Genomic DNA, 61,802 nt, shown 5'->3' with positions numbered 1-61,802 from the left:
TCATGGATTCCTCCGGAGTGCTGCTCTCACAGTCGTATTTCAAGCTGGTGTTCTGATAGGCATTGCACTGGTGTTGAAAGCTGCCAAAATCGAAGGTGGGCTGAGGATGTCTCACAGCTGGTTACAAGTTTGCTCCCTGAAAAAGATTCCTCCCTCTCTGTGCTCCATTGGAAATGCACCTACAATGCCTGCCCTAGACTAAGCTTCTTGACACCTCCTTACTCTTCGTGTGTGTGTGTGCATTTTAAGGTCTAAACCTACCAACCAACACACAAAGCCAGTCACGAATGCTGTGGCAGGTAAACTGGATGCAGTGCTCCATCACCAGCCTCAGTTACTGGGGCACGATCCTGTAGTGGATAAGCTTTGCTGGATCCTCTGGAGAGAGGAGGATCCCAGCTGACTTGCTTACAGTGTGCCTGGGAAATAGCCATGGCACAGCCTGAGCTGTGCTTGTGATCCCAGAGCCTTTGTGCCCACTGTGAAAGGAGCAATGGGGACAATTGGACAGCCAGGTCAGGGAACTTCTCTTTTTGTTTATAGTGTGATTAGAAACATTCACAAGATTCAAGAATTCGATTGAGACAAAAGCTAAAGGATGCCCTTTAGTCTGAGTGTCCAGCTCTTCCTCAGCAAAGCTAACCTGAAGTTGGTAAAACAGCCTATGAAGTAACAGGATGGGTCATTTGCTCCATGCTTTTTGGCTGAGGGAACAGATGCTGTGGCAGGAAGGCTGTTGGTGCAGTCCTTCAACCCCTGGGGCTGTGCAGACAAGTACTGGAAGGCTGTCAGAGAGCACCTCATCTTTTTCCAGGGTCTTGTGCAATGTGCATTTTAATACAGTAGTTAGTTCAGCCCCTGCATACCTGGGTAAAAAAAAAATAACCTCACAAGGAGAACTTAATTTCTCTCTGCTTTGGCCATTACAGTGTGAAGCCACAAGACCCACCACGTCTAGTACCAAAATCTTCAAAAAACCGCTGTTCTGTGTCCCACTGCACCTGAATCTTCCCTGTCTTCATCTGGAGTACCTTCGTTCAACTCCAGGGCGCAGCACCCGTGCCTTTGGGGAAGTTCAATCGGTTTCTTAGAACTGAAAGTGAGCCACATGCAGGGCTTGGCTGGGAGCGCTGAGGAGCCCTGGAGGAGCCTGGAGGAGTCCTGGATCCTGCTGTGCCCCCGCTCCGAGGGCACAGGAGGGAGAGATGCCCCGAGCAGGGGTGCGCCGCGATGCTCCCTCCCTGCCAGCTCACATCTTCACCCCGGAGATGGAGGGAAGCTCTCACTGCCCCAGCGAAGGGGGGAATGCTGAAGCACGAAGCCAGAAATGTTTCCGTGGCTGTATGCACGTACCAGATAGCGATCACAGGCAGCCCGATGGAGACTGCCCTCACCACCACAGTTTTTGCCCATATCATTTATTGTTGTTGTTGTTAAAAACGGTGTACAGAAACATGGGGAGTTTGTGTATCAATCCTCAGTGAAAAGAGATTCTTCCCTTCCCCCCACCCCCTGCCCCAGATTAAGTTCACCAGCGTCCTCTTTGTAAATTTAGCAAGCTTCAGGCTCACTTCCTTTTGTCAGGAGACCTGAAAGAGCCACTTCCTGATTCGTACAGGGCTCTTGTATGCGCACACTAAGTGCTCATTCATGCCGTGAATCATAAAGGTAACCTCAGTTCAAAGCACGGCGCTGATACTTCGGCGTGGGACCAAAAGGGGAAAAAAAAAAAAAAAAAGAGAGAGAGAGAGAGAGAGAAAAATAAAGGAGTTTTGTAATTCAGCGCAGCGCTCGTTGAAGTCATCTTTGCATTTATTGAGGAGCCGCGCCAGAGGTGTTTTGATCTTGTGTCTAAAAAGCATCTTTTACAAACTGCCCGCACTAAAACGGGCTGGTGAAAGCACCACTGCCAGCCCAAAGGATTATGTTTAGTGTCGTGTGCCAGGCTTGACACATTTTTCATATCCTGCCAGAGACGAGGAATGCACCAGGCGCTGCCGCTGAGTCAGGCTCGGCGCCGCGGGGCAGGCAGCCCGGCCGAGGCGCTGGGGAAAGCTCGGCGCTGCCGCCGCGCAGGACTCGCTCTCCCGCCTGTGGTTCACTGCGAGGTCAGTGAGGCACGGTCTGCTGTGTTTATCTCTCCTGTACTCGCCTCCGGGCTCATCTGACAATGAAAGGGATGAGCTGTTTCTGCCTGAAAGAAGAAAGAAATGTGCACTAGTCGCCTCTCTCTATCCCTGCCAAGAGAGAGAGCGAGCCAATTTGTACATAATATTGGAGTCTTCTGCCATTTAAGCAGCTTTTGCACGGCATCCAACTGTACAAGGACACGTCCCTGGGGTCAAACAAACTTTGGCTGTACTTCTGCTTTGATGGAATAAGATCAGTATGATGTCTCCCTGTCCAAGAGAGCAAAATACACAGATGCTAAAATCAGCAACTGTGTTTTGACCAAGAAGAAAACAGTAAAGGGGAAGGAGGCTTAGCTTGTGGAAAAAGTGGTAGCATAAATGTGAGTACATCCTCTTTTGCTACCACAACCCTTCTTGAACTCTTAAAAAGGCCAGATATTCACCAGTCACTTTTTACCATTATTGCTTTTACAGTATTGTCCTTCCTATTTGCAGATGAGGTTAGCCTGCTAAGAAGAGTCTCTTGTTTGAGGAATGTTAGAGGAGTAGTGGTATAAAAGCACTCTCTGCCCTGGGCTAACCAGCCCAGGGTGACTCACACCCAAAAGTAACAGAACTATGGGAGCATAAAACCCAAATGATTTTAGGCTCCCAGTGGGTGAGGTAAAGTGCAACATAAATGTGTAGCTAGAACTTTACACACCTCAGGCCACAAGTCTCTGAACTAAGATTGTGATGTGCTGTGATCCAAGCCTGATTTTTGTCCTGGAAGGTTACTACCATGAGTAAACCCATAGCCACCACTTGTAAGTAAACTGCAATAAATAAAATCATAACCACAAAGGAGGTGTGAGGCATTAATTTTAATTACTAGTCCTGTGGGACTTTCTGTATGTTTATATTTTCCTTGTAGAGTGAAATGCGCAAGAGGAGCAGTTTTAATTTGCACAAGAGTTCTCCACTCTCTGCCTGCAGCTGGAAGACTGCTCTGCCTGCAGGAAGGCTGAGGGGCATTGTGAGACCCATCTGGTTCACCTGCCAGCCCCAGAGGGATGCTCCTGGAGAACAGGAGAGTTCTGCAACTTTTCCTGACTGGAAAAGTGGGACTCTTTCAGATCCATGCAGGATCAGTGGCGGGGTTCCTGGGCAAAGATTCTGTAACGTTTTCATACTTGATTGTTGCCTTAATTCTCTGCAACTACTTGCTTTCTCTCAGCATTTTTGTCTTGCTGTGTTTGTGATCCCCCTCTCTGGTGGACTTTCCTGGCTTTGCCCAGAGCACCTCCTTGGCCTGGGGGCCCTGCTGAGGTCTTCTTTATATTTCTTCTCTCACTTCAGTAATTTTCTTGAGGAATTCTGGCATTTCATCATCCCTGCTTTCAAGGTTTCTTATATACAGATGCTCAAGCTCCTCATATATGATTATCACTAGCTGCTTTTTTCACTTTGGAATTTTGGAACAGTGTTTCCTTAAAAACTGGTCAATTACTATTTTGAGAGCTGGAAAACAATAGGCTCACTCTTTTTAAAAATGTAATTTATTTTAAAGTTCAAGGTTGTGAGCCAGGGTAATTTTTACTGATGATGGCTGTGCTGACTCAATGGCCACATCTGACCCAGTGCAGGGGACCACAGTTCTGCACCAGCTTGCCTGGAGCACTTCTGGTGCTCCTGGAGCCCTTATTTCTACACATATGGTATGTGGGGCCATAGGTGATGTCCCACATCACCCACTGCTGGCACAGGTGCCTGCAGATTGTCTCCCCATCCTGGCACAGCAGCAGCTTCTCCCCCATTGTGGGAGAGGCTGCAGATCTGGGTGGCTGTACCTAAAATCCTGGAAACAGCAGCTCTGCAGCACTTCTGGTGCCCTGCAGCACCCTGAAAGGGTGTTGGGTGTGCCTTGCATAACAGGAACCTATTCAAGGTTATGAGTGTTTATTTATAAAGAGGTTGGCATTGTGTTTGTTTTTCTAACATTTTGTTTCCTGCTCACGTGAAGGCAGCTACAGGAGACAGCTGTCCTGACTGGGGAATCTTGTGGTACCCTTGGCCAGGTGAGCTCCCCAAATCTGACCTTCCCTCCACAGTGACTGCAGGATGGGGACAAGAAAGAAAAGAAAAATCAAAACAAGAGTGAGCAAACATGTGCACTATGGTTTGAAAAGGGCACAGTGAAAACCTACAGTGGATTTTTTGATGCACACTCTCCATTGTTGATTTTCTCCCCGCGCTAGTAAGGATTGGTTTCTTACCAATCCCTTTCTCCTTTCGCCCCTTTCCTACTCCCAGCTCAGCAGTAGAGTTGGAGGAGGCCACTCACTTCTCCCCGGGCTAAAGCTTAAGGGACATTTTTGTGGGGAACTTGCAGCTGTGTAAGAGGAAAACCTGTTTCTCCAGGATGCACAAAGCTGGAGGTGGGAAGGCACCCAATAGCACAGCCCTCCAAGCCCTGATTTCACTCAAGGTGCTACTGTAACACTAAAGTCTTGTTATCATTTCATAATGAGTTTTATTTTGACTGCTCTAGGTGAGACATTCTTTAAACATTTTGGTGTTTAAACATTTAAACTTCAGGAAAAGTAAATTAATTTGAGATTTTAAATAAATTTCATAGAGAACAACTTACTTGTAACAAGGTAATCAAAAGGGGTCCTTGCTTCTGTGATGGAGATTTAGGCACTGATTTATTCACTTGATCTATTTCATTTGTCCTTAAAAAAGGAAGGAAAGAGACAACCAGAATGTATTTATAAGAAAGAAGTTTCTTTCCAAGCATGCCTGTGCTATTACAGTGTCCTAATTCTTTTTGTAGATTAACAAGCCTGAGCCATCATTATCTTACTGAAAACATAAGAAAGATACAACCAATATGTTAATATGATAATCCCAGTGCAGTGATGGTTTTGGATTGATAAATGTTATTAAACACTTTGCTGGAGAAGTGCACCAAATGTTTTTCCTGGGGCATTTTTGAAGGTTACCTCTGATCAGGCTCAGCAGAGGCAAGGGTTTCCTGCCAAGTGCCAAGTTCCCTGGGCACTATGTACCTTCAGATGAGTCAGTGGATGAGGGGCTGTCACAGGGCAGGGAAGGACAGATAAAACTGAGTATTGCAGAGCCTCTGACTAAAAAGAAACTGGCAGGTGTTGGGTGCCCGACCGGAATTTTCAGGGCTGGCTTGCAGGAGGTGTTGCCAGCAGTGCTGGTGTGAGCACACAGGGTCAGGTTGCACCGAGCCATCTGGGAGGAGATGGCCCAAGGAGGGTGATCTCAAGATGATGCTGAGCCTCCACGCCCACACATCAGGTGACATGGGCAGCCCAGAGGATCACAGGACCTCCTGCCTTTTTCACAAAATAAAAGGCATGGGAAAAAGCCCCAGTGGCACCCAGCCACTGCCCTCCAGGAAAAGAGAGGAGATGGGCTCATTGCACTGGAGACATGGCTCAGCCATTAGTCAGCCCCACCACAGGACTCTGTGGGATGTGGGCTCTCCTGCCATGCCAAACCTCCTGTAACACCTCCAGGGGGGCAGCCAGCAGCTACCAGCCAGTCCTTGCTTGGGGACCACGTCCTCACCCTGCAGGGACACAGTCAGGAACACACTGGGGTTCCTGGTGGAGCATGTCTTTTTTGGCTGGACAAAGGACAGAAAACATAGCACTTGGCTGCAATGGGCAGCAATTTTCAAAACAGAGGATGTAGTACACACTTCTTACTGGTGGTTGTAACTGTCTCCAATTTAATTCTCTAGTAATACAGTTGTCTAAAGAATAAAACACAATAAATTATTTTATATAAAAATGCAGTGTTTAGTGTCTTCAACACACTTTTTGTTGACTTCCTTGTGATACAGAACAGAATAGTACTATTCCAGTTGAAAGGACCTACAAAGAAGATCTAGTCCAACAGCCTGACCACTTCAGGGTGATCAAAAGTCAAAGCAGATTGTTAAGGGCATTGTCCAAATGCCTCTTAAACACTGACAGTCTTGGGCCATTGACCTCTCTAAGGAGCCGGTTCCAGTGTTTGATCACACTCCTGCCAAAGAGGTTCCTAATGTCCAGTCTAAACCTCCCCTGATGATGCAGCTTGAACCATTCCCACACATCCCATCACCGAATCCCAGGAAGAAGGGATCATCACCTCCCTCTCCACTTCCCCTCCCCAGGAAGCTGTAGAGAGCAATGAGATTGCCCCTCAACCTCCTTTTATCCAAACATTGAACAGAACTGGCCCTAGAACTGAGTCCTGAGGAACACCACTGGTGATTAACTACATGTAGCCCCATTCACTACAACCCTCTGAGCCCTGCCCTTCAGCCAGCTTTTCACCAAGCCTATTGCAATCCCACTCATCCCACAGCTGGACATGAATATTATAAATTCACTGCTATGCCTTTAATGGAAACTACTCAAAAAACTTAGCATGATCAGGTGCAACTCATGTACTGTTTATGCACATTATCACTCAGGGACTAACTGTATTTGCTGTGAATGAGGTCAAACTCCACTCTATGTCTGTGGGAAAAGTCTTTTAACTATGGCTTTAATGGGGCAGAACAGGAGGAACTCACATACATGTGCTCACTTACACGTGATGTGAGTCACACATAACTCTGAGACTGTGTGATTAAATAAACTACTCTGAAAAAAAGGGGATTTAGTTAATGCTGTCAGCTCTGCTGGATGCCCATGGAGGTTGTTCTCAGATGTCACAGGGAAGGCTGATTTGAAGTCAGCCCTGGACATCCTGGCTGTACTTCCCTGGCCTGCAATGGTTTACCGAGTTTGCAGTGTTTTGGTAAAAGAGACTCTCTGGAAAAAATATTGATGTTTCATGCCAGCTGCATTGCAGAAAGCTGTTTTTGGGAAGACTTGCTGCTTCACTGCAGGGTGCTGTATTTCTTCACTTACAAAACTCAGTGTATGTTTTACCCATGTGAGACAGGCAGCCAAGTGTGCTGCTGCCCAAAGCACTGTAACACACCCTTGGCCTTCACGTTCCAGTCTGAAAGCCCCTTCAGACAAGGCACTTCCCCATCTGAAGAAGTTTGAGATTCCTCTCCCTGTGATGCTGAGTAGCTGCTGAGGGGGCCCAGCATCAGAGCAGACCCATTGCCAGCCCTGCTCTGCCCCTGGCATGCCTAAAATCCTGGGGAAGGACAAACCCACGCTTGCCCCCACATCTACCTGTGTTTGCCTCAGCGGGTTTCTCCTCCACCATGCTCCCACCATGGGCCACACTGAGGCCACAGCTGTGACTCTGGCTGTGGTGTCCCAGCAGGCACTAAATCCTGACTGCCCCAGCTCAGCCCCGCTGCAGAGAAGCAGCCTCAGACAAACCCAGGTTCTCCTCAAACATTGTTTCCCATGCCATGAGACTGCTGGGGCTCAGCCTTCCTGGAAAAGGGCGCAGTCTTGGCATTGGCTGGCATGGTGTGTGCCTGTGTGTGTGTGTTGGCAGGTGCTGAGCTGCAGGTGTCTCCCACGCTGCAGCCAGGCAGGTTTAGCTGGCTGCAGTCTCACCAGAAACAACACTAGGAGGATTTGATACTTGGAGCTGTCTGTAGTTGTTTCCCGAGGCATCTCCTGCGGAGTACTAAGTGCAGCCTTCAGTGCAGAGCAAGTACTTGGGTGCCAAGGGCTTGAGAGCTTCCAGTGGCTCAGGGACACATCCATGCCCCTCTGTTCTGTGCCAGCTCCCACAGAAACTCTTCTGAAACATCCTGCAGCATCTGTGATGAGCTTGGTGCTATTTAGAGTTATGTAAGGCCACCATGGTTGAGCTTGGAAAAGAAATGAAACAGAAGGACCAGCTGCAAGTGCCACTTGTCCCCATGGTGCTGGAGCTTTGCACGTGCAGGGCAGCCCAGCTAGCTGAGGGGCTGTGTCTGCACTCTGGCAAGGGGTGAAGTCTGGTCCAGCACAGCCCACAGCATGCTGGTGCTTCTAAACCTTTTATTGCAAGCTGCAAGAACCTGAGGTGCATTTATATTTGATTTCTACTCTTTACTTCTGTAAACAGAAGCACCTGATGCTCTTTATAACTTAAATGAAAGGACCATCACTGCTTGGATCCAAAAGGCTCTACAGTTTCTTTAAGAACAAACAGGAGATAATGTCACATCCTCCTCTACACCTCTACTTGTTTTTAGACTTTTGTAAAAGGACCTTTCACTTCTGCAATCCTGTGCTTATTGCAGAAAATACCCCAGCTGAGAAACCAGATATAAGCCTGTGTAAGGGAAGCCCCAGCTGCCCAAACTGCTGGAGAGGCACATGGTTATGGGTGCCTAGAAGCAAAGCTGGCCCTGCCTGGGACTGAAGCAGGGATGCCTCACTATGTTGAGCTGTGGGGCTGAAAAGTGCTTTGGCTTTTAACAGCAGACAATAGCTTGATGACAAGCCCAAAGTCCAAATGGCAAGTAAAGAAGCTCTGGAGTTCTGGGTCCCTACAGGACTTCTGTAATCAAGCTTCAAGTTGTGGTGATGGCAAACACGGCATGCAAATACAGAATAATTTTATTACTTTGTGCTGCGAAGTAATCAACTCATGCCTATAAATCCTGAGTATTTGCTTACATAATTTATTTTTGTTTTCCTTTAGGATGCTTTATCCTTGTCCTGACTTCACTGTCATTTGGACCAGCTGTACTTTGTAATGCAGTGGACTTTGGTTTATCATCCTGTTTTACAGTCTGGCAGCTTTACAGCTTTCAGAGATATGTAGTTACATAAAATGGGTGGGCTTTCTTACCTAGCTAAGAATAGACACTATCCCTCAAAACTTCAGCTAGTTTTGGTTTTGTTTATAATTGGAGTAATAAAGTATTATTTCTTTGATCCTAGCACTTGTTGCTGTCTCCATCTTCTAGTTATGCCTCTTGCTGTTCAGCAACAAATAATTCCTGCTCCTACACCACCAAATCCAAAATTAGTACTTGCTAATCCATTAAGTTATGGCTAATGAAATCACTGGGAGGTAAAAATAATCCAGAAATTATTAATGTATCCCAAGAATTTGCCTCTCAGACTTCGTGAAATAAGTATTTCAGTTTGTTCTGATTACATTATCTGGAAAGAAAAAAGCCTAAACTGTTTCCCTTGATGCTGCTTCCTCTGTTGTGTGTGTGTGACTTCCTGTGGCAGGCTGTGGTCAGCCCCCACACCTGCCCCCTGCACTGTTGCAGATCTCTTCTCCTGCCTCCTTTTTAATTTACATTTTCTGCCCCAGTGGCAGTTACACCTCTGTATGGAGGTTATGACCTCTAGGAGTGATGAATGCAGAGTCTGATCCATCTCTCTACATTACCTCTGAAAAAGGCCCATGTACCTGCAACTGTAGCTAAAACACACTGAGGCAGTGGTTGGAAATGTTCTCCTACATTTGTGCTAGTACGTAGCAGGAAGCTGGCTGGGGGAGAAACCCAAATCCTATCACGTGAACTGATTACAAAAGGCATGAGACTGCAGACCAAAACTACGAGTCTTGTTTCCTCCTGCACAAGGTGTGTGGTGCTGTTTGTGTGTCAGTGACGCAAGTGGGCCAAATCTGGAAGTTCAGGGAGATCACAGAGAGTCCAGATTGGAGTTTGCTCTTTATGAGAGCAATAAAGTCTGTTCAAAGGTACCCCCACAGTGGTATCTGGGTGTCCAATTATAGTAACCAGCTTTCCAAAGTCTCACCCTGCAGTTTTATCAGTGTGTTTTGAAAATAACACTGCAATAACCAGTCACTTGGAAACACTGATGGGCTTTCATGTGGAAAGCTACTGTGTCTCACGTTTTGTTTTTTTTTTTTCTCTGAGGAAATTTTCTAGTAGGAATTCTAGGGATTCATGTCTCATCCCTGCACAGTGGGTTCCTTGGAGGTGATTCTGAAGATGTAAACCCCCCTCAGCATACTGTACAGCAAACTTTCAGGAGAGGACGGGCGCCCAGTTTTGTCTTACCAAAGCATGTTATTTTTAGTCTGTTTTAGTGGTGAAGAGACTTCCTTTGAGTGGATGTGACCATCTGACACCTGCTATATCAACAATCGAAATACGCAAAGTTCCAAACAAAATAAACAGAACCATTTACCTAAGAGCAGTTTCTGAACACGGTGTTTTCCATCCTCACAAGCTAATTATCCCCTGGAGTTTTTGTTTCTTGCTTTGGCCTGGAGTAAATCTGTGAAATGAAACCGAAACTGGTTTGAAGATGGAATTTCTTTCCCCTCACCACTATTTTCAATTGAGGTGTGTACCTGTGCTTTATTCTGCTATCAAACACAGAATGTTTCTGATTGCAGGAAAAGTCAGAGCTCAGCAGGGCAAGGCCTGGGGGTCGGGAGAGGTGCATCCCGCAGTGCTCCTGCCCGGAGCCCACATCCACTGTGTCAGCCCCGCACCTCCTCCACAAGCGCCCTGTGGGGACAAGTCTGGGCTCCCGATGGGTTCTGAAGCCCTCCATCAAGGCTGTAGTGACCAAAAAACGTCTGGACAGCAAAAAACGTTCTTTTCTCTCTTGGTGAGAGAAAGAGTCCTGGGAAGGAATCTCGCCTGGATGGTGAAGTTAGAGCCTGCTTTGAGTTTGCAGCAAGATTGAACATTATCAGCAGGCTCGGTGCTGCTTTGCTGCTTGGTTTCAGACAGCAGCTGAGGCTTTCCTTTAAATTGCAGCCACATCTCTGACCTCCGAGGTAAAAAAAAAAAAAAAAAAAAAAAAAAAAAAAAAAAAAAAAATTAAGCAATCCTGCCCAGGCAGCAAAACAAACAGCCTAGTCTGTTGCGTGAGGTGAAGTGTTTGAACGCGCGGGTTTGGCCCCTCGGCGCTGCCATCGTGTGAGGGGCCCGGAGCTCCAGCCCCGGGGAGCGAGCGCTGTGGGGAGGCAGCTTGAGCGAGCCGAAGGAAATAAAGCTTCTGCTCACCTCAAAGAAAGGGAGGCACGACACACACCCTTGGGCTGGCCTGCAGCCCGAGGCAGCCTGCCCCGCGGGAATTAGGCCGCGCTCTCCCGGGTCCCGCTGCGTGCGGAGCTGGCGCCTGCCCTGGGCGGACAGCTCGGCTGCCCGGGCCGGGCTCCAGGGCCCAGCACCGGGCACGAACGCAGTAAAGCCCACACGTGCTCTTTCACGGCTAAAGTTCGCATAGGTTTTTTGAATTACATCGAAGGCTCTTTATAAGATGACAGGAGGGGGAAGGGTTGTTTTCCTCACATATATTTTGTTGTAACTTATGTAGACAAAAAAAAAAAAAAAGCCTCCTTCCACGTCGTCGCTATGGCTACAGCTCGGATCATTGTGCAGGAGCCTGTGAACAGGAAAAGGCGAAGCGGAGCGGGGGCGGCCGGCCCGGCGCTCCCTCTGCACGGTCCTGACGCATCCCCCGGCCGCGAGTCTGTCCGAGGCCACCCTTCTGTCCCCACCCACGGGAATGTGGAAACTCTGCCATTGCGAAATGCTCCGCTGGCTGGCTCTGTGAGAAGAGAACTTCCCGGGGCACGAGTTTGAGAGGGAGAGCGAGGAGGAGCTTTGCCTCGGCTCCCTGGAGATGTTATCAGCGCTGCGAACGCTCGCTCCCTAGCTCTGCCCCGGGGGCAGGCTCGCTGCAGCCCGGGAGCAGCGCAGGCTGGCTGAGCGCCGAGCACACGCCAGCCCCGCGCCTCTGCTGCCATGGGCTCCAGGGAGACACCAGTGACCTGCTCAAAGCCAGCTGCTGTGGCTCAGCCCCCGTCACAGGCTGGCACTCAGCTTGGCGGTGTGACTGTGGTCCTGGAAACGAGGAAAGTCACACCAGGTGAGGTCTCTCCAGCACCCAAAGCCACAGAAAACACTCTGCTGTATGTGTCAGTTGTAGTTGCAGAGGCACTTTGGTCCTCCTGTAGCTTGAGGAAAAGTTACTGATGGAATTGAAAATTGGTCCGTTCTTAACCTATGCCATTACTGCATCACTGTTGCAGACTCTTACCAAAACTGTAAGAATACTTCTACTGGTTTTAAAAACCTTGCCTCTTAGTAAGATTTCAGCAAAAGCCATATTTGAAAGGTTGGTCTTTGTATTTCCTTTCACGTGTGAATGTTTAAAATTATCCCCATTTAGCACTGCCTCCCTTGTTTTCTGTGACTGCCTGGGAATCCATTCCATTAGAATTCATTTAGAAAATGCAATGGTAAGCCACATTGGCAGAAGACGAACAAGATATGATAATTTAAAATTGATTGAAAATTTGACTAAGCTATTTACTTTTCTAATTATGATGCCTAATTAGTTAGCTTGTTCCATTCAGTCATGCAGCTTTGATAGCTTTATTATGCTCCAGAAGTCTGGGGCCTGAGATTTAAGCAGGCCTGCCCTAGATATCTAATGACCTGTTAATTTCAAAATCAAACCACTCTTAAACTACTCTACTAGCAATCACCTTCTGGGCTGATAAATGGAGCCAGAGCACAAGCTTAAAATAACTTCAAAACAGATTGCACTAGGACTGAGATGCAGTAGCAATGAGCTGAGCTGAGATGTGCTGAGATGGTTAATGTAGCTCAGAGAATGGTATATCTTCACCAAGAAGATACAACACCCTGATGCTCAGTGAAAACTGCTAGAGACCATCTCCTCTTTCCCATTCTGCCTCCATCACCAGCTCTTGGGCTGCTCTCCTTGGGTATGCTTGTTCTCACTTCTTTTGGCTTACTGAATTCCAGAAGAAAACAGGCTCAGCAAGGGTAGGGAGGTTTGTAGCTTGGCATTTAACCTTTGGCCAAGCAAGAAACACGTTTCTACTCCTTTGGGTAGGAGAGGAATTGAGCCTCAGGCTGCTGTGTGTGTGCGGCACTCTGGATGGGTCTCCAGAGTGGAGCAGAGGAGCAGAGCCCCTCCCTTGACCAGCTGCCCACAGGGCTTTGGATGCAGCCCAGGTCTTCTGGGTTGTGAGTGCAAGACAAGACAATGTTGAGCTTCTTATCCACCAGTCCCCCTAAGGAAGAGCTACCTTCTGCTCTCCTCCAAGAGCTTCTGTATTTTTTATTCTTGAAGCAACCTCTGACAGCCAAACCTCACATCTAGGCAGAGCTGGCATACTGGTGGCTACACAGCAGAAAATAAGAACAGTTTCATGCACAGCTCTCTGTTGGCCCTGGGCAGAGTGATACTTTATTCTTACAATTAGTTCAGCATTTCCCATGACTGAAAGTCACAGCCCACTACTGTCTAGGATAAGGAACTATCTTCCATGTGACACGATTTATGCAGTGACCAACAGGTTTAAAGCCTTGTTTTATGTTATTATGTTCATATTGCAAGGCAGCTAAGTCTCTTCCTTTGAAGTGAGAGCAATGCTGGCCAAAAACAAAAAGCCTTTTATTGCAGGGTTTCCAGAGAGCAAGAGGAGAGCAGCACAAAGTTTGATGCATCCACTTTCACCATCAGCTTACGAGAAGTGCAAACACAGTACTGCAAAATTGCTAATTTGTTTCAAAGACAACTAAAAAAATTGATGAGCAGCATTGTTTTCACCTGCTACTGTGCAAAGGCTAAAAAACAGAGGGCTGGTTTCCTACCCCTTACAGCTCAGCACAAATGCTGAACCTGATCTGAAATCATGATCAGAAACACATTGCACATGAAACATTTAAGTTTGGGGGTCTAAGAGTAACAAATGGAGCTTTTTGTGTGGTTTGTAAATATACTTTCATTTCATGTGACTAGTCAGAACTAATTTTTTGCTACTCAGGCCTTGAAACCATACCAGGATGCATCTTTCCCTTCAAGGCTGTGCCCTTCCAGCTGAGGTGCTCTGCAGTTAAGTGGAAGTCCCAAGCTCTGGACTTTCTGGAACAGTTGTCCAGAGAGCAGCACCTTACTGTAGGGATTCCAAACATACCTAAAAATATAGGTCACAAGGCAGGATGCCCTGCACCACCAGGGGTTGATCTCAAACCCTTTCAAACAGTCAGGTGCTCAAACCTTGCCATCAGGTCCCACAGGCACACAAGTGCCTTTTTATCTCCCTGGGAGACCATAGTAAATCATTTAACTTGTGAGAAGGCTGACGTCAATCAAGTCTTTTATTAATGTGCATGTTATTTGATGGAAAACTTTATGTGAGAATTGAAGTCAAAACTACTACCATGAAGTGAAAACACTATTTTATTTTTATAAAAGGCAATAATTAAAACAAACCCTACCAGTGTGTACATTGTACACAGTTGAATGACACTTACAAGAATGAAGTCTCCATATACAGGGATTACAAGCCCACACTGGTAAAGGATGCACACAAGCACATACTGAACTTCACAGATGCCTCAGCTCCAGATCACAGTACCATTACTCTATAACCACACCTGCACTGCCATTATTAGCATCCACACTACTTTATTCCACTACAAACTGTACATACACAGAAAGCAAGAAGTTTATTCAGAGAGCGCATATATTCGCAGAAAATACGTATTTGCTGGAATAATCTCTCACTCTTCTGCTGCCATCTTCAAGAGATACTTCTTGTCAATCTTGAACAGCCTCCAGCCCTCCTCAGTGGACAGATCTGAGGCACCCCTTCTCTTGTAGAACCTGATGGAAGGTTCATTCCACTCCGCGACAAGGAAGTGCATGCTGCTGCAGCGGCACTTCACAGCCACCTGCAAAGCCAATGCCACACGGTTACAGCACCTGGGGACGGCCCCAGTGACACCCAGCCAGATTACTCAGCAACTGGCTACTGCCATAAGCCACTGAGTTCATTCCAGCAGCCACTGCAGCATTTCTCAGCTTACCAGACTCTAGGCAATGTTTTAAGCTGTCTAGAGTCCTGCCACCTCCTTTAATTCTTGTTTAGACTTTGCACTTACACATACCTGACTCAAGTTCTTCAGAATTTCTGACCCAATACCAAGTCCTAAAAAAAACCAAGAAACAAGAAGCTTAAGTTTTACATCTACAGAAGCCCTATGGGCTTTAACTCATCTAATTTTGCAATAGGTACCTCTGTACTCAGCCATCACGTAAAAATCTTCAAGGTACAGCAGTTTTCCAATCCATGGATCATAAGTGAAGTAATACATGGCAAAGCCCACAATGCATGTTTCTGAAACAAAGGGTGTAACTTCAGCTAGTCAGAGTTTACAAGGTAAAAATACTAAGTTTTACATGCATGTTTAAACATACAGATTCTCTGGGACATGCAGACATTTGAAACTAGGATACAATTAAAAGTGAAGTTTGCAAATAAGCACACAATTGAAAACTCAAGTTCTGGCAAATTTGTATCAGCTTAATAAAACAAAAAATTGCTCTGTCCATACCCTGAAATCCTCAAAAGCACTGTCATAGTAAGTGCAAACATGGCCTTTTTCTACAAAATAATGCACACCCTACTGATTCATTTCTAGTCTGGAAGACAAGTACTTTACACAGCAGCTCACAATCTAGATGACTGCCCCAGCTCTGCTTCCTTAGGAACAGTCTGTCAAACCCTGGAAAACACTGATCCTTCTATGTATATTTCTCAGTAACTACTGTGCCAGAAGGCCTATTTACAGGCCACCTTTATAGCAGCATTTCAAGCACTTCCACTTATGCTTCCACTGAGCATCACACTGTTTTCTTTACCTTCAGCACCAAGAAGGTAAGTAAAGCTGCAGCTTCAATTGCAACTCGATGGCTCAAGAGTTGAGCCAACTCTTGAGCCACAGCCAACTCTTCCAACAACAGCCCACTCAAAACACAAACCCTGAGTATTTTAACTACATCTGCCATAACACTCTGCACATACTGTAATAGAAGCGTGCAAACAGGTTTCTGCCATCTACTGTGTCTTTGGTAAAGGTTTGGGAATAGCACTTGTCCCTGTAGGCCTTACCTCATATTATGATCATCTACTTTATTGTGTAACGGATCTTTTAGTTACCTCCCCGCCCATCCATGTACACAGAAGGGCCATGTACATGGCGAAGCTAGAGACTGTAACCTGAAGATTGGGGACAAATTAAAGAAAAAAATGTGATTCAACAGAATTACATAAAGGTAAGTCAGGGTCAAACAAGAAAAGCCATTTAATAATTGGAGTCAAGCACATTATGCTATACCTGATCTCCCATGCTTTCAGGACTAGCAACCACTTCAGCAGAGTATCACTATACATTATTGAATTTTACCAGTTAACCTAGTCCTCCTACCCCAGTCCAATGGTGGAACCTCATCTACAATCACTAATACTAAGCAAATGATGCTTCTCTGTATTGAGCATCCAAAAGTAAGTATCAGGAAGCCTCACCTTCAGATGACCACTGGTCTTTCGGCACTTCTGCAACCAGACAGTGGTAGAAAGGGTGCTCGCCAAAACCATCCTCAAGCAGCTCTAGAAAAGTAGAATACACACGCACCTGAGACACAGGCACTGTCACTCGGCCGCCAACCGGGTGAGCTCTTGCAGCCTCCGTACCTTTCTCAGTTAGCACCACCTGGTCCTCCATGTCCTCGTATTTCGCCAGTTCCTGGAAGAGAAGGAGGTTGTGAGCGGCCTCTCCCCAGCCCCCCTCCCTTGCGCAAGAGTTTGTTTTGCTCCGGCACCGGGCAGCGCTGTCCCCCCGCTCCGCCCCGCGCCCCGCCCGCACTTTGATCAGTCGCAGCAGGTCGGGACAGTCCTCGGGACGCGCGGCGCGGATGCTGAACGAGGCCATTTTCGGCGACGCTTCCCCCTGCGGCCCCCTCGGCTGACGAGTCCCCGGTGTGTGAACAGGAGGAGCAGCTGTTTCTTCATTCGTGTCCCGGGCGCGGCGGCCACCTGCGGTCAGTCAGGCTGCGAGCATGTCCCGGCGGCGTTCGGCTGCTGACGGTCCGGCTCGCTACAGCTGCTTCCCCGGCTCGGAGAGTGCAGCCCAGCGCCTCGGCCGCCCTATTTAAAGACGTCCTCGCCCTGCCTTCCCCGACCATCAGCCAATAGGAGCGCCCGCGGTGCTCGCCCTCAGCCAATGGCCGCGCCCCTCCCCGGAATGTTGCCCGGGCCTGCCGGCAACAGCTGCGGCCGTCTCGTGACTCGCCCTGTCCCGCGCTGCGCACGGTGCCCCCTGGCGGGGCTGGGCGGAGCTGCAGGGCGCGACCCCGGCGGCTCTGCCTGGGCGGGACCGGCCCTCAGGGAGCCCCGGCACCGCCGGCCCTGCGGCTTCCCCCGCACCGCCGACCCGGCTTCCCCCGCACCGCCGGCCCTGCGGCTTCCCCCGCACCGCCCTGCGGCTTCCCCCGCACCGCCGACCCGGCTTCTCCCGCACCGGCTGCCGCGGGACCCCGAAAACCGAGCCCGCCATTGCGCTCAGCCCGGGGCAGTGTGAGGAGCCCTGGCGCCGCCCTGGCCGCAGAGCGCGGGCGGCCCTGGGGCAGCTCATGCACCGCTGTGAGCAGAGAGCGAAAAACCCCTCGGTGTTTGCGGGGAACGCGGAGCAGTGATCTGTACCCAACCGGGCGCGGGGGAGCGTGTCTGGCGCCGGGGTACGCCCCGGGCAGGAGCGTCCTTACGGAGAAAGGTTCAAACCACCGAAGGTTAACCCTGGGGCTGGGACGTTTCCCAGGCTGGCACACGCACCGTAACCCGCCTGACTGGGGGGAAGGGGTTGTGCTGGGAGAAACACGAAGGAGTGGGGTTAAAGCAGGGAGAGCTGCCAGTAGTCTGCCATAAGGGAGGCTCCGACGCCATCCCGATGGAGTATGGATGTCACTGAGGAGAGAGGTGGGTGTGATGAGGAAACTTCATCTGAGGAGACTCCACGACATGACTTTGGAGTATGAAAGGATGGAGGAATTATCCTCAGCCCTGTGCTTCCTCTGGACATTACCTAGGGATACTGCTGTGTGCTGAGGAATGAGCTGGATCATGATCTTGATGACCGCGTGGTCCATGGACCTACAGCTGGGCTACCCAGAGAAGCGCAACTCTTTGCCATATGTGTGGTTTTCTGTTCACCCTCTTCTATTAGTTGGCCCACTGTCATGTACATTCTTAGATATTGTAAAGGAGCTCATTATCTTCCATTTAGCTTTATTTGACTTGTTTTAAGAGTGGTTTGGGGTATGGGAAGACACTAAGTCACAACACACCCACATTTTTTCATGTATCTGACAAGCTACAAGGTTGGCCTTCACTTAGAGAGAAGGACCAGCATGGAACATGATACTGCAAAAGGATTGTATAAAGAAGTGTGTATAAAGTGTGTGTTCGGGTGGCTGGTGTTAGCACACAGTGGAAAGTGCCTGAAGGCCTGGGAGAGTAATTTAGGATTTATGCAAACACCCTAACTGGCTCACTTTACCCTCTACTAGAGCAAGAATAGAGATGCCCAAAGAACAGAATAATTTCCATATTACTAAGCAACTGCCAGTGGCTAGTAGTAGAAAAGTTAAAATTTATTTCATGGTTTGTGAGTCTGAAAATCCCTCAGGACAGGGCATTTAGTAGGGCGACTGCATCTGAATAAACTATCAAGGAACAGACTCTGCTTAACAACATACCTTTAATGAATACGGATATTTTCGTTCCCTAGAAATGATTAGACTGGGATCAGAAGTGGGAAATACTGTCTCTGTGAAAGACAACAGCCTTTGTGTTATCTCAACTCTCTTTGTTTTGCATTTCTTGACAAAGAGGAAGTCACATTGTCAGGAAACCTACTGCTGTGTAAGAAAACAAAGTGTCTGGTTTCTTTCTTCTCAAGTCAGAAAAGTCACATGATTTAGAAGTAGAAGTTGAAGTCTCAGCAAAAAAAGACCCAAACATTTTCTCCCTTGACTGTTTTTGAAAGTCCTGCTTTAATTTGCTCAGAAATATGCTGATATTGTGTTGCTTGAGATAATACAGTTCATTTGATTTAGCTTTCAAATTCACAAGGCAGAGGAAAAATATTTAAAAAAAATCATGATATGTCAAAAAAAGTTTCATGAAACAATAGGAAATGTGGAAAATTTAGTAAAAAAAGGAAAATTAAAATAGCTAAGATATTTATATTTCAGAGACTATAGTATAATTACTTAGTTATGTATTCTTAAGGGTATTTTTCTAGAATAAGTAAGTTTAATTAGAATGCTAAGGGTATTTTACAAAAAGGTTCCAAAAGAACTCAGTTTGTGAATTAATCAGACTGATTTGGCATGTGTTTTACAGCTTCTTCCTTTTGTCTCTGGTCTGTTTGTCTTTGAGCAGGTTTCATGTCATCTTGACGTAGCTGAGGCCAATGATGAAATCTTTAATGACCTGCACAGGGCTTGGATTTTATCCTTCAGTGGTCACAGCCTGTTACCTGCCCTTCTCTCCAAGGAATGAGTAATGGCAAGTCTCCTGAAAGGATCAACATTTTTTAAAATTGTGCAAATATGTGTGCTGGCAGGTGGGTAGCAAATGAATTTAAGGTAAACCAATGTTGAAATAATCTGTTATAGTGAAATATGCACTGAACTCTGGATTAGCTCTTCTGTACCAGCCAGCAGCTTTCCACGGGGAATCTGTTGATTGTGAATCCATCTGCATTTCCAAGAGGGTTGGACTTTGGTGTTTGAGAAGTTAAAATGGTTAGAACTATCTCAAATGTGCATAATTCCTATTATTCTTATTGTATCTTCCCCTAAATATTACTCATAGGAGAAACAGAAAAATTTTTGCAAAATAGCAAGTGGCACTTTCTTTTTTCTATCATGCAACAGGAACTTTTATAAACAGCTGTTAATAAAAGCATATGGAGTGCATGTAGTGACTGAGGCAAGTTTTCCCCACATCCTGCCCAGAGATGGAGGTCTTTTCTAGTCTGAAGATACAGGAAATAACCAAGCCATTTCCCCCAGATCCTTTCATGGTGATGGAACAATTTATTCAGAGAGTTATGGGACCCCATCTGCACTTGGATCAAAAGCATGTTTTTATTTGCATCTAAATTTTCTAAGGTTCTCTTTCCTTGGAGGGTGGGCAGAAAGGCTCAAAGTGGGCACCAGCCTTCTTTACTGTTCAACTAATCAGTCCCTTCCCCTGTTTTAATTTTTGATTTCCTCCTTTGCTAGGAAGATTCCTTGCATTCCTGTATGAATGCCTCTCTCATGCCTCAGAGGTTCTCTGTAATAAATAAGAGGAGAAGGAGAAAAAAAAATCCTTATTCCACATTTAAATGTAGTGAATAAATGATTTTGTCATTGTACTAATAAATATTTCCAAGTATTTTAATCCAAGTTGTATGTCTGTCAAATGTCTGGAGCAAAATATGGAAAATGCAATTAATATTCAGGGTTGACCTGTAATTTTTCATGATTTTTGGACATTTGGGATTCTCTTATTGTTTTCAACTGAATGTTTTCTTCTTAATCCTTCAACCTTGCATTGATATTTATAAGTTCACAGTTGCTTCTGATGTTTTATTCAAGCCACTTAAAATTACAGTTTATCAGCACTAGGCTGCACATAATTAATCTCTGTCAAAATAGTCCAAATACTAAATAAATACTGCATAAGCAATGCTCAGAATTCAGGGTAAATGCAAAATTAACAGTTTCATGTGATCAAGCTACATGAATTTCCACATGCTGGCAATAAAAGGCCCATAATTTTTCTTTATTATCTTTGAAAACATTTTTTAGATCATTAGAACCCTATTCCTGTAGGCTAATGCATCTTATTTGCCATTTGTAATTACGCAGTTTAACGCATTTGGGATTTAGACATAACTAATTATCTGCCTGAATCCAAAAATCATCTATATCATGTGTGCAAATGATTTGGGGTATAAAAGTTATAGAAATAAATGATGGGAAAAAATCCAGCCAGGCCTCAGTTTTGGATACAATAGAAGTATTGTATTTGGATACAGTAGAAGTCCCTTTGGCTCTGATCCTGCAGTGTACTTAAATCAGGGGGAAATATCTCAGGTTTTAAAAAGAAACCTGTGAAATGTTTCCTTTTAACTAAGAGGGGTTTGCACAATGAGTAGTTGTTTGTATTATGTATCACAGTCACAGATTGTCTTTGGCACGGGCTTCTGCACTGCCTAGAGGTGATTCTTTTCGTGGCACCTTGATTTTTGAACTTTCAGCACACATGCATACCAGGTTTCCACATTTTTTTCCCACGACCAGATGAGCGAGAAGCTTTGCGATAGCGCCCTCAGCTTTTTCACGGAATCACAGCATGGTTTCGGTTGGGAGGCACTTTAAAGACCATCTAGTTTTCAGGTGTTACCCTTACATGTGAGGAATACTCTGGTCAATGTACTTTGTGTTTGCCAGAGTTTTCTCATATCCTCATCCAATCTTGCTGGTCATTTACTAAGTCTTTAGCAAAGTGTGCTTAGCAACTTCATGGCTACCTTGTACCTCCTGTATACACTGTTTTGTTGGCAAGCTGAAATGGCCAGTAAGAACCACAAACATTGTGGTTGGTGTGGAAGCCATGGGCTGCACCTGGACACAGGTATATATTCCAGTCCCCAAGAGGTGCAGACACGATTATGACAAATGCTCTGGTCCTTATGGGCTCTGTGGTGTCTTGGTATTGAGCCAGGGCTGCCCCTCTGCCACACACCCCAGTGCAGGGCCCTTGTCGTCGCTCTCTAAGTTTCTTCAGCTCCCAGGAATAAAAAAAAAAAAAAAATCTGATTGCTTGAACTTGTTGATTGTTTGGCTGTGCAAAGCACACAGCTGTATTTTCACAACGTGAATTAGGCTGGAAACGGCCCGAGATGATTATCTAGTCCTACCTGTGACTGAACACCAACGTGTCACCCAGACCGTGGCACTGAGTGCCACACCCAGTTTTTCCTTAAACACTTCTAGGGACGGTGATTCCAGCAACCTCCCTGGGCAGTCCATTCCAATGTCTAAACACCCTTTCCGTGAAGAAATTGTTCTACCTAATGTCCAACCTAAATCTCCCCTGACACACATAAGACTGTGTCCTCTCGTCCTGTCGCTGGTTGCCTGGGGCTGGTACACCCTCCTTCAGGGTATGGCACAGAGTGATAACGTCACTCTTCACGATTTTAAGACTCTTGGAAAATTCCGAGGCTCGCAGTTCCCTTCCCTAGCAGTGCCACCAAGTGACGGGCCGGAGCAGGAGGCCGTGTGACGGCGTGGGGCTCGCCTCAGGCTCCGGGCACAGTGCCCAGCGGAGCGCCGCCAGCCCGCCTTCCTCACGGCACAGTGAAAAAAATGGAGCATTAAAACGAAAAAAATAACGACGTTTATTAAGAGCAAGCCCCGGCAGGGCCCGCCCGCTCTGCCGGGCCCGCCCGACGACTAACGGTGTCCTGCCCTAACCTCCGCCCCGGGGAGCGGCCGCCACAGGGAACGGGGCCGTGGTGCGGCGATCCCGGGGCAGAGCGAGGGCTGCCAGCTGCGGGCGGCCCGGAGCCCGTGCTGTGCGCGGCGAGCCGCGAGTCTGCCGCGGGAGGACCGTGTGGCTGGGCAGGCCCCGCGGTGACAGACCCGGCGAGCACCATGCTGCCCGCCCGGTAAGGCGGCCCCGCGTCCTGCGGCGCGGTGGGGAACGGCGGCCGGGGGAGATGGCGCCATGAGGGGCTGGGGCGCGGCCAGGGCGGGGCACCCGGAACGGAGCAGCGCCGCGGGCAGCGCGGGCTCGGGCGTGAGGGGCCCCGCGGGGCGCGGCTGCGGCGGGAAGGCGTTTGCTGGCCGTGCCGTGCCGTGCCGTGCCGCGCCGTGCCGTGCTACACCGAGTCCCGAGGCTGCAGCAGTCACAGAGGCGTATCGCCATTCACCTCATTCCTGTGCATACGGGACTCCGCTGCCTTCAGAGTGTTGTGTTGGTTTTTTGTTGGTTTTTTTTTTTTTTGTTTTTTTTTTGTTTTTTTTTTGTTACTTGGTGTGTGTGTGTGTGTTTGTTTTCCCTTTTACTCTCTTAAGGCCTCCATGTGCATCTGCAGACAGTGAAGGCCTGTGTGTACATGATACATATGTGTAGATAGCGTACACATACATGAAGGGAGAAAGAGAGTGAGATGTGTAAATGGCCTTGCTTTTCTGTTGGTGCCTGAGGACCTGCCACCTTTCCTTTTTTTGAGGTGGAACCCTAGTCCTGGAGGAAGAAAATGAAGGGACCAGTAATCCATATTCCTTGTTAGGCTGATGCTGTGAGCTGTCACCAGGGGGTTTACACACCCTCTGTGTGTTTTGTGTTACCACAGTTATGCTTGCCTAGAGGAGTAGTGCTGGCTAGTTACCTTGTAGAATACTTAGTGAATTGTGGGTGGATTGCATTTTCTGAAGGGTTTCATGCTTGTCCCTTCTTGCTTAATGGTTATGGCTTTGGAGGAGAAAACCAGGCTTAGCTGAACGGGACTGCTTGTGAGATCTTGTGAAATCCTTTTTGGTATATTCCTCCTTCCACTGCTATGCACACCAGCCAAGTGCAGGAGAAGTGCATAGTTAAGGTCATGGATGATTTCCTAGAGGCACATGGATCCCATCTGTGTTAAGATGCTACAAGGTAGAAACTAGTGTTGAATCTAAATTGGTTGTCTCAGGGCATCTGAATAGTCAGTGAAGAGAACAATTACTACCAGTGAAGCATTCTTCTCTCTTGTATTTAGATAACGAAAGGTGTCAATTGGAATTTCAAGGGGAATGAGACCCTTGTTTGCACTGGAGAATCCACAGCATTAACTGGAGTTTTACCAGCATTAAGGGCACCTCTGTTGTTTTAGTAGCAAGTAATTAGTGGAACTGTTGAACTGATAGTATCTAGTTCTAAAAATCAAGCTGAAAGTAAAGACCTGTGCTTCTAAAATCACCAGCATAAATCCAACATTAAATCCTAAATTATTTTCATGGGATTATTTTTAATGACACTAAATTCTTCTGCTCTGCCTATAGGTTGTGCATCATGAGGAAGCTTCCTTCTGTTCTGGCTAGGACACTCACTTCTGGGACTAATGCCTCCCCAGGGCTTCCTGACATGTCTGAAGGTAAGGTAGATGGCTGTGCTCTGGAAAATTTAATGATGTTAGTGAGGAGTTTATTTTTTCAGGTGGTGTCCCTTCATGTATTAATATGGTTTGGATAATGAACGTGCCCTTGTCAGCTTCTGGTAGAAGTGTTCAGGAAGCAGCAGAAAATCACTGTGTTTGGAGGTGAATGGCACAAATATGCATAATCATTGAAACTGCAGATTGAGAGGCTCCTCTGGTTCTTTAGCCTTGGCAGAGCTTGGTTCTTTTCTGGCAGGATAACTGCTGCTCAGCTTGGGTCTTGATAGAAAGTCCATGTAGTGCAGATAGGTACAATGAGACTGAAGAGAATGGCCAAGAAATGGAGAATTGAGTGGAAATAATGCTGTACAAAACTTTTAATCTGTCAATCCTGTTAATTTTGCAAATTTGTAGAAATCTTTTAGTCGGATCAGCAGCATTGCCTCGTGAAACTGCTCATGTCAATAGAGCTTTGTGTTGAAAGTTTGTTTCAATGCTGTAATAGTAATAAGCTATAATGCTCCTGTTTCAGAAGCTTTTAAAAATATTTTCTTGCATTCTAATCCCTTGTGCTTTGAAAAGGGCAGGAGGAAAAAGGCTGGAGCCAGGCATAAGTAATTCCTTAATGGAGTTCTGCTTATTTCTGAGATCTTTTTTCCTTTGAAACAGAAGACACCAACAGTTACTGGTTATCCAATAAAAGAGAAAATGAGGGTTATTTGTTGTTAGATAACTTATTTTCATTGTTGTTAATAAATGGCAATTTAGGAAGTTGAAGGAGTGAAACAAGGATACATGATGTTGCATACTTGCAGATTGCCTTGAGTGTTTATTTGAATATTTTAAAATGATGCCATCTAGAAGGCCAGTAAAGACAGTGAAACTGAGGTCATCCTTGTACCCCAAGGGGTACTAATATTTTGTGGACTACAATAACTAAACATTTGAGATTCTGTTTCAAAATTGTTCAAATTCAAAATTTTGCAGATATGTAAACTATTCTACTGTTATGTAAACTATACCTTCAATTTGGTATCCATGCTTTCACAAAATACCCAGTATTTTCTTACTAGTTTTCCTCATGCTTCCTTTTCACAATTTCTTCAATTTGGTATCCATGCTTTCACAAAATACCCAGTATTTTCTTACTAGTTTTCCTCATGCTTCCTTTTCACAATTTTGGGTTCCCATTGTGAATGCCCTCACTTCTTCCATGGCTCTCCCAAAGGCTACACAGAGCAGGACTTCATAATTTTCCTCTGAAAAACTCTCATCCCACTTCCTTAAAAATGCTGCAGATAGTCTTTCCAAAGTTAAGTGTTTGTCAGCTGTACATGGTAGCCCCAGGTTTGAAGAACTGTTTGGGATTACACTGGAAGCAGACACCACACAGAGTCAATAGTCAGGGAACTGGAAAGCTGGCTTGTAAGGAAAGGACAAACTGAGTTGAAAACTAAAGGACACTGACTGTAAATCAGAAATAGATTGCCTGCAGTTACTAAAATTAAGGAGCATGTGCCTAAACAGAACAGAAGCAGGTAGAATAATCAGGTAACTCCTTATTTGATGTAAATTGCATTGTTTCTTTTAATTGTTAATCTAACCTGTGTTTTGTACTCCACAGGACAGTCACCCATTCATGTGACTAATGGTGTGTTGTGGTAATTTGTACATATTAAAATATTATAACACTAAACTTACTCAGCTACTGTTTTTCCTTGCTTTAACACTGATGAAAAATAAAGTGCCATCATTCTTCTCTGTTGCCTTGTTTAAAGCCCCTTTGCCTTTGGTGAATGGCCCTGGTCTTAATTGTGGCAGTGTTGCACTAAATCTCTGTCAGCACACTCTGTCTACAGTGCTGGATAAAACGTTTCTAAGAGGCTTGTGGGATTCAAAATCTCTCACGGCAACAGCTCCTGCAGTACTTGGCTTCATTTTAGACATCTGAATCTTCATCCTTCACTTAAGTCCAGGCCAAGCTGTGTACCAAAGCTGGTGGTCTCCCTGAACCTGGATGCAGCTGGGGAGGCATCAGCACGAAGGACATGGATCTCACTGGTAGAGATGGATGCAGTGATCTTGTCCAGCTGCCTTCCTCGTATCCTTTTCCACAGCACAGTGCAAATAAACTCAGACCCTGCTGCTCTGGCATTGATGATCCACTGATGCCAGTTTAGGAGATACTGTGCAATATGCTATTGTGAGCGTGATGGAGAGGTCCCATATGCTATAACCGTTTTGCCAATTAAGACATTTTCCAGATAAGAAAAGAAATAGCTTATAGATTTTTGTGCTTAATTTTCTTACTTAAATTTCTGTTGTTAGTTAAATTTCTAATACCTAGAAGAGCAGATAGTCTTCCCAGGAGGAAAAAATAGGAAAAGTTAAAAACCGTGTACTTATGAACCATAAAATGGACTAGATTTGGTTTGACAACATTTAGAAATGCTTTACACTTTGTCCTTTTTATTGTTAAGATAAACATCTTAATATGTTATCAGCCTGGAAAATATTTATTTTTATACCTAAAGCGGAAATCAGATGTCTTAAATGGGACTAGTAGCTTGTATACAGGTTTGGACATGAGATTTTTTTCAGAGCTTTTTACCTCTTTAGAGTTGAAAAGGAAGATGAATTTAGTTTAAGCAAAGATAAAGTGCTGTTTATTTGCTGTTCATCCCAGCACAATCTGCACACTGTTGAAAAATTGAGGTTTTGTGTTCTAGAAGCTGTAAGTGTTTCTGCTAACACTGTATTGATCAAATGCATGCAATGGCAGCTTCACAGGTGGAGTATGAGTAACAAGAAAGTAATACCTATTCTGTAAGCAAGCCTGCTGCTACTTAGGGAAAAAGGAATCAGACCTTCCCTGTTTCTGAAAGAAAACACCTCTCAAGATTTTCAATCAGTTTCTTTCCTTCAAATTTTTTTTCTGTTCTTAGAATTAGTAGTAGAAGTCTTCTAATGTCAAAACATGTTTTTAGCCTAATTTTGTAAAGAAATGAGGCCTAAGCAATCTATTTTTTGTCTTTGTCCACCTATCTTCTTGTCTTCCTGATCTTCCAGAACCTTTTGTTGATGTCAGCCAAAGTAGATGAGCCACCAGTCTCAAAGAGAAACATATTTCCAAAAATTTTGTGAAAATTGGCTTCCAAATCAGAGATCTGTTAGGGTGCCAGAGCTGGTGCTGGGGTCAGCCACGGACACTGGTGTTTGCTGGCTGTTGGTGAGTCACTGGACCCATGTGCTGGCTGCAGTCATTTCCTTGCCTGCCTCTAGCTCAGGCTGGTGCTTCTCTAGCAGGCAGAGCAGAAACAGGCTGGGAGTGTAGGGACAGGGGCTGAGGGTGCTGCAGGGGAAGGAGCAGGGAAGGGGAGGTTTGGGGTATAACAGTAGTGGTGGTGTGGGGGGACTTGGGCAGAAGCTGAAGTGACTGAGGAGGAGGGGAGCAGAGCTGAGCGGATCTGACTGAGAGAGTGGAATGTGATTTCAATCCTAGGAATTCAGCTAGGCTCCTCCAGGGTTTATAGTCCAGCTTGCTGAACACTGTGAATACTCTGACAGGGGATTTAGTTTGAAAAATGCCAAGCCTACTAAAGAATCAGTTTGTGACTCACCAGCAGCCTCTTTCAATTTTACCATGAAATTCTGACTATTTTTTGGTTGCTCTTCCTTGATGTGTCCCTAACATTTGAACCTCCTGGTATAAAAGATCTTTGTATATAAGCAAGGGATCCCTTCTATACAATTCTCAGCTTCTATTCTGAGCTTGGGAATTGTTGCTGCTTGTTTTCAGATGTTTCTAAATAGCCAACATTCACCAGCCATGGAGTAGTTTGGTAAATTTGATGGGAATTTAGCACACTTAACAATCTCATCTGAGAAGGAATAGCAAAGATGCTTATGTAGATTATTCTTGAAATTTAGGAAAAAATTGTGCAGAACTACTATTAACTCTGAGAGTGAAACAGGGCCAGAATAAATTGTACAGGCCTGTCTTCAGTGTCTTAACACTGTGTTCTTCCAGATTGCTAAAAATTTGGGCTATAAAACCCTGCTGGCAAGAACCAGTCTGCTGATACTTCCTGCCTTTGTGGGTGGGATTATTTAATTGGTATTCTCCTCATTCCATTTCCCAGCTGCACTGTTCCCTTTTATGTTCTTTTATGACTTTCTGATTTGTGTTATCTCCACAGTTTGTGTTTAGGCTTAATATTTTCACATCAAAATTTCCCAATCTAATCTTGATCCATGCTGTCTTTCAGCTGTTGATTAGCACTGGAGGTGACTGCACTAACAAACACTCGTCGTTGACTATGTGCAATAAGCTATGGCATCATTTTACTCAGACCATTACTATGATATGCCTACTAACAGCAGCAGAGAATTTGGCCAAACTTTCATTTCTGGGCTGCTATTTGCATGAATTTGCTTAAGCTTCCTGTTCTGGGATGAGGATTGTGCCTTTAACACTAAACAACCTCATGTTTATCACTTGCATAATTAAGCTTGATTTGCTTTGATTTTTTTTTTTTTCCAGTGCGGAGCAAATTGAGGGATATAGTGGGAGCATCTACCAACTGGAGGTACAGTGTGCATTACATGCATTTTACTTCATTTTTGAAACCAGCATGGAGCTAAGGGTTGTGGTAGTAGAAATTAGCAATAGTTAGCTTCCTGTCAGGGGAAGTAAAAGATCCCACTAAAAGGTAATTGATAAAAAGCTTCTGAATTGATACCTCGTGGATCACAAATTTCTCAGATTTCTCTTAGAAACAAATTATCTGATCTTGGTACTTACAAGATTGTCCCACTAGTTTTAAATGCAGTGGGAGTTAGTAGCTGTAGAGTCTGACTGTCAATCTGTGTTGCTGAGTTATCTCTAGGTGGATTGCCTACATGGTGGGTTTATCCTGCACTGGTTTCAGAGGTAGCTGAGCTTGTTCATTATGTACCAATGAATGGCACCTGTGTCTCTTTGGAAAATTGTCAACTTGGGATCTGCCTCTTCTTAATCAGGAGCATCTGGAGCATTTCCTTTGTTCCCCTACCTTAATTTTTTATTAATTTACATATACTTTAAATAATTGCTGGTTTGGCTTTATTCAAATTACTTTCCTCCCCATCCATTACATTGAATAAACCAGAATTGACTGTAACCCTCTGCTGTTACAGTCTGGAAAAATCAATTTAGCAGTCTGGAGGAATTACTCATTGCAGTTTGGTTGGTCCCTTTTTTTTTTGTTAATTTTGGCTGTGTTTGCTGAGCTCTTTTTTCCCACTTTGTGCAGTGATAGGGAACTGAAGAAAGGCATGCCTGGGTGAAGTGTCTGATGTATCCAGGCCTTCTGACTCAGTTTATCTAAACACAATTTCAGTCATTCTAACAAAAATGCCTGAATATGGGAACCTGATTTTTGCTTAGTAAGAGTAGTGTCTAAACATGAGAGGGCTTGAACTTTTCATCAAGTCAGCTAGAAACAGCTCTAGAAATTGTTTATGAAAAAACCTTTCCCACATCCCTAAATGGCTGAGGAGGAATGATGCCATATAGAAATGCCATTGGAAAACTAAGATTTTAGAGGGCTCTGGTCAAGTCTGATCTTCCATCTGTTTTTTTTCCCCACTGCTCCCATCCTGGAGGGAGAGCAGACTGAGGCCAGGATCACCAGAGCAGTGTTTTTCTTAGACAGGTACTTCTCTCGTGCTGTACAAAATACAGCAGAAATGCTTTGCAGATTAATTAATTCTTTAGCTACTGTGAAGAAGTAAAGCTAGGGAGATCACAGATGGGAGTGCTTGAGAGTGACAGGTTAAATACAGGGAGGTTGGGTGGACATGGATTGTGTAGCCTTTGAGAACTCACTTTAAAAATAGAGTGACAAAGAGTTGATACATGCAGAGACTGAACAGATGGGAATTTAACTGAGTTAGGCCACAGGATGACTGAAGAGGACAAATCTGAGGAACAGCTTGATAGGGGTCCTGAAAAGGGAGCTGGGGAAGGACTGATGGACACATATCTGAAATGCTGGGAGAGAAGAGGAATGCATGTTGGAGGAACATCTTTAGCCACTGATTTTGCTAAAAGGAGACTTTGGTTTGTGATTTCTCTTGTAAAGGCCAGTGGCATTTTGTATTTATTATGAAAAATAAATATCTTGCTTATGTGTTTATTCTGTTGTTGTACTTGTGGTTCAAATTATTAATCTGTTCATAGTCTAGATGGAGTTGTGGTTATTTCAGAAATACATAAACATTCCTCAGAATGTTTAGGGCAGGTGCTAGTTAGTATTTAGATGAATTATTGTTACTGTATGACTAGTACTGCAGTGTGTTACAGTATTTGTCTGTTGAAAAATGTTACTGCATTGAGCCTAATACTTCTGCGTATTGAAGAGTACACTCTGAAGTGGAAGCCAAGAAGAATTCTGCTGCTGACCTCAGAGGAGCCGGGATGGAGCTGGTGAAAAAAGAATATAGTTAAATTTTTATTGTTAGGTTTCTCTATGTTTGTAGACAAATTGCTGATTTACTTTCTGATTAATTTCTTTTAAGCCTTTCACTGAAAGAACTTGGAAAAAACTTTTTAAAAAAGTATTAAGATGCATCATAAGAGGCTCTTGCATCTTTCTTTAGTCATCCAGTAATATTCCATTTCTGTTTAGTGGCATAACTTAAATAATTAATCCTCTGCAGGAGGTTGTTATCTTTCTGTTTCCTCTAAACTGCATGGTAATCTTGTTTCCCAGCTGAGGTAAACCACATCTCATGTTTAAAACAAACAAGAAAATGAAACTAATTGAAGTTTTCTACTTGACTTTCATTCTTTTTGATCATGGATTATTTGCATTTCCCTGAAACTTATTAAACAGAAAAGAGGTAATATAAATATGTTGAAACTTGACTTTCTGAAATAATACTCAGCCAAGTAGGTCTTCATATTAAGTGGTTAATACCCAGAATTCATCCCAAGTCAAAACTTAAGACAAAATATTTTTTTTTGTTGAAATGGTTTTATGTTGTTTTCTTTTTGTCTTCTTCTTTTTTTTTTTTTAATTGGTTTTGTTAAACACAATGTCACTGAAACCTTAGCAATGCAGCAAACACAACTTGAAGGAATGGCACACATCCAGAAATTTACCATTAAGTCTGGTTGCTTAATGTTTTATGCATGCTCTTTCTCTATGGAATGGATCCATATTTTTGCATACTGCTTGGCTTTATACCAGAACTGTTGCATGTTTAACCCTTAGCTTTTTAATAGATGGGTGTTGATTTTAGGGATGTTTAGAATTACTTGCTTTATTCAGCCAGGTTGCACTTTTAAGGGGAGGGAAGTTCGGAACAGGTAAGAGAGCGTGTTGGGGAGGACTGTTCCATCTTGCAGATACCTGTGCAAAGAATCAACATGGTAGATTGGAAAGAAGTGACAGTAAGCTGGCCCCTTCTCCATTGTGAGAGTTGCAGCCCCTCTGACTTGGTGGTGCTGGAAAAGCAACTCTGAAGGAATTGTTCTCCCTTTTCTGTGTTGTTTCTTTCTGTAACTTTCTGTAATTTTAAGATGTCTGTGTAGGAAGAGAGTAGGTTTGTTTTCTTTGTCTTTGAGCTTGCTGTTAGAACTGACACTGCAATGGGGGAGCTCACCTGTGGATGATGGCAAATCTTAGCAGATTAGTTCACTTGTCATTAGGGGTAGCCAACACTGTGCATCTGCTTTACTTCTTGTGCTAGCCAACACTGCATCAACTTTACTTTTTGGGAGAGATTGTAAATTGATGGTCAGTCCTTTAAAATTGGCAGTGTGGAAGATTTGTGATACTGTAGCTCTGGAAGACATGAATATGTGCAAGACCTCATAGGTTAAATTATGTGTGATTTGTTGTTTTCAAGGGGAATGATTTTGGTAGCCTTCAGAATTAGATGCGTTTTGTTAATCTCATTAGTGTGAAGTGTGTGCTTGCCACTTGTACACAAACTATTTAAAAAATTTCTGTAATAGTCTTGCTTAGCATCTCTCATTTTGTGCATTTCACGTTCTTTTCAAGACGCGTTCACTGTGTCTTGCTATTTCTACTACGTTTTGGTTTTAACTTGGATAATCTTTGATGTGACATCTTTTAGTTAAGGTTTCAGTTCTCTTGTTGCACTTCAGAATAAAAGTTTTTTTTCTTACCAGGGATCATGTGCAAGCAATGCAAGAAAGAAAAGCTCTTCATACTTTACTGGCAAAACGGCAGGAAGATCTCCCTCCTAGGAGAATGAAGGATAGCTACTTGGAAGTTATTCTGCCTCTAGGAAGTCAGCCTGAAATAAGAGAAAAATACCTGAATGTTCACAACACTGTAAGGTAACAAAGCAACCGTGTTACACCTACAGGAAATTGTTAACTTTCTGTTTGCCATGTAAGTATTTAATTGTAACCCCCTGTATTGCAGGTTTGGAAGGATACTTGAAGATCTTGACAGTTTAGGAGGTATGTACCTGTGCCTTTGTAAAGGCTGCACAAAGTGTGTTTGATTACTGCTAAGTACTGGTGGGTGTGACACAGTAGGACCTTGGAGGGAAACATAATTCTGCCATTTCAGAAGGGAACGGAAAAAAGAAGACACTGGTAGTGAAAGAGAAGGAAGGATGATAAAGAACAGATGGAAGCAAAATTATTTGGCATCTTGCCTCTGTCAGATTTTTAAAGGACCAGCTACAAAAATAATTTTCCTGAAAAGTGATCCTAGATTATGAATTTGCATTGAGTGTGAACTCGGAGAAAATTTGTGGTGTGCATATTGAAAATGAAAACTTAGGATTTTTTTTAATTGTAAAAAAAAATCTCAACCAAAACTGCCACAAACACCAACAGTTAATGAGATGCAAATATTATAATGTTCCCTTTGGGGAGAAGAGAGTATAATCTGAAAAGAATGTTATGTATCCATTGAGAACAAATTAAAAACAACTGGTATATGTTCTCAGGTTCTGCAAATTGTTTTTAAGGGTAAAACCAACTCAGTAATTTAATGAGTTAGCTTTCTTAATTTTTTTCTCCTTTTTATTTATTTGTGGTATTGAAAAGTTCACAATCTTTTTCTTTTGTGTAATAAGTATGAAGTTGTTAATAAAACTGGCAGATACTTTTTCTTAAAACATCACCAGGTGATTTCCTCCTTCATCCTAGTTCTGTAGTTGGTTGGGAGATTTTTGATGGAAGTTTTTGACAAAGAATTAGGTACTTATTAAGGGGAAGTTGTGAATAGAACATATTTTTTCTGTTCCTTCTGAGAGACCAGATGGACAAAATTGAGGAAGGCAGAGAAAGAAATGAATGCATGTCTATCGAGGATAGATGAAATAGCTGCATGACTGATATTTCTTCCTGGGAGGTGGAAGATACTGGTTTCAGTATCTGTCCTGAATTAGAAAAAGAGACTTCAAACTGTTGGTTATCCTGCATTGTTAGATGAGATGAGCCTGTTTTTTATTCTGTGCTTTGTTTAATTCCCCCAGAAATCTGTGAAGATCCAATTTTTTTCCTGTGACAGCATAGAATGTCTTTGCCTTGTTTGCAGTCATACTGGGCTTCAGTCAGTTCCACTGGGGATGTATTATTTTGGATTAATCAAGATTCTGTCCCAATTAAATGATGTTCAGGGTGGTCATATTGATACAATAAGTTGATAGGCTTAACAGGTTTTAGAATTGTGCCTTCAGTAAACATAGGGAAAAAAAGATTACTTGGAAGGATAGAGATCTTCCATATCACAGATCACAGAATATTCTGGTTTGGAAGGGCCCCGCAAGGATCGTTACGTGAATAGTCCATATGGGGACTCATTCTGTCTTATCTCATTAAGTACAGTACAGATACTTTTGATAATGAAGATCTGTGTTGAGTGAAAATTATAGGAACACTAGAAAAAAAACATATCTTTGCAGCCTTGAATTACTCCAAGGAGCCTGTTTACTTGAATGTGCTCCTATGAACAAAGCTAATTAGTTTAAATAGTGCTTTGGCTAGTAGTAATTGCAGTGTGATAAATACCTCTGACTTTTGTTTTGTGCCTGTAAGGCACAGTCTATTTAATCTCCACCTCTTTAAAGGAATCCGTATTTAAAAAGTCCTCAGATAGCATGTATCCTTGGACGGCCTTCATGAAATCAAAATAGAAGCTAGGAAGAGTCTGAAACAGGGAGCTGCAGAGGTAGAGTGGAGAGATTATGTGAGACTGGAAGTCAAGTGATGAGCTGGTTTAAAATGCTTAGTTAAATTTATCTTCGTAGTAAGTAAATATGCATAAAACTGAGATAGCTGGTGCTGATTTCTTTATAGCAATCCTATGTGTTACATACATGAAGATGTGGAAGCTTTGCTTCACATAGTAGGACACTATTTTGTTTTTCCAGGTACCTCTTATGCTTTGTAAAGATGACTTTGATCTGCTCCACTTACGGTTTTGCTAAAGAGCTGGCTCCCTTTTTGATCTCTTCACAGTTCTTATTTGCTACACTCACACCAAGCAGGAAATGCAGCAAAGGTCTCCTTTATCCATAGTTACAGCTCTGGTGGATAAAATCAGTAAGTGGTAATTTAGTAAATAAAATAGTTTCATCTCCTTGTCTCACTCTTTCATCAGCTATTGCCTTCCTATGGTTGTTATTGAGGATACCTTTTTCACTCCTGTTTAGTTTTCTTCATCTTGTTTTAGCTTTGAAGTTTTCTGGCTTTTGTTGACAAGAGTTGGGAGGAGGCTTCTATAGATGCTTTTCAGCATTTCATGTAATTTCCCTTCAAAATGTAACTTATATGGTTCCTGCACTTTTGTGTTTAGTTTTATTTTGTGTGCAGATTCTTAGCTTCATTATTGGACAGTGTTTGTTTTTGTGAGTTGGACCTTGCTTGTGTGGCCTGTTCTGCTGAACACTCCATTGGGTCTACTGTCTGTCCACCTCTCTGCCTGCTTCCTACTCCAAAGTCTGCAGAGCCAGAAACTGCAGACAAGCAGTGAGGTCCCTTGCAACAACTGTCTTTTCTGGGTTTTCTTTGTGTGTGTTGCCACTTTCAGATCACATAAAGGTCCTAGAAAGTCTGGCCTGTCTAGTATTAGTTGTGAGTGATCTGTCTCCAGTAACCCCTAATATTTGTCTTGTAGATTTGTGCCAGAAGATTATACATCCAGACTGTGACATCAAATTCACAGGCAATGTTTCTTGGGTTGGGAAGACCTCCATGGAAGTGAAGATGCACATGCTGCAGGTTAGTTCCTGTGACTTCTCTCTGTCTTACAATGGGCATGAGGTGCTTCAGGGGAAGCATACGACAGCATATAGTGACAGGACAAGGGGGAACAGCTTCAACCTGAGAGAACTGGTTTAGATGAGATAGTGGGAAGAAATTACTTACTGTGAGTACAGTGAGGTACTGGAACAGGTTGCTAAGAGAAGTAGAGATGCCCCATCCCTGGAAGTGATCAAGGCTGAGTTGGATGGGGCTTTGAGCCACCTGATCTTGGAGGGTGTCCCTGCAGGGGGATTGGAACTGGATGTCTTTAAGGTTCCTTCAAACCCAAATTATTCTGTGATTCTATGATTCTGTGATAATTCAAGTAAACAGGTGCTTTTTTTATTCAACTGTTATCCTTAAGTAAAGTTTCTCATGTAGAGGCTAATGTTACACCTTTTTGTTCTGAACTCCTTACAGTGCTGGCATTAGTGGCAATTAGGGGTATATATAAAGAAAAAGCTATGACATTTCTCAGAGTAAATGTTAAGTGGATCCTTTTACAATGGCTGTGTTGATTTCCTCCCCTCCCTGCTCAAAGTTTTTAATAAGCATTCAGTAGTAAATGTTTACATTGCACAATTCCTGAAATGAAAGTTTTAATTATTTCCTTATTTTTGACCAATTGTTGGAGGGATTGGAAGGAATGACAGAATGTGGAAGTAAGCAGAATCAACAGTATGATTGAATAGTTTAGGTCAAGTAAATAGCTTGCTAAGCACATTCCCAATTTTAGAATTCAGTAATGTATTTTTTCCCTGTCTCTTTTAGCTACATGATGGTGATTACAGCCCTGTGTTAGATGCAACCTTTGTCATGGTGGCCCGGGACCCAGAGAATAAAAGGTAATTTGTAGGACAGGAAAAATTTCCTGACTTCTGCCATGCTGAAAATGGCAAACATGGCAGCTCGTTCTGTATGTGTAGAAGCCATATAATGTAGGTGGTAAATAAACCACACAGCTGATGCTTTCTGCTGGCAAGTGTTAACTTTCCTGTGACAAACTTCAGCAGTCATGATACCAGGAATTGCTGGTAGTCTTGGGATCTGACCCGTTTTTTAAACAGATTTTACTGTCAATTTGAGTAACTGGTCTGAATGCACACGGAAGTGAATGAGTCTGCCAGAAACTGACCTGCATTCTAGTAGTTGTTTGAATTGATTGAGTTTCAGTGGTTAAATAGTTTTTGAGTGACTAATACCATTAATTCCCTAATATACACTTAATAGGTGTCATCAGAATAATTCAGGTTAAAACTTGCTTGTATAAATAAAATGAAATTGGTAAGTATTCCCAGAGAACATAAAAAAAACCAAAAAACACACTTATTTTGTTATTTTTCTGGTTTTACTTTCTCTATAATTCCTTAGCTATTAGAAGAAAAGGCTGCTCAATTGCCGTTTAGATTTATGACTCCAGCATCAGAAAAAAATGGCTGTAATTCTTACCTCTTTCCTAGATAGCCTGCCCAAGTAATAAACATTTCTCTGTTTCTAATTAGTTTAAATAATTGCTTGTATTTAACAAATATGTGTTTAATGAAGGGGTTTTACTTAATATAATTATGTGGTCCTTATAACATTAGAAGGTTTTTCTTCTTCAGACTTTTTCTAAAACCAGTGAACATACTATACATTAAGAAAGCAAAATATATTATGGTTCCCATTTTGAAGACTAATTTTTCAAAATAAGGACATAAAATGTGCTGTAATTACACAGTAGCAGATTGACTGAGGACAAGCCTACATGGACTTGTGCACATAGATGCAAACTTCCATGGCTGTTGTACAAGCTAGCTGGCCACAGGCCAGCTGTGTTGTGGAAACATTCTGTCCATATAAGGAGGGTATTTATGTGAGGTCAAAACCCTTCAGAGAGGTACAGGATATGTTAGGTTGGCTGTAGCCCTACAGAAACAGTGTTGTGTGGCTTTGGGACCATAGCAAACTTGCATCTCAGGAGCTTGGGGCATGGCCAGGAGAGCTGATGTAGATGTGTGCTGAGCTGAGGGGAAATGAGCTCTGTGATGGAGAAGGAGCTGGTGATGTCCAAAATCCAGGGGTTTAGCAAACCAGGAAAGATCAGCTTGTTCTAAGAAAAAAGCACCTCTCTGCCTCTTGTTGCCAGCCCAAGTAAAGGCTAGGGGTAGAGGTGAATTTTTCAGCAGGTCTCTGTGTGTGTGCACATGTGTATGTATATGTATGTTGTTCTCAGCATTTGTATAAATTTTGAAAGTTAAAAAATAGTAATTAGAAACTATGGGGAAATCAGCTCTTGAAAATAAGTGTTTTTCTTACTTGTGCAAGTAATTAAATGTTATATAATTAGGTTAAAGTAAACTTATTTGTGCAGCAAAATAAACAGAAATCTTGTGCTCAAGGCATGTAATGATCTTTGATAAGTGGTACACATGGTAAACAGCTTTTGGCTGTTGATAAGGCTGTCAAGGGAGCATGTAGATTATAAAAACACTTGCTGGCTACAGCACTGTGCTTCTTCTGTTCAAGGAGGAATGGTACCAGTCAAGTTTTGCTTTAGACTATTCTAGATCATCCTGTTTCATTTCCTGAGTTTCTGAACAGCTTTATTCTTGAACAATTTTCATTATAATTTATGAGTAAAATTTTATCTTCTTAAAAACCATAGACGTGTCACTTTCTCTTTCTTGATTGTACTAGGTAGTGGTTGGATCATTTAACTGCCTCTTCAGACTTAAAGCTAATGTGATAGTCTGTTGGCAGCCATATTTATTTTTATCATATAACCTGAAGAATGTAATTTCATCTTGTACTGTGTATGCAAGCAGAAATGAAAGACTATTACAATGTATTTATGGCACAAATTCTTGTAAAATTTGTAACTTAAAAAAACTTCTTGTCCATAGGCCAGCATTTGTTAATCCACTCATTCCTGAGAGCCCTGAGGAGGAAGAAATCTTCAAGCAAGGGGAATGTATGTCATGTTCCTGGTAGTATGCACATCTGCCTCAGTTTAAACTTAATAGCTGTGAGGAAGCAAAGTTCAGGAGTTCTGCTACTTAGAAATGTTCCTAATTTGTTTAAAATGAGATTTTGGTTCTGTCCCATTTGTGTCAGTAGAGTTGAAAAGCCTGCTATCACATGCTTGGAAACTCTTGGGCTAAACAGACAGACACTCCTGATGTGCCCTGCACACCCTCTGGACTTCTCCCTTGGCAAGATGCTCCATCTGCTTTGTATCTGAGTGCAGCACAGGGCCTCCTAATACTCTGGCCAACTGATCATCCCGTGGTGGGCCTGCAGGACATCACAGCTCCTTATCTGTCTGGGTGCTTATGTTCCTTTTGGAAAGAAACTTAGGAAAAGTGGGAGAGCAGGGGAAGGAGCATATAGCTCCATCCTCATTTGTTTCAAGCTGGAGTTTTGAAATGGAGAATTAGAAAAACACTGAAGACTGAATAAAATCGACAGAAGATCTTTTAAGCTAAAATTTCAGTCATTGCAGCCTATGGTAATGAGTTCTGTCATAAACTTTCATTTTGTACCATTGGCAAAACCTGAAGCTGATTGTTTTGTAGGGTTTCTTGTTAGATATGCTCTGTACTTTGAGGGCAGTACTCAAGTTTTCTGTAGGAACAGTGTGTGGGTGTCATGAAATATGTGTAGAAGTTCTTCATCACTTTGGTGAGGTACTAGTGAACTTCTGCTTTATTTTTATTTCACTGCAGTCAAAATTATAAAAGCTACATTTCTCTTTGGATTTATAGCACCATGTAGCTTTTAACTTACGGAGGAAAAGAAAAAATAAATGGAAAGATGGTTGATTTCAGGTTAAAATTTTCAGAGCCATTGTTTGTTTTTTCTTTGAACTTTAATACTATTTGTTTTTTTTTTTTACTATTCAGTGAACAAGTTGAAGAGGGTTGAATTCAGCACTGCTTCCTTACTGAAAATGGCTCCCACTGCAGAAGAAAGAAACATTGTGCATGACATATTCCTTAATACACTGGACACAAGGCAAGAAGGGGAGGGGTGAGGGAGAACTGACATCTTGTGAAAGAGAAAATTGCCTTTTGAATGGGTGCTCGTAACAGAGTAGTCTGGAATAAATGCACATTTAAATTCTATGGTAGTTTATTTGAAATGCAGGTACAAACTTTAATATGACATCTGCAGCTCTTAGAAAAGTCTTCTGTTGTTCTAAACAAGCTGTTAGGAGTATTTTTGAGGAAAAATGGTAATAATGTTTAACCAGATAAGAGAATGGAATGTTTTTTTTCAGTCGTGACTAGCACAATTTGTTTTCTGCCATGATATCTAATTAAAAAAACAGTGAGAGCAGGAACTGGTCACCTTTTAACCAAATAAACTTGCAATGTGTTTTAAATACAGTGCCTGACAACGTTATTTGAGGGAGTTGTTAGCATGCTTCTCTTATACTTGAGATTAGTGTGAAGTCATCTGATACCAACAGTGATAGAACAATGTTTCATTACATTAGTGCAGTGTTGTATTTATGATAATTTATAATTTCTTTAACTTATTAGCCTATACAGTTGTTATTTTTAAAACTGTTTACCAAAGGCAGACTTGCTTTCTCTTAAAATTAGCGGTTGTACTTCTGCCTAGGTTTGAAAACTTCAAAAACTGTCTGCATGTTTGATGTATAATTATTCTATTAGCTCACTGTGTGCTTTTATTTCCTATTATGACTTAAAATACAGAACAAGGCTTTTCTGACAAAGCGTGCACTTTGTGATTGATCTTTTCTTTCATATACCTATCTCAAGCCTCTTCATTCACATAAACTTGTACATTAGCAAAAGTTTTTGAAAGATCGTGTGCATAAATTTATTGCAGTAACAAATCTAAGGACATCTTTAGAGAAGGCTTCAAGGTCAGCTGGAGCAGTGTTTAGTGGTAACACTTCTGTTTTGGGTTTATTTTGGCGTTCTATATTTTTGTGGGTTTTTTAAGTATGTGTCTGCATTTGCTATTTCTGCTTTTTTGGCTTGCTGAATTCTGCTAATTCTGTGGACTGTGAAGTTTATTGTCTCTTCCAAAGGACAGTGAGTTTCCGGAGTCGTAAATTGCCACCCAATTCAGTGTGGATGGAAGATGCAAAGCTAAAAGGCCTGCAGATTTGCCATCCTGAGGTATTTTGAAAAATATTAATGAATTACAGAAAGTTACTTAAGTAATTTTGAGAGGGAATTTTTACAGGGATACATAGTGACAGAACAAGGGGTAATAGCTTTAAACTGAAAGAGGAGAGGTTTATAATAGCTATTAGGAAGAAATTTTTTACTGTGATTGTAGTAAGGCTCCGGAACAGATTGCCCAGAGAATTTGTGGATGCCCCATTTCTGGAAATGTTCAGAGCCAGACTGGATGGGGCTCTGAGCAGCCTGGTCTACTGCAAGGTGTCCCTGCTTATGGCAGGGAGGTGGAGCTAGATGTCTGTAAGATCCCTTCCTGTTGTCACAGGCCCCCAGCTAGGTAATAATTAGCATTGACTCCATGATTCTCAGAAGGCTGATCTATCACTTTATTATACCACACTTATTAAGAAACCCATTGGCCTTACAGAAAATCACAATCCACACAGGTGGACCCAATTGGTCCTTCAATCCAAACACCATCACCAGTGGCCAATTAAGAAACCACCCTTTGGTAAACAGATCTCTAAAACACATTCCACATGTGCACAACAACTGGTGCAGCAAGTGAAGATAAGAATTGTTTATCATTCTTTTCTCTGATCTTCTCACAGCCTTCCCCAAGACAATGCCTGGGAGTTGTGCCTGCTGCTCTCTGTGGAGAGAGAGCTGCTGCCACACATTCCAACCCAAACCATTCTATGACTATGGATTTTTGCCTACAATTAGTCAAACCATTATTTGTTTGGCTTCCGCAGTCCTTGCAATTTAGAACCTAGTTTCTTTTGCCAGGTTTTTGTTATTTGTATGCATTACCACAGCAAAATGGACAATTTTTAATGACCTTGTTTTCTTACCAGACTGTTCATTCTGTGAAAAGAAATTCCTTTGCGAAGTGTTTCCGAGAGTTTGGCCTTTGGTTGCTGATACAATTTTAGGTTGTTATCTTATGCTATCAAATTAGTCAGATGAGCTCCTATTAAGTAAAGTTGCCTTGGACATTTTGAATTTTACTTACATATTTCATTAGTGCATTTTATATATTCAGGTGTTGGGACTTTGTTAAATACTGCGAACTGAAGTGCAGACTTCAACACAAGGCTTTGAAAATAATTTGGTATTTGTTTCTGTGTACAGGAACGGAACATCTTTAATAGGATCTTTGGGGGTTTTCTCATGAGAAAGGCATTTGAACTGGGATGGGCAACTGCTTGCAGCTATGGGTGAGTTGTGGACCTGCAATTTTTATATAATCCAGAGCATTTTGCTCATACACACAGGTTGGAAACCCGAGCGAACCAACTTAATAGCAATCTGAGCTGAAAAAATTTAGATGTCTGGTAGAATTGTGCACTGTTAGTCTGTTAGTGCGCAGTGCTGCTTTATTTGGAGCATCTATCCTATTTACAAAGAAATTGGCATCTTGCTCCCTGGAGCTTGGGTTTTAAGCATTACTTGTCAAGACAGAAAATACATCCATTTTCTGTTTTCTTTTATCTTACCAAGCTATTGAGATGGACTTCAAAACCATATAACATATTCATTATATTAAATAATTATTACATCTTTGCATTCAGTACACAGGAGTGGGTTCTAAACTTCTTCTGCTAACTGCTTGAGCTTAGGAAGTATGATTGGAGTAATGAAGATTGTCTAGAAAGTCTAAGTCATAAGATACAATAATGGTGCAATAATGTATCCTTAGAAAGTGTGTACTTCATTGGTGTGAGAGATTTCTTCAAGTGATGACATAACTCCTTACAGTTCCTGCAGCCTCTGTTTAAGAAGAGATTTATTCTCTAGTAACCTTCATTAAAATGCTGACAAGTAGATATTTTTTTTTTGCAAACATCCCTTATATTCTTGAGAAGAAATTTCTCTTTTGCTTCCTCAGGGGTTCCAGACCCTTTATTGTATCTGTTGATGATATCATGTTTCAGAAGCCAGTCGAAGTTGGATCCTTACTACTGCTTTCTGGACAGGTAGGAGTTGATTTCCTTTTGAAAAGGAGCAGACCTTGTCTTTGCTGTCACCAGTGTTACTCACTGGTAACGAGCTATGTGTTATGAGAGTGTGGGACTTTTCTTGTTTAACGGTGAAATGAAATCTGTTCCAGTTTTCAGCACTGGTGATAAATTACAATCTCTAACTCTTGTTTTAATTGTGTAGGTCTGTTACACAGAAAAAAACTACATCCAAATTCGAGTACACAGTGAAGTTTACAATGCAAATACCAGGGAGCACCATACTACCAATATTTTCCATTTTACATTTATATCAGAAAATGAGGTCCCACAAGTTGTACCTAAGACATATGGAGGCAAGTATCCCATTAATATGTTCTTATCATAATTCTGTAAAAGAAGATGAATTTGTTTCTCTTGGAACACTGGTCATTTTAATAGATGAACTATTGGCATTTAAATCATTCAACAGGATTTCATGGCAAGCCACATAGATTTTATGCTTTGATGATAGTGTGGATTACTTCTTCCTTTTTCCAGTCTGTTAAGTTGTAGTTGCCCAGTATTGATACTAAGGTACTAATGTGGTTCTCTCTTTTCTCCACTTTATTTCAGAGTCCATGTTGTATTTAGATGGGAAGCGGCACTTTACTGCAGTCATGAACGAAATCTGACAGGCACTGGGTGCTGCAGCAGCAGTGCAGCAGCATGCTGTCTTGGCAAGAGCTGTCACTAGAGGTGGCTAATGGACAGGTGCTTGTAATACTCAAAGAAAAACCCAACAACCACACAAAACCAAACCAACCAAACCCAAGCTCCACACCGAAACCTGTCTTTTCAGTACTCTTCATGTATTTCCATATATTTGGATTTTCTTATTATTTACTGCTAGAATTTGCTGAAATATTTTACATGCCAGTGCTAGGAAAAGAGGCTGAAAAAATGCGATTTGAGGCTTTGGATAGATTTTCTTTGTCTACTTTGAGAAATCTCATTACAGTCTTTGCTGTCTTGTCACCATCTGCTGTCTTTCCATTAGTAGCTCTCCTTTGTATTTCCCTGATAAGGGATAGAAGTTCTGTCAGAAAAAAGGTGTGCAATAAGTGGATACACACAGGCAAGGGAGTTTGACTTAAATTATTGTGTAAATTAGGTTAAGGATCATAATTCTTTTTTGAACAAGGACACAGGCATCTAAGTAGCAGCTGAGGCTCAGAAGTTACTAGTGTGTGCACAATGGAAAGCAGGTGTTTCCCATCTCTGGGGATTTTATAAAGTTATTACAACTTCTGTTTGGATGGTTTTCGTGTTCCCTTGGGAGGAAACTGATTTTTGCAATGAAAAGAGGTGGCTAGATGGTATTTTCTGGCGCTCTGTTTGTGTCCTTGCCAGTCTCTTCTAATTTTTTGTTTGTTTTAATATGGAACTGTATATTCCTTAGTGAATTATTTCTCATGGCTTGAAGACTAGAGGTCAGACTGGTGTGACTGGGTGGAACTGGGAAATGGCATTGTAGAACAGAACACTTTGGTTTGTTAAGGACTGGGAACAAAAAAGGTAAAATGCTGCCCAAATGGTAATGGTGATGTTTGGTGCTGCAGTTAGGGGTCCTTAGAGTCTGTGTTGAACAGCTCCCAAGTCAGCTGCTAAATGATGGGATCTTTATCTCACTGGTACAGCTAGAGGACAATCTCTTTTTCAGCTGGATTATTTATCTCTTCCCTTGGTGGAATGAAGTGCAGTATGAGTATTGCACAGCTCTAAAAGTTGTCAAGTTTACCTGTGAAGGACAGAGAACTTCCCCAACACAGAGGGGACACCATGGTGGCCATAACTATGGCAAATAAATAACAGGAAGAGAGTACTTGGTACTGAAGTGATTCTGATGTAATGGAGAAAGTTTTGATTATCTCTAATTTCTAGCACAAAGCCCAGTTTCTTGAAATCAGGAAGCTGAGTGGATAGGAGACATAAATTTTTAGCAGTATGTCATGAGCACAAAACTGCATCTCTGGTACCTCTCATCAAGATTGATGTCCTAACTTATCAGGACACCCAAAGAACAGTTGGGCTCGGGTTAAACAGATGAAATGTGATGTCTTGCAATACAGAAGAATGGATTCTGGCTTTCCTGTGAAGTTTAAAATATTTTCAAAAGAGGATGCAGCAAATAGTAATATGTCAATCAGCACAGATGCATGAACCACGCTGATAAAATAAAGTAGCATGTTGAGGTTCTATTTCTGAGTAAGAAAGCCTGAGAAAGTCACAGTTAGGAGCAGTTTCCTTTGGTGCTAGGATGGCATGAAGTTCATGACCCCTAGCAGCTCTTTGCTATTCCTGTGAGAAATTGCAATTGAGCATTGTAATAGTCAGCATGTTACACATCAGCCTTTCCTTCTTAAGATTCAGCTTCTGTATTGGGTAAGTTAGATGGCTTTCCAGAGGAGGTACAGGGTTGTGGTCTGATCCAGAACAGATTCTTGCATTGCTCTGATGTTAAGCTCTTGGTTCCTTCTATAGAGTTTCTCTGTACAGTCACACTCTAGTGCTGACTCAGCTCTATGACATTCAAATCTTAATGATTATGGTTGTGATGCTGTGGAGATAAATTGTATTTTCTGTGTTCTTCCTTTTTAAAACTGACTCTTATCAGACTGACCACACAAATAAAGAACTGAAATTGTATCTCGGCTTCTTCCCCCTTGTTGCAGAGATCAGTGTCAACTGTTAAAAAATAAATAGGAAGGCAGGAAATGAAAGGATCTATTTCAGAACTATGTTTTACTCCTGAGTACCTGCAGGTTTTTATCACTGACCCAGTGATCCTATTGGGATCACTTTTTTATAACACACAAGTTAAGGGGATGCCAAATTCATTCTCTACTGACTTTTCAGCTGCATTTAAAGATGAATTTATCATAATTTCTATGATAATTCAGCCTTTGGGAAGGGGTTGGAGAGAAGAGGTAATAGAGTATGGAGGAAGGTGTGACATCAGAACTCTGGACACAGTGAAGAAAATGAATGCCACAAATGAAGATGCATAGAAGAATTGATGTGTTATCAAAGTTTATGATAACTTAATCACATCCCACAATGACAGATTCAGAATGTATGTGCAGCCATACAGAATGTGTGTGTATATGCACATATGTAAAAGATATATGCTTTTCAGTTTATTGCTATATATATGTACTCATGTATTTTTTACTCTGAGATGGTAACTCCAAGCTGTCACCCTCTCTGGTATCTTTGTTCAAGGATATGCATGCTGCTTGTGCCTTTGTGTGTATGTGAAAAAAATGTTCTCAGCTGTCACATTTAAAATTAAAATATTTCAACATAGTAATTCATGTTGGGTTTATGTTGCAATTTATATCCAGCCTGTCACTGCTGTAGGTGACTAAGCATTACCACAGAAGCCTAAAGGAATTGCTAGAAAATATTTTTATTTATAGTAAGCTTAACTATATAATTGATTGACTGTGGCTCTGTAGCAGGAAGCAGATGTCTGTGCTCATTGTTTCTTGGAATACAGTGAGGAGAGGAGCAGGACTGCCTCCCCTTACCCTTTCACTTAATAGTGATATAAAAGGATATTTCTGTGGAATTGGGTGAACTCAGTGCCCAAAGGAATGCCATGTTTCAAATGTTTTTGTTTTTCTGTTGTTAAAAAAGTACTAAAATTACTCAAACTCCATGTAACAGCTTCTGATAGCCCTTTTTCAAATAGGGACCATTCCTTCCTGCAGCCCTGTCAGATTTTGCAGCCATGTCACATTGTACAGCACTCTGGAAAGAAGTTTGCAGGAGCTGGTGCAATGTGGGCCATGGAGCAAGAGTTCTACTTCAGAAACCTGCTCGAAACTCACTGCATGCTCAGTTGGTTTTACTGCACATCTGGTCCAGCCTTTGGTGACACTGGTTTGATTGCTGACCCTGCTCTGAATACATTCTTAACTAGGAATGGGAGAGATAATTTCTTCATGGGCTAGGCACAAGCTAACAGGAAGATAAAAGGATAAATGCTCAGCTTTCATTAAAGAGAAACTGGGGACTCCTTTTGTGGAAGGTGTAGTTGGATAACCAGACCTGCACAGAAAATACACTGGAGCACTTCTCTCTGCCAGCAGAGATCCTCATCCCTGCAGGGCTCCTGTCCACGAGGCTGGAGGCACTACTGGGCATAGGCAGGTTGGAAAATACCTGTAAGATTAGAGTCCAACTGTAAACTTAATATCAGTATAGGCTCCCAGCAATGTGGTGTTTATTTTTTGGATATACTTGAGTTTGCATAGGAAGAGATTCCTGTGGGCCAGGAATGGGCATAACCCAGGAAGGCTGCAGAGGGCTACATCAGCTAATAACATCAATCTGTGCCATTATTATAACATGAATTGATGCTTCTTTGATACTTCTGGAAGTGACATCCAGGTCTCAGCTAGATACATTCTGCTTGGAGAGGTGACTTTCCTCTGCAGACCTCACCACCACCTGTAGTTTAACAGCTGAGGGGGCAGTAGAGGGGTGTGTGATGCTTACCCAGAATAGCAGAGGAAGTTGAAGACTGTCTCATTATTAGTCATTACTTGCATTGCAGGAGCATTTTTGCTTTTTCTGTAGAAGACAGGCTCACAATGGCAGCTGCATTTTTGCACTTCCAAGAGAGGCACCTGAATATCTCCTGGGGTTCGGGAAAGCAGAGATGTATGAAACAGTTTTCCACTATTTCAAACCTCAATTGGAGTACTGGAAGAACAGGCTGCAGACTTTTTATCCCCATTGAACTGCATTAAAAAAAAACCCTTACCACATATTTAAAGTGTAAATGTGCATTTATAAAAGCCTTGAAAGTTTATTCAGCTACACTGCTTTGACTTAAATTTGCAATGGTCAAAGCATGCAGATGGCCTCAGTTTTCTTCAGTTGCTAAGTGTTCTCAGCACAATTTTCTATTCTTGAGTCAGGCTCTGTAGAGCTTTTGACATCTGCTGTAGTTTGCAGAGATAGACCCTGTGGCTGTGCTGCTGTAACTCACTGGGCTGTACAGGGAGCCATGAGCTGGCTGGAGCATGTTCAACATGTGGCAGATAACTCATCTCTGTCTTTATCAGGTGTCAGTGGCTGGCTGCTCCGTCCCTGAGGTGCCTGCAGCTGGGGGAGCATTAGGTGTGACTGATCTCTCCAGCTGGAGAGGTGGGCAAGACCTTTCAGGAGCAGAGCACCGGTTCTCAAGGGGGCACAAACATTGTGTTCATTGTGTGCCTTGGGCTGCTGCTGAATATCCATGTGATAGCTGGGCCCACATTTCTCATGCTGCAGTGCCTTGGAGTTATTTGAACATTTTGTGTGTTGTTCTTGGTGCTTCAGGGTTGATGTAAACAGAATCCAGAGTAAAATTCAAGGTGATTTACATTCTAGTCATGTGAGAAGGCACCTCTCTCTACATGCTGCCCTCTGCTCTTTGCAATCACAGGCTGGAATAGCACATTAGGAGCCTTTGGGGTTTGGCATTGATCCTGTTCTGCCTCTGTTACCCTCTAGATGGGATGAGGGACTCCTTTCCCCAGACCCCACAGGAACAGTGAGGCTGAGGCTCAGTGAAGCTCTGCTTGCTCTGGCTGTGGTTCCCTCTGCCCATGGCATGTGGGTAGGTGTCATTTGTATCAGAGCTGAACTGAAGGAAGCAGCTGTTCCTGCTGTGTGTCTGCAGTGACTAACGTGAGAGCTTCTCAATACTCACAAAAGTCCACAAAATCATGTAACTTCACAGGGCAAATTCAAGTCCTGGCCTGGTTCTGCAGAACTGCAGTGAAGAGTCTTGTGTATAGGGCAGGGAATTGTATGGTTTGGTGAGGGAAGGGGAAGTGAGTTCTCAGGCATGTGGGATCCAACCAAGAGTAATAATGTAGTGCTGCAGATTGGAGATGGAAGGTGCCTGTTGACTTTTTAAGGATGATCCTGGTGAAAAGCTGACACACATTTCAGTTGCTGTTTTCCCAGTTGCACAGACTCTAGAATACCGCGTCAAAAACAGGAAGAGGTGGGAAGAAGCAAGATGACCTCCTCAGAAAAGGGTTCTACAGTGCACACAAAAATGTCTTACATGGAGATTTTTTTTCACTTCAAAGAAGAAATTCTTGTCCATCAGCCACATGAGTTTCTGATGGTCACATGTCAGTACTTATCTTGGGAAAGACTATAACTACTCCCTTAAAACTAGGAACCACAGTTAGGGAGTGGATTGGCACAGGACACTATCCCCCACATCCATCTGTTAACAGTGTAGGGACAGGGACAAAACTCAGAAAATGTGGAACAGAATCGATCTTATCAACAAATACACTACAAATTTAAGCATAGAAAAACTTACTGGTTCAGCCCTTGAATCACATGAACTGGTAGAGGTGTGTTTTTTTCAGTGCAGATGTACTGATTTATATAGTGTAGGGTATGTTCTTACTAGTTGAAAAATGTTTTCAAGCTTTACACAGACCGGAAATTTAATTCAGCAACTGCAACTTTTAAGTTAGCTGCTACTGCCACTGGACTACAGACAAATGTACAATAACCAAATGGCTCTTTTCTAGCTACAGTTTCTAGAATGTGACCAAACACATTAGATTTTTGCAGAAATTAAGAAATCTGTTAATAGCAAAAGTGATGAATCTAAGCCCATGATGCTAAGTGGATTTGGGGAAGACTGAGCATTTAAATAAAACCTAAAGAGAAAACACGTATTTCATAAGAATATTTTCTGATAACTAATGAGGTACCTGTGCTTCACACAGGTTAGACTTCTGTTTAAACAATGAGCCCTTTAATGTTTTATTACTGTTACATATTAATCAAACTCACAAAAGTACCAAAATTAATGAAATTTTATTGGCAAAAATCTGGTTGAATGTGACCTACAGAATTCAACAAAAGTGAGCTTCAGTTTAGTTTATCAAAATACTTCAGTTTTCCAGCTGGATCTGGAATTATCTGTGCAAGAAAGAAAATGAAAATGTTAGTCAAAAACTAAAGCCAGGAAAACATAGCAAACTACAAAGCTAGAACAGCACAGTATTTCACAGAAAGATGCCACTGCCAACTCACTTGCAACACTGAAGAGAAATTTATCAGTTGATTTGGTACTAATTACTGTGCATCCCTAAAGGTGCCTAACAGCAGTAGCAGAGAGATTCAAACAATTGAGACATGAGAGAGTGCAGCCTACCAAAGGAAGAATTCTGACAGCTTGCCCCAAAAGCAAGATATTTTGGTAAATTAATATCTGTAATCTAGAGGCTTAGAATTTACTTACAGTTCTTCCCTTGGCCACCACACTCTCATGGCTTCCTCTGGTTTGATCTAATTAAATCAAACATATTTAGAAGGCATGACTACATCTTTGAGAAAGACTTTTTCAACTACTCTGCTATTGTCTGCATCTTTAGCACAGAGGAGGTGGAGAATGCTTATGTACTGCTTTATATTACTAAATTGTGAGTGTTGGAGCTGTTAGTATCAGCATTTTAAGACTGTTTGTTAGAAAATATATCAGTGTCATGTTATCTAGGTGATGCTAGTTATGGAGGGCAGAACTTTTCAGTGCCAAAATACAAATGTTGGGCCAGCCTGCCCTTTTTTGTTTTACAGTCTTAATATCCAGCTTCCCCCATTATGATAATCCTCTGCTAGCTTGAAAAAATTAATATTTGTTCAAGTCATCAAGTCATCCTAGGAAACCTTCACATCCAGCAATGGAACGTGGTTTAATATTCCACTGGTTTTTACTATTAAACTAACTCTGTTTAGAGGCTGCTGGGACCTGGTTTTTGTTGAGCCAGCTCTTTAACAACAGTGCTCTGTCATCACCAGATGGTTCAGGAGGAAGCCACATGCTCAAATAAGTGACAGTGATCTCATCTGAACAAGGCAGCTCAGACCTCTGGTGAAAGTTTCATTATTCTGCTGAGGTTTGCTCTGGGCCAGGGAACACAAACAAGTTCAATGAGTGTTTATGTGAGCTCTGGCTCCTCTGCCTCCAGTCACATGGAGCCCAGGAGTAGCAAAGAAGGGAGGGAATTGCACAGCAAAGCAGTGCTCCTTGCTGGAGTGCTGATAGTGGCACTGGCTCTGGCACATACCACAGCAGCCTGGGAACTTTGGTCTGTCCTTTTTTAGGTAGTGCCCAGGATCTGCAGTAAGAGCCACCAAGAATTTATATGGACAAATAACCAAGAAGATACAAGAAATTCAACAGTTTTGAACTTTCCCTCATCAGGCGTTAACAGGAAAAAGTTCTTGATCAGAAAGTCACTGCTGATCAAGTGAATTTGGTTCACACATCAGGAGTTTGAAACAACTGGGAGATGTCTAGTGTGAGGGAAACAATCCCCTAATGAAATCAATAGTAATCCAAACGGTGTAAGTTTAATAATGCAACATTACTCATACCTTCTCACTGAAAGTTGCTGAGATTTTGGATTTAGCTCTAGTAGAAATGGTAACTGAGTGCTTGTTAGTACTACATGCATGTTAATATAAACAGTGACTTACTGTTTCACTGCCAGGTTTCCAGCCAGCAGGGCAAACTGAAAAAAAAGGGACAAAGTTACCTCAAGTATTTTTACACACATGGACTTTTGTGTCCTTAATATTCTCTTTCTGACCTTAAAGTAAAACACCATGAAATGTCACATGTCAGTATCTGAAACTATTAAATGTGCAGTTTTCTTTACACATGGGATGGTGTCAAGTTTATACCTGACACCACCCACCCCTTCAGTTACCTGAAAACTGCACATCTCTGGATGGATGCCTATGCCTCAGTTTAATTCTTGTACCCTTCTACACGAAGTACTGGCAAAGCAGTATCTGAGAATGAACACCTACTCTAGTAAAACAGAAGTTTTGCAATAAAATTCAGGTGACTACACAAAGATTTACCTTTTTTTCTTTAAAATCAAAATTAGAGGCATTTTTTAGCAAAGAGATCAGTTCAAAAGTTCCACAAGAGACTAATTTTACTTGTAACCTTCCTTAGGAACAAAGGAATTGCAGCATGTGCTTAGCACAGTGTATCTGGGAGCCCTGGGACCACCTGAACAGCTGCATATTCTGGAGTAAAGCTCTCATCTATGCAGAGCTCTCCCTCTGAGGCTTCAGCCCAAGCAGTTATGTCATATTACAGTGCTTTAAGACAGGCTGGCAGACAAAGCACCTCAAATGCTAGAAGGAATTGTGGAGAACTGTTATTCTGTGCAAAGAAGAATACAGAATAATAGTTCTTCCTGTATAATGAAGGAGAGCTTCTACAGAAGCTCTCCTCAACATTCATGGAAAAGCTGGGGAAAAAAGTGGTATTCTGGAAACACTGCAAATCAACATTCTGTATGCTAGCTTTGTACTAAATGTGGGTAAATCTCCTTAGTCAGATGTGCATAGCCTAAGTATCAGCATCTGTTTTTTCAGGTGTGTACAGCACAGCAGAATAGATTTGTACCTTCATATAAAGGTACTTTCAAATGCTTGGAGACATTGAGTTGAACTGGAAGTTAGGTTGCTAAATATGTATTCATATCTAAACAAATCTTCCAATAAGTTACTTAAAGAAATGTGAAAAAGTTCACCCCATGCTTGAACTGGAGGAATAAGAATTTTTGATACAAAGCAATGATCTGAAGACAGCAGAATTTTTTTGTTGGGGAAAGATGAGCACATAGCACTTATACAAAAAACACAAGTAATGGTGCTATAATTTCCACAGTATCTTGCCATGAAACACTCATTACTTGTCACAGGTCCTCACTGAATGACACAGGACAAGGATGGCCTGCATCTCCATTATTTTAGTATGCAAAAATGTATTGAAATATTGGGCCTCATTCTTCACAGCCTCATATTTTGTACAAATTTATGCTTGTGACACATGGTACATCATGCCAAAATTCCGACTACAGGAATGCTTTATGCTCTCACTCTCATGGATGTGAAACGAAATGTAAATTACAATTCTAGAAACAACCTAAGGATCTGGGACCATGGAATCAAGCAGGGCAATCAAACCACTTCAGTCACTGAATGAGGCAGTCCTTAATGCTACTGAACAACCTTCCTCCAAAAAGCTAACACAGCTTCCAGGCTAAGTAAAACAATGTTCAATATGGCAATATTTAAAGAGCACCTTCTCCATGTTTGTCTGTGTACTGGAATGCTTGTACTAAACGAAGTGTTTCATCCACTGATCTCCCGACAGGAAGGTCGTTCATTGTGATCTGTCGAAGGATTCTCTTATTGTCAATAATGAAAAGGCCTCTGTGAGTAAAAAAATTGTGTGTGTGTTAGGAAACAGAATTAACAGTAGTGGTGTTTTCATGCACTGGATGGGAGGAATTTGATGTCTGCAAACATCATATAATACTAACCACCAGTAACCTACCATTCTTTACCTGGGTATCAGAGGACATGAGCTGAGCTCCATTTAAAACAAAAAGGACACACTTCTTTGCAGAACATGGAACTAAGCTCTCACAGGCCCTGCCAGGGGATGCTGCAGATGCTAGGCCATTACAGGGATCCCAAAAGAAACTACTCAGTTTTAGGCAAATGCATCTCTTCAGGTAACCTTAGTCTTGACTCCACCTGGACTTGGGAGGTCCCTGAGCAACTGCAGTTTTGGGAAATCCTGCTCGTTTGCCCTGCTCTAGGTTTCTACTGATGCCTGCTGTTTAACAGGATATTAACCTTGACCCTTCTTCTGACTCATTATGACTAAATTTCTTGTGTTCTTCAATATTTGCTACTTGCCATGAACCCCCAAGTAAAAGCTGCTCTAAAACAAAAATTTCAAATGCTTCTTTAAATATGAAGCAGTAAGCAGTAAGTAAGTAAGCAAAACCCCAACCCAACTGCAACCAAGTGAAATACCTAAGTGTGTGTCCTTGGTCTTCCAGATACACTCCGTAATCCTTTGAAATCTGGTGTGTCAGATCAGAAAGAAGGGGAATCTTCATTGGTCCAAGTCCTCCTTGTTTACGAGGAGTATTAATCCTTTGAAGGAAAGGAAATAAGAGATGTATTTCTCATACTGATTTATATTCCCTACACAAGTCAGAAATCACAAGCTAAATCAGTATGGACAGAAGGATCTAGTGCAAGTGACATTTTTTTCTGTTCTGCACATAAAGAAGATGGAACAGTATTTGTGGCTTGCAGGTTTTGGCCACATCTGTTAATGATGACCTTTTTCTTATCAGTTCCATTTGTTTTATGCCAACATGCTCATGAACTGGGACACGTGAAACATTTACTGATGATTTCATTAATATTTTCTAGTAGTATTTTTTGGACTGAGACATGACATATTGCAAGCAATACATATTAAACAAGCTTAAAGAATCTTTATTCTTTCACACACTAGGATTAAAACTTTAAACATTTGTGTCAACAGCATCACACTTTCACACATTATGATATACCTCCACAGGCTAAAAATCTGGGGAATACTGTTCTTTTACTAAGTTGGAATCATGAATAAATAATGTTTAGTGAAAGACAAGAGAAAGATACATACCATGCTAAGTGGGTGAATTTTGCGTCCACAGAACATGCTACTACTTCAGTATTTATTGCTCTGAATTCTTCAATTCGGTCACTGAAGGCAATGATCTCAGTTGGACAGACAAATGTACTAGATGATTTAAGACAAGATAAAAGTCAAAATTTCATGAGAAAGTCAGTAAATTCTCTGCCTAACTTTAAATGGTGTATTTATAGTAAATTATTTCAGCTTTTGCTTATTTTTATTGCTCCTTCAAGTATTTAACCAAAATGCTGCCTGACAAATCCTCCACCCTCAGACTCCAGCTTAGTTAGTAATGGATTATTTCTGAATACTCTAAATCTACAGTTATTTTACAATCTGCATTCAGAGCTTGTACAGTTACTTCCTTTTAGACTTTACAAATGTGGCTGAATTTAAGCACTATAAACCAATTCTTTCAGAGGATCATACTATAATTTGTTGTTACTGTGCAAATCTGCAAGTTTTAACTAATTTGTCTTCAACTTTTTCTATTACAGAAGAACTGAAGTAGTAAAGCTAGTGATGTTATCATATTAAAAGTAGTTATGCACCTCTGTCCTCTTATCTTCATTTTGTGGAAAAGAATGGGATTGTCCTTTAAAAAGCAGAGATGTTTTCACTCAGTGAAGTTACTGCATTCTAAATAAAGGAGGTTAATGCTAAGTGCTCACAGGATGTTATGGGATGAGCTTAAAGCGAAAATGCCACCTCTTGGATATATTGTACACACTCTAGAAAGGATGCTTTCTTCTACTTGCAGCACTGATTTACAGCACGAAACAATACATAGAGTCTGCCTAACTAGGTTAGGCATTTGTTTTGTTTGGAGACACAAATTAGTGGACACAGTTACTAGGACAAAGACTGTGTTGTCATTTTACCAATGCATGATGAGAAAACAAATGCAAAGAATATATTTTCTTCTGTCATTCCTTTCTTCTCTCCCAAATTCTCACCAAACAAAAAATACAAGACCTCAGAAAAGAGAAGAATTAATGAATTACGGATCTAGTGTAGCTGCACTCAGTGTTATGTCTACAGTGCTCCTACTTACAAGTCAAGAGGGTAGAAGAAGAAGACAAGGTATTTTCCTTCATAATCAGTTAACTTCAGCTCTTTAAACTCTCCATTTATGACTGCTGTTCCCTCCCAGTAAGGTGCTGGCTTGGAGACTGAAATGCAAAGAACATTGAATTAGAAGTCAGAATATAACACCTGTGTTCAAGCCAAGCTGCCCCAGGACAGCTGTTCTTCCTTTTGCTTGAAAAACAATCTGCAGCACAGTTCCAAGATGAAACTGCTTTCCAGCTCTAAACAGGTTACAGAACGATGAAGAAATGAAGGCTTTAGTACACATACAAAGTAAATAATTTGACCAGCTTGTGCTCATACATGAGCCCTGCTGATCACCGACAATCAAGGCCACACAAACCTTATCTGGGCTGACTGAACAAACCCTGTGTGCACTGCCAGCTCAAGGCAACTGCTAGACTGCAGGGGAAAGCTCTTTAATACTTCAGGTACTCTCATTGTTCTGTTAAAAATAGCTGTTGGGAACCAGAAGCACAAAATAGTTAAAATTCACTTTACTTTTTAGCCATGGAAACCTGTCTGGAATTCTGGTCCACAAAAAATATACACCACAACATGGTTAAAGAAAGACAAACGCCTAAAAATGCAGCATATGTTTATTAAGTTACAACTCCTAAGCAAAATTTAACTTGAAGACAGCTATGTTTTAAAAAAATATCCAGTTGAAAGGCATGAAATGTATTTACTATTCCTATCCGAAGCGATTAACCTTGAATTTAATATATTAAAAACTAATCTGCAGGTACTGTTTTCATACCACTGTGAATTCTGAGACAAAGGATAGGGTATGCTGGAATTACAAGGTGGTATGAATACACTTGCCATGTCAAGGATATTGACGTATATCTCCAACAAATTAGGGAAAAACTTCTGAGAAAAATACATGGAATCTTAAATATTATCTGGACAATGCCTGAATTGTTTGGCTCTCCTTTCCTTAGAACAACCCACAGCTGCAGAATATCGTTCTCAAGGATGTGTAACAAGGACCTTCAGATTATGAGGGAGAAGGAAAAGATATTAAACGAAATACTGTATATCTTGACTCCTTTCTAAATTAAGGTATCGGTTACAAATATCTTGGCTGATTTTCCCTCTTTTTTTTTTTTTTTTTTTTTTTGGTAGCATCTGCTTGCAAACGTTTAAAACAGAATGTATGATGTATGCCCTGCTCTGTAAAGGAAAAGCATTTAAAACTCTCACATGGAAGATATCTGTGTGACCTCTCTGTACTCTCCGTCCTGCAGGCCAGACTTTGAGCAGGTGTCCCTGCACATCTCACAGCGATGCGATTTGCGGTGTTTGTCCCCAGGTCTGTCACGTAAAGCACTTAAACCGCACCAGAGCCCCGGCACGAGAGCAGCGCCAAACCCAGCGCGGCGGCGGCGGGCCCGGGAGGCGCCGTGCATTGTTTGTGATCCACTGCAGTGCGAGCACAGAACGTTCCTGCGGATCCCTCAAGCGCTCCCCCGAACTCGTTCGCCATCTCCGGAACCGCGGGCCTCGCCGGAGCCCGTCGGACGGGCCCACGATGGACACGCAGCTCCGCAGGAGCCGGCCCGCCCTCGCTGCTTCCCTCCGCCCCGCGGCCGAGGCCGCAGCACAGCCGGTGGGCGCGGCGGGGCTCGGGAGCCGCGCGCTCCGCCCGGCGCGGCGCCGCCGCCGCCCGCAGCCCCGCGGCGCGCTGCGAACATCCCCGCCCGGCCCCGCGCTCCCGCAGCCCCGGCCGCGCCCAGCACCTACTCTTGGCCTGGCTGAGGTGCAGCGAGTGGTCGGAGACCGGCAGCCGGGCCGCCTCCCCGGGGTACACCTGCCCGCCCGCGTAGTAATGGCACTGCTCGTCCCCGCGCTGCCGCGCCGGGCGCGGCTCCTCCGCCTCCGCTTCGCCGCCCAGCGCCGCCGCCAGCAGGAGCAGCAGCAGCGCGGAGCGCCGCGCCCCGGCCCCGCCGCCCGCCTCCATGTCCCGCCGAGCGACTGCGCGGCCCCGCGGCGAGGGGCGGCGGCGCCGGGGAGGAGCTTGGTGCGCACACCCGCCCGCCGCATGGCCGGGCCGGGCCGTGTGCTGGCCCCGGGCCCTGCACCGCCAGCCCGGGTCCGGCGCGGGAACCCCGGCCCGGGTCCGGCGCAGCCAGCCCGGGTCCAGTACAGGAACCCCGGCCCGGGTCCGGCACGGGAACCCCGGCCCGGGTCCGGTACAGGAACCCCGGCCCGGGTCCGGCACGGGAACCCCGGCCCGGGTCCGGTACAGGAACCCCGGCCCGGGCCCTGCACCGCCAGCCCGGGTCCGGCGCGGGAATCCCGGCCCGGGTCCGGCGCGGGAACCCCGGCCCGGGTCCGGCGCGGGAATCCCGGCCCGGGTCCGGTACAGGAACCCCGGCCCGGGTCACAGCGCAGCCAGCCCGGGTCCGGCGCAGGAACCCTGGCCCGGGTCCGGCACGGGAACCCCGGCCCGGGTCCGGCACGGGAACCCCGGCCCGGGTCCGGCACGGGAACCCCGGCCCGGGTCCGGCACGGGAACCCCGGCCCGGGTCCGGCACGGGAACCCCGGCCCGGGTCCGGTACAGGAACCCCGGCCCGGGCTGTGGGGCCGGGCGCTGGGCGCGGGCAGTGCCGCGGGGCTGCGGGCTCGGTCTCCGGCCTCGGAGGGAATGGGAGTGACGGGCTGTGCAGAGAAAGGGGGAAAGAACACGTGTGTGTGTGGAGAGAGCGCACGAATCCGGATTGCAGAAGGAAACTGATTGTGAGGGGCTCCCTCTGCTATCGCCTCTCATCTGTGGCAGCGTGGGTTCTGTGGGCACGCCACCACTCGCGGCCATACCCAGCTATGCCAAATGCAGATTGTGCATTCTGGCCTCACGAATAGAGGAAATGCAGAAAAGGGGTACTGCCTCAGGCCCAAAACCTTGAATTGTCAGCTGGGCAGCAGCTCATGAATGGGCAGCATGTAGTGCACGTGGTGACTGTGTAAGAGTGTGGTGCGACAGAAATTAAATACTAAGTGCCTTAATTCACAGAATCACAAAATGGTTTGGGTTGGAAGGGACCTTTAAAGATAGTCTATTCTAATATGCCTCCAATGGCAGGGTCATTTTCAGCTAGATCAGGTTGCTCAGAGCCCTGTCCAGCCTGACCTTGAATGTTTCCAGGGTTGGGGCATCCACCTCTGTTCAACCTGTGCTGTATTTTGCCACCCTCATTGTAAAAAATGTCTTTATATGTGGTGTTAAGCACTATATGGCATTGTAATTCGAAACCATTACTCCTTAGCCTATCACAATAGGCTCTCCTAAAAAGTCTGTCCCCATCTTCCTTAAAAGCCCCCGTAGGTACTGGAAGGCTGCTCTAAAGTCTCTCTGGAGCCTTCTCTTCTCCAGGCTGAACAACCTCAACATTTGCAGAAGAGATGCTCCAGCACTGTGATAATTTCTGTGACCCAGATGCTTTGGTTCAAGTTTGCCCAGTGAGAGGTCATTTTCCTCAGTGCTGAGTAGATTGTGGTTCATATCACAAAACAATTACATATAAGCATATAAGATAAGCATAGATTGAATGTAATTCCACAGATTTTGAAGACAGTAAGCAGGCTTTGACAAGCAGTTGGTAAGGCTTTGCAGCACAATTTCTGGTTGAATAGGCATACCTATTGGACAGGGACAGGTCAGGTCATCTGTCAAGTGTATCAATTAAATTCTACCCATGATCCTTAAAAGTAAGGGTGTGAAAGAGCTGGAGCTGTCCCTTACCAAAAGTGTTGATCTTTTGTGCCTTAAGCACTGTGGATGCCATCTTCTGGGAAAACTGGTGGTCCAGTAAAAGCTGTCCAGACTGATGATTTCAGGATCGTCTGCACTGCAGCCTGTCTCTGCAGATGATGTGTGATAAATGCTGCAGGATGCTGTGGTACCTGTGCCAGAATGGACAGTACAATTTTTTTTTCCTTCAAATGATACAGAACAGGCATGTAAAGAGCAGAGGCAAAAGAATATGCTGAGGGCCATTTTCAAAGAATAAAGGCTCTGTAAAAGAAGAGAAGGAAGGTACCTGTGATTATACATTGTGTCTTGAAAAAATCCTAATATTTTTGTGGTTTTCTGTAACAGATTTCACTCTTTATGAAGATACTTCACAAAATTAAATTCACAGGAGCAGGAGAATCAAGATTTTGCAGGCATGCTTGGACTTCTTAACCTATGATTTAAGTGTTCCTTTCTCCCAAAACTTGGACTTCTCTCCAGAAAGGTCTCCTTTCCCATCTCTTGTGGTATTTGCCTTTAAATTCCAGTCTAGGTTCTACAAGTTAGGGTCATGCCACTCATATCCTTACTGCCACAGTAATAATCTTCCTTGGGCACATTTGCCCACCTGAAGGAAGGAATTGAAGATTATTGAGGGTCAGAAGTGTAAGGCTCTGGAAGATCCTTCTCATGAGTACAGGAGCAAAACACCTGCATATTTACCAAGCTTGATCAGCATGTGTAGAATTATAAAAAATTGTATCAAATGTCTGCCTAAAGAGGAAATGAACTTGATGGCACATGAAGTTCCCTTGCCCTGTTTTTCTCACTGGGAGTTGGTGGTGGCCATTCTCTGTTCATACCTCCCCAAGTGCTGAAAGCAGGATAAAACCTGTTCTTTTCAGTGCTGCTGTTTGACACCCCCTCCCCTATCAAGGTCATGTCATTAAAAGGAGGATGAAGAAAACTCATTTGCTCATGTTAAACACTCTGGTTGTGGTGGAAAAAAGCATACAATCTGTGTATTCCCATTGATCTTGGAACAAGACAAGCTTTACATTTAAGCATGCTAAAATGTGTTGATAGATTACTGTCTTACATGATCTAACTTTAGTAGCACTGAATTTAATATCAAGTTTTCCTCAGTCTCAGTGCTCATAAGAAAAGTGACAATCTTGGCCTCTGTGAGTTCACAGAGAAAGTTATTTTGGTTGACCCTGCTCTTTTCTTTGTGCTGGTGTTTTGAGCTGTAGGATATGGCAATGATTTGAAAGGTAGACATACAGTAAGGTTGAAAGAAAAAAAAGCAGTTGCAAGGTATGGACTTTGCATAATAGTAAAACCTTGCAGTTGAAAGATATTCCTATGTATTTCTAAATGTGAGAGAAAACCAGTAAAATGAATGCAGTAAAATAGAAAAAAAGCAGGCCTCTTGTGAGTGGAGAAAATGCTGAAGGACAAAAAAAGGTTTTATCTGCAGAATATAATGTTAGTTTAGCAGCACTAATTTGAGGTTCATATGTGATTAAGTATATATAGGCATGGAACATGCCTATATATATGTAGAACATATAGTATATATAGGCATGGATTAAGTATATATATGGATTAAGCATGGATCATGCCTATATATATATATATATGATAGAGTTCAAAAGAGCAACAAGAAAGACTTTCTGGCTGATGGTATACTCTCAAGACTTCTGCAAGTGATTAAAAGATGAAAGCAATTCATAAATGGAATCCATGATGAAACCCAAATATATACCACTCTTCAGAGTCTAAATGGAGAAGATGGCCAGCAGTATTTCTTTTCCCAGTGATTAAATACTTGACTGCATGCTGATTGTTGTGTTTGAATTGGTGATATTAAGTGATGCTGTGAAAATGTGATAAGAGAAACACTGCTACATTCATCCTGTTACACAGCTCTTCTGCAGCTGGGAAGGTTCAGCACATATAAGGGGAAATCTCCTAAATCCTTCCTTTTCCCCACTGTACCCAGGCAGCATTGCTCCTGTCATTCCCTATCCAGCCCCATGAGGAAGGCTCAGTTTTGGCAAAGGGCTTGATAGTGGCAGGATGTCATTGCCACAGTGGCACTGAAGTTATGTAAGCAGGGAGTGATTTAGGTTACTGAAGCAGTTTAGACGTGGTTATGGAGGTTCTGTGTGGTAATAAAATACCTCACTGCAATTTAAATGACCAAACATAAAAATATCTTGGAAAAATTAGTGTAATATATTGTAGCAAGATACCCGTCACCATTTCCTAGAACAGATGGAGCAGATGTTCAATATTGTGCTGGTGAATCTAGCAGTTGGTTTTATTCTCTTCATGGTTTACAGGGACATTTTAACAAATATATTGCATTGCTCATCGTGCATGACAAAAAGTCTATAGCACAGGAAACTTTTCTGGAGAAAGTAGGGTAGAAAACATCTGTTTTGTGAGAGGGATTGGAACAAAATGACCATAATTAAAATTAACAATTAGAGAGCACTTCTTCTCTTTAGCTCTTGCTAAGGCCAGACTGGTGAGGTCAGCTGTGTGTGTGCTGGCTGCAAAGGGGCCTTGAAGAAAGAGTGCATCAAGCTGAGGAGTGTTAGGTGGTGCCATTTGCTTTAACAGAGCTGCCTCCTTATCATAGCAGGACTCCCCACTGGGTAATAATTAGCATTGACTCCATGATTCCAGAAGGCTGATCAATTACTTTATTATCCCATCCCAATCCCATCCTAATCCAATCCTATCCTATCCTATCCTATCCTATCCTATCCTATCCTATCCTATCCTATCCTATCCTATCCTATCCTATCCTATCCTATCCTATCCTATCCTATCCTATCCTATCCTATCCTATCCTATCCTATCCTATCCTTATCCCATCCCATCCCATCCCATTCCATCTCATTCTATCCAAGAAAAAACCATGACCCATGCAGACAG

The 61,802-nt window shown here is 43.0% G+C and overlaps 3 protein-coding genes across 6 annotated transcripts; 1 reads left to right on the top strand and 2 right to left on the bottom strand.

Moving 5' to 3' along the window:
- Positions 1–14,248: 14,248 nt before the first annotated feature.
- SAT1 (spermidine/spermine N1-acetyltransferase 1) lies at positions 14,249–16,915 on the bottom strand. Of its 2 annotated transcripts, XM_021552951.3 has the most exons (6): positions 16,735–16,915; positions 16,563–16,614; positions 16,395–16,478; positions 15,105–15,206; positions 14,977–15,017; positions 14,249–14,760 (listed from the first exon to the last, which is right to left on the bottom strand). In XM_021552951.3, exons 1-6 carry the CDS (start codon positions 16,798–16,800, stop codon positions 14,590–14,592), a joined length of 516 nt encoding a protein of 171 aa, XP_021408626.1. In that variant the 5' UTR covers positions 16,801–16,915; the 3' UTR covers positions 14,249–14,589. The 2 variants fall into 2 exon arrangements, with proteins under 2 accessions (XP_021408626.1, XP_031359512.1); XM_031503652.2 differs by having other exon boundaries at positions 16,395–16,614.
- A 5,272-nt stretch (positions 16,916–22,187) lies between these two features.
- ACOT9 (acyl-CoA thioesterase 9) lies at positions 22,188–45,801 on the top strand. Of its 2 annotated transcripts, XM_021552949.2 has the most exons (16): positions 22,188–22,596; positions 23,975–24,066; positions 25,694–25,720; positions 28,613–28,658; positions 32,252–32,422; positions 32,511–32,548; positions 34,562–34,645; positions 35,220–35,323; positions 36,119–36,192; positions 38,233–38,300; positions 39,232–39,343; positions 40,392–40,482; positions 41,623–41,708; positions 42,380–42,467; positions 42,655–42,805; positions 43,065–45,801. In XM_021552949.2, the coding sequence occupies exons 1-16, from the start codon at positions 22,583–22,585 to the stop codon at positions 43,121–43,123; spliced, it is 1,305 nt and encodes a 434-aa protein (XP_021408624.2). In that variant the 5' UTR covers positions 22,188–22,582; the 3' UTR covers positions 43,124–45,801. The 2 variants fall into 2 exon arrangements, with proteins under 2 accessions (XP_021408624.2, XP_021408625.2); XM_021552950.2 differs by lacking the exon at positions 25,694–25,720.
- A 3,514-nt stretch (positions 45,802–49,315) lies between these two features.
- Positions 49,316–57,095, bottom strand: PRDX4 (peroxiredoxin 4). Of its 2 annotated transcripts, none has more exons than XM_021552984.3 (7): positions 56,863–57,095; positions 55,082–55,199; positions 54,016–54,132; positions 53,370–53,492; positions 52,627–52,757; positions 51,000–51,034; positions 49,316–49,439 (listed from the first exon to the last, which is right to left on the bottom strand). In XM_021552984.3, the coding sequence occupies exons 1-7, from the start codon at positions 57,077–57,079 to the stop codon at positions 49,389–49,391; spliced, it is 792 nt and encodes a 263-aa protein (XP_021408659.2). In that variant the 5' UTR covers positions 57,080–57,095; the 3' UTR covers positions 49,316–49,388. The 2 variants fall into 2 exon arrangements, with proteins under 2 accessions (XP_021408659.2, XP_077637775.1); XM_077781649.1 differs by lacking the exon at positions 49,316–49,439 and adding an exon at positions 49,743–49,808.
- Positions 57,096–61,802: the final 4,707 nt, after the last annotated feature.

This window comes from Lonchura striata, chromosome 2 (assembly GCF_046129695.1).
Source record: "Lonchura striata isolate bLonStr1 chromosome 2, bLonStr1.mat, whole genome shotgun sequence".
NCBI classification, from domain to species: Eukaryota; Metazoa; Chordata; class Aves; order Passeriformes; family Estrildidae; genus Lonchura; species Lonchura striata.
Note: the sequence above shows the minus strand (reverse complement) of the source record. Positions and strands in the feature narration are given on the sequence as shown.

What these genes read in the sequence shown, in the direction of transcription:
- SAT1 (XM_031503652.2), bottom strand. Translation starts at nt 16,800, where the DNA reads ATGGCCTCGTTCAGCATCCGCGCCGCGCGTCCCGAGGACTGTCCCGAC. An exon ending in AGACCAGTGGTCATCTGAAG is followed by an intron (nt 15,207 to 16,394) that starts GTGAGGCTTCCT and finishes CCTTTGTTTCAG; the next exon opens with AAACATGCATTGTGGGCTTT. An exon ending in TTCTGAAGAACTTGAGTCAG is followed by an intron (nt 14,761 to 14,976) that starts GTATGTGTAAGT and finishes TTGGCTTTGCAG; the next exon opens with GTGGCTGTGAAGTGCCGCTG.
- ACOT9 (XM_021552949.2), top strand. An exon ending in TGAAGATGCACATGCTGCAG is followed by an intron (nt 35,324 to 36,118) that starts GTTAGTTCCTGT and finishes TGTCTCTTTTAG; the next exon opens with CTACATGATGGTGATTACAG. An exon ending in TGTACCTAAGACATATGGAG is followed by an intron (nt 42,806 to 43,064) that starts GCAAGTATCCCA and finishes ACTTTATTTCAG; the next exon opens with AGTCCATGTTGTATTTAGAT.
- PRDX4 (XM_021552984.3), bottom strand. Translation starts at nt 57,079, where the DNA reads ATGGAGGCGGGCGGCGGGGCCGGGGCGCGGCGCTCCGCGCTGCTGCTG. An exon ending in TTCTTCTACCCTCTTGACTT is followed by an intron (nt 54,133 to 55,081) that starts GTAAGTAGGAGC and finishes TAAATCATCTAG; the next exon opens with TACATTTGTCTGTCCAACTG. An exon ending in GACCAAGGACACACACTTAG is followed by an intron (nt 52,758 to 53,369) that starts GTATTTCACTTG and finishes TTTTACTCACAG; the next exon opens with AGGCCTTTTCATTATTGACA.